Source organism: Dreissena polymorpha, chromosome 5, assembly GCF_020536995.1.
Source record: "Dreissena polymorpha isolate Duluth1 chromosome 5, UMN_Dpol_1.0, whole genome shotgun sequence".
In the NCBI taxonomy this organism is placed as follows: domain Eukaryota; kingdom Metazoa; phylum Mollusca; class Bivalvia; order Myida; family Dreissenidae; genus Dreissena; species Dreissena polymorpha.
In genome coordinates, this window is record NC_068359.1 from 36,186,299 (window position 1) to 36,251,344 (window position 65,046).

The 65,046-nt window shown below is 34.7% G+C and overlaps 2 protein-coding genes across 4 annotated transcripts; both read right to left on the bottom strand.

Moving 5' to 3' along the window:
- Positions 1-5,955: 5,955 nt before the first annotated feature.
- Positions 5,956-14,240, bottom strand: LOC127881680 (EKC/KEOPS complex subunit TPRKB-like). Its single transcript, XM_052429785.1, has 4 exons — positions 14,046-14,240; positions 12,088-12,210; positions 10,381-10,554; positions 5,956-7,897 (listed from the first exon to the last, which is right to left on the bottom strand). Exons 1-4 carry the CDS (start codon positions 14,178-14,180, stop codon positions 7,805-7,807), a joined length of 525 nt encoding a protein of 174 aa, XP_052285745.1. The 5' UTR covers positions 14,181-14,240; the 3' UTR covers positions 5,956-7,804.
- Positions 14,241-24,087: 9,847 nt separating this feature from the next.
- LOC127881628 (MAM and LDL-receptor class A domain-containing protein 1-like) lies at positions 24,088-53,105 on the bottom strand. 3 transcript variants are annotated; one of them, XM_052429701.1, is made up of 12 exons: positions 52,982-53,105; positions 43,646-43,846; positions 42,965-43,034; positions 41,890-42,018; positions 40,051-40,224; positions 37,480-37,650; positions 37,097-37,270; positions 35,788-35,937; positions 35,165-35,430; positions 26,024-26,174; positions 24,920-25,066; positions 24,088-24,330 (listed from the first exon to the last, which is right to left on the bottom strand). In XM_052429701.1, the coding sequence occupies exons 2-12, from the start codon at positions 43,844-43,846 to the stop codon at positions 24,185-24,187; spliced, it is 1,779 nt and encodes a 592-aa protein (XP_052285661.1). In that variant the 5' UTR covers positions 52,982-53,105; the 3' UTR covers positions 24,088-24,184. The 3 variants fall into 3 exon arrangements, with proteins under 3 accessions (XP_052285661.1, XP_052285660.1, XP_052285659.1); XM_052429700.1 differs by lacking the exon at positions 52,982-53,105 and adding an exon at positions 52,755-52,915; XM_052429699.1 differs by lacking the exon at positions 52,982-53,105 and adding an exon at positions 52,182-52,232.
- Between the last annotated feature and the right edge of the window lie 11,941 nt (positions 53,106-65,046).

Consider the following 65,046-nt stretch of genomic DNA (forward strand, 5'->3'; position numbering starts at 1 on the left):
GCAACAAGTTTGCCGACATGACAGACTTTTAATGCATCATGTCTTGTTATGAGCTGGAATTGAATCATTCCCTAGGCCTAATTGATTAACAGTCACCAATTTGTATTCTATGTTTATTTGGCATGAGTTGTTCAAGCTTTGAAAAAGCTAGTTGCCATGCTTTTTATCCCAACTGTAACCAACTTTTGAAATTGAGTTTCCTGGGCTAAAATCTACTGGCCCCAGGCTAACAGGCAACCACTAAACCTGTAAGTTATTCATGATGTAAGATCTGGCAGTGTACTGAACTCATTCAACTGACAAAATTAAACAATTTAATAATTTGGAGAGTTCTGTTGTTGTCGTTATATTTTTTCATACTAAGATGATTGCTTTTACATATAAAGTATAAAATACAATTCTCATGGTATGAGCAAGGATGGCCGAGTGGTCTTAACGATGACTTTTATTCCAGGGGTCAGTGGTTCAAGCCCATTTGAGGGTCATTTTTTTGTTTCTTTAATTTTATTCTTGTTTTCAGTCTATTTGCAACGCAAATAGGCTTTTGTAATACCGCATTTCAAAATCACAGGGGAAACCCTGTCCTTTTCCAAGCCTTCCCTGATTTTTGGGCAGACGAATAGATATTTAATATAATATTTCGTAATTCTTACACATTTTTATTTAGAAACTTAAAGGCTCTTTATAGGTGAAGATCCGTAATTATTTACCGATTTTTAAATATTTTTTCCGTATTTTATATATAAAGGTTATCAAAAAACAATAATGTATATGCTATTGGACATTACCATAAAAATATGAGCAATACAACTTGTTTTGAGCTCAAAATACAGTGTCCTCCAAATCAATCGTGTTTACAAACACAAATCTAATTAGTTACTTTTTGCTGGTAAAAAGTTTTTTTAAATAGAATTAAAAGTGAATGTTCTTTTGGCTATTTTTAGCATACGTCACCGCTTTGGGGCTACACATCACGTTAGTTGCAAAGTTGTAAACATTTCTTCCAATTATGAAACCGGTATATCTTCAATACTTCTTGACAACGTTGCACCTCAGCTTTGTTATTAGCATTTTTTATGCAAGGGTAACTGAAATCCGGTAAAAATTAGGCAAGTTTATATGCATAAAAATTGGATTTGTCACCTTTATAGGGCCTTTAAAAGAATTACGTCCCTTGAAAACAAAGGGAGACAATTATATTACTGCTTCATGTTTATTACTTGGCAATAGTCTTGTTCTTCAGAAAAAAATCTATTTGATAGCCTTTTACATTTTCATTTAGACAACTAATCATTTAACATTTACTTCAGCAGAAACTTCCATGTAGCTTGCAAATAGACTTTCAACGCCATCGGCGCTCTCTTTTTTTAATGGAGCTTTTAAGTTCCAATATTTACATTTATTAATATTAAGCATTTAATGACAAACTGTGAAAAGGTCCCTTTTAGATGTTAACTAAAAATGCCACAAGGTAAAAATTTAGAACGCATTGGTTGTTTATTTGATTTAAAAGTAATTTTGTTTATTTGCCTTGTCAGCGACGTTTCTTTGAAGTTATTATCACTTTTATCTTTTTTTTCAAATCATTAATCAAAAAGATTATATAAGCTCCATTTTGGGAAAACAAGGCTTAATGTATATGCATTAATTGTCATCCCAGTACCAGAGACTCTCTTTAAAAGAAAAACACCATAAAATCATTTTTTTTGTGTCGTCCTTGATTAGCTTGTGCGCATCATATTTGACATGCATTAAGCCCCGTTTTCACTGAAAGCAGCCAATATGTACAGATTTCAATGATAAACTGGCCAATGTCGTCGCACAAGCTGTTGAACACTAGACTGGCCAATGTCATCGCACAAGCTGTTAAAAACCCTTGATTACATACACACACTCAGCTGTCTGCAGTGTACCAGTGGAGCATAAACAAGCAGATGCGGTGGTAATCGTTCATAGCGTAGCTCCATCTACATTAGTTGCCCGCTAGCGCGAACAACTAAAAACGATTTTTTGTGTGCATAAAGACACTCATAACCGTTTTTTAATCACTCCAAGACGTATTTAAACAATAACAAGAGACGTATTTGCCTGAAACACAATGCCCCCTACTGCGCCGCTTTAAAGCTATATATTTTACTTTTGACCTTGAAAGATGACTTTGACATTTCACCACACAAAATGTGCAGCTCCATGAGATACACATGCATGTCAAATATCAAGTTGCTATCTTCAATATTGCAAAAGTAAAGACCAAGGTTAAAGTTTTGGGACAGAATGACAAACAGAATGACAGGCAGACAGACCGGCCAAAAACAATATACCTCCGATCATTCGATCCGGGGTTGTAGAGTTGAAAAGTCTACATGAAATCTACACTCGGTAGATGCGACAAAATTATGTTTCGTCTTAGCCAGGAACCAATTCCTCGTTTACGGGCCGGGAACCATTGCAAATATAAACAATTATTATTCTGGTGCACAGGTGTTGGGCGAGTGGCCAAGTCACTTTTACACTATCATTATGTCATAAAACAACATTTTTCATCATTTTGACCAACAATAGTCTTCTGATTGATACAATTGATTGACTGATATCTAATATATATATATTATAGATTATATTATATAATCATATATAATCATCTACATCAACATTTTCAAGCCACTATATAAGTGCCTAACTGGCGGTCGATTTTTGTAAACTATGTACCATTTTGTTGGGAAAGGTTGCCTCGTGAAGAAAAAATGACCACGATAGGCTACTTGCCAACATACACTACAAGAAAACAATTCTAAACTCGTAAAAATGCTAGGTCGGCTCTCGTCTGACCGAACGTTCAGTCCGATTTTTACAAGAGTAAAAAGTAACCCCAGCTACCGAACATAATCCGCATTAGTAAAATAAACAAATAGGAGTTTATCAACTTACAACACATATTTGTCTTTTTGTCCACACCAAACACTAATAAAATCGTTATGTTTGATTGTTTATTTCAATCGTGTACGATCCGTCCTCCATCTTACACTATTTATCCAACTATTGGTTCCGCGCCTCAGAGTTACCGAGTACCTGAAACCGATTTCTAACCGTATTTACCTTCTGCGTCTGATAGTCATGGAGCTGGACTCGAAATTGCCGATAAACAATTCCCGATTAACAACGATTTCGACGTTATAACGCAAACAAACGGACAAATATGCATTGTAAGTTGAGTAACTCCTTTTCGTTAATTGTACTACTGTGGATTACGTTCGGTAGCTGGGATATTTCGATAGTTTTACACTTGTAAAAATCGGCACTGAACGTTCGGTAAGACGAGAGCCGACCTAGCATTTCTACGAGTTGGAGAAGTGTATTCTTGTAGTTTATGTTGGCAAGTATACGTTCGTGGTAATTTTGCGTCACGAGGCAACCTATTCCAACAAAATGGTACATAGTTTACGAAAATCGACCGTCATTTAGGCACTAAATTGCTTAAAAATGTTGATGTAGGTGATTTTCATGTGTCAAGAGATACCTACATTGTAAATGTACATTAAATCAGATGTTTTTTGGCAAAAATTATGAAAAATGATGTTTTTAATGACATATTGATAGTGTTTTAGTGACTTGGCCAGTGGCCACGCGCCCGACACCTGTGGCTACTACTAATGACAATTTGTACCCTAACGCCGGTTGAATAGAAAATGCGTTGTAAAATGTTGAATTGTGATTCGTCAACTTTTATTCTGTACAATTGTATAGTGTACGCTTGTTAGATGCTGACTTGTGGCAATTTACTAAAACCGATCCTACAGCTTAGAAAATATTCAGCATGCTAATGTAGTTTGTCATCAACTTACTTTCAGATGGATCTATTATCTTTAATTTAATATTATTATTACAATATTAGGTATATGAAGATGTAGACCTTGTATATGCACTATCTTCATTTTCATATCTGTAGTTTAAGAAGTTACATGTTTGTTTTTAAACATTTTTGTAGAATCGGAACATACAACATTTTACACTTAACAATTGTACAAAACATATATTAAAATGTTGCATTTTAAAAATTCTATGTTAAACAAATGAGCTGAATATTCAATACGTGCAACATTTGTGGTGATAGATAATATTGGTAGTCTTTCCCTTCCATACCAGTTATACCCTGTTCCCTGTGACTCGAAGTTATGGACAAATTCCAACTTGGCAGGAGAGAATATCACGGTAGCAAACTTAAGCGGAAACGAAGTTACGAGCCCTCTGACATTGACGTTTGACTTGTTGAACTTAAAATCTATAGGCGTCATTTTGCCATTAAACGTTACACAATACCCATTTAAATGATCGTAGAGCAAAGCATTTTCTTGAGGTCACGAAGATACCGATTTCTTGACATAAACTTATCTGACCGTCGTGGACTTGACCGAATGACCTCAAAATAGAACTGTGTCTTCTTTTCCACGTATGAAATTTCTATACAAATACTTTGTACTATACCACTTTGCATGATCGCATGTCAATACTGTCTAAACAAAATGCTGGAACGACTTTACAGTTATATCCGGATAATGACATTTTGAAATTATCTTACCCACAACTGATTCCACAAAATCCAACGCTGTATAACCATCTGCGAGGTAGTGTCATGCATAGTTCTGACAGAAAAGAAAAATTGGTCAATCAGGAAATCGACATTATTTCACAAAATTGTTCGACGATTAAGAGAATGTTCACATGCTATGCTTATTGCATATCTTGCCCGCATGTCTTAAGCCTTCATTTATGGCAGTGTTATGATAATTTTGATTTCAATTTGCAGTGCTCTTTATTTGTTTACTTGTTTGTTCAGTTTCATTTTGTTCAACACTTTCATCGGAATTAATGAAACTGTTATCTTTCCTATTAGTATCCGCAGATTCATCTAGCTTAACATTACTATGAACAGAGTGCGCATTAGATGATTGTTGTATCCCACTGGCATCAGAATCTTTCACTTTAGCTATAGCATATTGAGCTGCTTATTCACTATTATAATGTGCCTCTTGCGGCAGTTGCTCCCTAGAAAAGGCAATAAGTCTTGACACATACTTTGTCAAACACCTAGTGATGTAAGCCTTTGCCTGTTGCAGCTTCTCAATCAATTTATCAGGGCAATTGACAACATCGTTGGCCTCCTCCTGTTCAAATACAACCTCAGCGCAGGCCAAGCACAGTCTAGGCATGTTTACCCCCGCCCCCCCCCCCCCTGGGTCATTTAATATTAAAGAGATATTAACATAGTGTGATGTTAATATTATTTATTATAACACCAATGCAACTTTCTAACGATATTTAATTACTCAAATAGAAGATTTCCATTACTGCATATAATAATATTGAAATATCCATAAATCACATGTTGATACACCAAGTTAATGGTACTATTTGAATACTATTTGACCTTTCATCAAATATACAGTGAATGTCAGCAGCAGTTATTGCAATCTCTTTCTTTATTCTATAAATAATTGTCAAGTGACTGTTGAACATCAATAGGGACAGTACAGACAATAAGCTACTGGCTAACTTGGTTGATCAAGTTGAGTTGTACCCCATTAATTAATCTAAGATTTAAATTTGTTCATCTATGTTATGTGTGTTAGACATATTTTAAATTATCAATTGTTTGTCTGAATGATGCTCCCATAAATTAAATGTTTCATAAAGTCCTTTTATTTTTTATGAATTTCAACTTCCCCAAAGGGTTAATTTTCCTCACTTCTCTTGTTCCTCTCATTTAATTTTAATTTGCAATAATCTTTTGAACAATACAATGTTAGGTTATTGTGAACACTCATCAATGATAAACTTAAAGGGTCATTGAAGATGACAAAAACCTCTGCAATGATAAGCAGATAAAACTTAAGTTTTTGTGAAATAATTCTCAAGATTATGTAGTTTGTTACTTCAGATTGATCACACAAAAAGACAAAAGTTTCACGTTGATTTATTGAGTTCATTCCCAAAGTTCAAGGTCACATTATACTGCAACAAATAGGGACACACACATAAAAACAAGATGACATTTACACACTAGGTCACACTCGGTGGCTCACCTGATATATGTTTAAACTAAACTCGTATGTGCAGATTTTGTGAAGTTTGAATAATAAGTGCGGTTTTTATGAAGAAATGTTTACTCTGTATGACACAGATTTGACACAGTCTGAGACAAACATTAAAGAGGGCATAAAGACTGCAGCACGCTCACCTGCGACACATTAAAAACGTTATGTGAATTTGATAAGTTTTGATTATATTTATATATAAAAACAAGAACTATCACCAGAGAATGACATATGCCCCCTATAAACGCTTTGATAGAAGTTATAGCATTTTTTGAAACCTAAACGCAGATTTCAAAACCTAAACACGGACCCTCAGTTCAAGGTCAAGGTCACAGGGGTCAAAATTTTTGTGCGTATGGAAAGGCCTTGTCCATATACACATGCATACCAAATATGAAGGTTATATCTCAAGGGACATAAAAGATATGAGCATTTTGAAACATAAATGCAGATTTTAAAACCTAAACCCGGACCCTTACTTCAAGGCCAAGGTCACAGGGGTAAAAAATTGTGTGCGTATGGAAAGGCCTTGTCCATATACACATTCATATCAAATATGAAGGTTATATCTCAAGGGACATAGAAGTTATGAGCATTTTTCGAAACCTAAACGCAGATTTCAAAACCTAAACGCGGACCCTAAGTTCAAGGTCACAGGGGTAAAAATTGTGTGCGTATGGAAAGGCCTTGTCTATATACACATGCATACCAAATATGAAGGTTATATCTCAAGGGACATAGAAGTTATGAGCATTTTTCAAAACCTAAACGCAGATTTCGAAACCTAAACGCGGATCCTAACTTCAAGGTTAAGGTCACAGGGGTAAACAATTGTGTGCGTATGGAAAGGCCTTGTCCATATACACATGCATACCAAATATGAAGGTTATATCTCAATGGACATAGACGTTATGAGCATTTTTCAAAACCTAAACGCAAAGTGTGACGGAAAGACGGACAGACAGACAGTCCGATCACTATATGCCCCCTTTTCTTCGAAAGGGGGCATAAAAACTAGGGAGGGGCTATTTTTACACCCCAGGGGCATCATTTGAACAAAATTAGTAGAGGACAACCATATGATGTAGCAACCCCCAAAAAATCCTTACCCTTGCAGTACAAAGAATAAGATTGTTTTACAATGCATTTCACACACTTTCAGTAACATATGCCTTGCATATAAATACCAATACAAGGAAGACATTCAACAGGTATTCTTATTAGTTCCTATTCACGCTATAATAAGCCTCACACTGAGAAAATGGGGTTTACTGCATGAAGGTAATCAGGGACAACACTTTCCATGTAAACTTGATTTTCGCTAAGAAAAGACCTTCAAACAAACAAATCCATAAAAGCTGAGTATCATCCTTGATTAGCCTGTGCTGATTGCACACGCTAATCTGGGACGACAATATTCACATGCATTAAACCCTGTTTAACCCACACAAGGCTCAAATTAATTTTTACAGACAGCTTGTACCACAAACATCCTAGAATTTATTCAAAGCCTGTTTTTTTCAAGTTGGTTCCCTGTGTTTAAAAGTCCTGTTTTTTCAAGCTGGTTTCCTGTGATAACAAATCCTGTTTTTTCAAGCTGGTTCCCAGTGATTACAAGTCCTGTTTTTAAAGCTGGATCTCAGTGATAACAAGTCCTGTTTTTTTCAAGCTGGCTCCTAGTGACTATAAGATGACTACATTCCTACACCTGCTCAGACTGTCACAAATTCTTTGCTGGCAATCTTTGACACAAGAGCATCTGTCAGAGAGCATACACTTAGTTCTTCATCAGTCACTTTGAACATCTGAAACATAGTGCATGACTTGGTTAGTAAAGTCAGTCATCATCTGAAATAAGGTGTTAGAGACTTGTTCACAGTTAAGCAAATTGACAATTTTCTAAAATATTGTCATATGTTCAATAAAGAAAGACATCATTGTATTCATACAAGGGAAACTACTCTCCTGATTGAAACAAAATGCTTAAAACATCGGTTAGTTTATTGGCAATCATTAATAGAAATTGCTGAAATAATAAAGCGTTTGTATAGATTTGGAACATACCTCCATTACTAACAAAGTATCTTAACCCTTTCCCACTCAGAAGCAAGGTGAAAATGGCTATGTGCGAACAGCATAAAACCAGAACAGTTTTTACATGTATGCTGTTTGCTGATCATCAGTATCTAAGTGTTGGAAATGAAGCCTTAAAAATTTAAATCTAGTTAAAAAGGTCTTTAATTGAATTTAACTTTCTTAGGGACTACAATAATTAACATTAATATAATAAATAATGTATCTTAAATGGTAAGGGTTAAATACACAGTTGACTTATAACGCCAGCATGGTGCAGTGGTAGTGTGTTATTGCTTCCAGAGGTCCTGGGTTGGAATTCAAGGGATGAAAAGATTTATAATTTATTCATCTAGATATTATTATAATTTAAAACAAAATGTTCACCAAATTAAAACATTTGTTAGAGAATACAATAATTATTTAAAAAAATATGAAAGTCTATATGCCAGTTCATTCAAGGTGCAACTTCATTACTTTGCTGCCTGAAATTAACAAGAGCTGTCAGAGGACAGCGCGCTCGACTATTTGAGTGCTCGACATTAGAACGTAAGCCATCATGGGGAAATTGTTCATATTCAATAATTTATAAGACGATCTTTCAAATAAAAAAAGGAGAAAAAATTATTTAATTTTTTTTGGGGGGAAGGGGGTTTGAGAGGGGGTATAATGTGGGGTGTGGTCATTTATTAGACGATCTTTCAAAAATAAAAAAAGGAAAAAAAAAATTGTTTGGGGGGGGGGAAGGGGGGGGACGTAGGGGGGTGAGAGGGGGGTATAATTTGGGGTGTGGTAATTAATTAGATGATGTTTAAAAAAAAAATTAGGGGGGGGGGTAGGGGGTGAGAGGGGGGTATAATGTGGGGTGGGGTAATTTATAAGATGATGTTTAAAAAAAAAAAAAATTTGGGGGGGGGGGGAAGGTGGGGGGGGGAGGGATTCTGGGTAGGGGCGTGGGGTATTGTTTGGGTGGAATCCATTGTGGTATTCAGGTAAGTGTTCTTTTGTAAAAGTAATAATAAAATGTTATCATAAATAAAGAAGTTATGGCAATTTAAGCAAAATGTTCAAGAATCTAAGTGTAAAAGGGGCCATAATTATGTCAAAATGCTTGATACAGTGGTCTGCTCTTGTTTATAGGTTGGGGTCATGTTGGTAAATAAGTATGCAACATATAAAAGCAATATGTCAAAGGATATAGGAAATATTTGGGGTAGTACGCAAACTTTAACATAGATTTATCAATAATATGCATATTCTAAGTATAAAAGGGGCAATAATTATGACAAAAATGCTTGATAGAGTTGTCTGCTCTTGTTTATAGGTTGGGGTGATGTTGGTAAACAAGTATGCAAAATATGAAAGCAATATGACAAGGGACAATGAAAATAAATGGTGTATTATGAAAACTTTAACATTTGCTGCATATTCTAAGTGGAAAAGGGGCCATAATTATGACAAAATGCTTGATAGAGTTGTCTGCTCTTGTTTATAGGTTGGGGTCATGTTGATAAACAAGTATGCAAAATATGAGAGCAATATGTCAAGGGACAATGAAAATAATTGGGGTAGTACGAAAACTTTAACATTTGCACGCTAACGCTAACACTAACGCTAACAGAAACGCCGACGCCGGGTTGAGTAGGATAGCTCCACTATATATATTTCATATATAATAGTCGAGCTAAAAATGATTCTAAGATGTCTTTGTTAAGCATTTTATAATAATTTATGTAAGTAACGAATTGTAAGTATTTTATAAAGATCAGCGATTTAACTGACAGAAGTTTGAGAGAAAGGTACCCCACTTTTTTCCACAAAAACTGATAAATAGCAGCCAGGGAAGTAACAAACTTCCAATATCAAACACTTGGAAGTGTAGATTCCTAAAACTGTCCTTCAAATCCTGATTAAAAGTTATTAAGTTTACAGGAATTCTGAAACTACTACCAGTGCATGGATGGAAGATTGTGTTTTTATTTTCTGCAAAAACTTGAAAATTAAGAGTAAGTGCTTTCATTATTATATTTACTAAGCTTCAAACCATAAAGCTGGATAGGGAAATGAAGTAAATGCTAAATTGTATTTACCTAAAAACAAACATTTTTTTGCGTGTGGAAACTTTAGGCGGTCATTTGGGAAAAATATATACCTTTTGACATTAGAAATAGGGGCGAATTACAAAAGGGAATTTGACAAACATCAACACAGATACCTTTTTCACAAGTGTTTCATCACAGAAGTGTTTTACATCGCTCACAGCCACCTGCTGCCCATCGATGATCTCTATCAGCCTGTGGAGGGTCTTGTCTTCAGTATCGTTAACGATCACAACAAACACGCTGTCTGCTGAGTCTGACATACCAAACTTGCGGAAGGAGTCTGAAATCTTAAATGTAGACCATATGAGATGTAGATGTAGACCATATGAGATGTAGATGTAGACCATATGAGATGTAGATGTAGACCATATGAGATGTAGATGTAGACCATATGAGCCTCATTCTGGGAATACTGGGCTTAATGCATGTAGTGTCGTCCTAAGCCCTAGCCTGTGCAAGGAAGACAATTTCCGCTTTTATGATATTTTACGTGTAAAGTAAGTATGTGTATAGCAATATCCAGTTAAGGTGGAAAGTGACGTCCTTCAGGGCATACTCTGCCATTCCCCAAATTAGCCAATGGCTACAAAAAATGAAATTTGGCTACAAAAAAATCCATTTGGCTACAAGGTTTTCTACATTATCACCTATAAAATATCCAAATTAATATGAATGAGGACATAAAAAGATAAATTTGGCTACAAACTATTTTGAGCCAGAGGGAGCCCTGTCCTTGATAAGCCTGTGTGAACTGCACAGGCTAATCTGGGACATAACGCACACGCAGTTGGCCCTGTTTTCCAAGAGCAAGGCTAACATTAGTACTTTGCAATCCGTCTCCTTAAACATTAATAACATTTTAATGTTTCGAGTTGGTTGTACATTAAAAACATAAGTATTTTATACAATAATTTTTGTATCACATTTATGATTAAATTCCTCTGCATCTAAACTCGAAGCTATGGGAGCAGATCTGGATAAATCAATATTGAAAGGGTTGTCATATATAACAAGGCTATTGTCAAGCAATATGGTCCCCTACAGGCTCCACCATTGTCAGATTAATTATTATTTATTTTTTTTGCCATAGCAACCAGAATTTTTGACGTAGGAACAAAATGAAATGCGTGCAAATGTCCATATTGCCATCTATCCATGTTTAAAGTTTCATGAAAAAATATTAAGAACTTTTTAAGTTATCGCAGGATCCAGAAAAACCTGACTGACGGACGGACAGAGCGCAAACCATAAGTCCCCTCCGGTGAAACCGGTAGGGGACCATAAAAAGAGCTGCCAAGTCTAGAAACAAAAATATTATGTCATACATTTGATTTTTATCTTGTTCTACTTAGCAAACACTCCTTATTGATTGACTGATAATAACAACTCAGTCCCTGAACTTGAAAGCTTATACTAAGGTCGCCGTGGTGTAATGGATATGGTGTCCGCCTAGGGACCGGGAGTTGACGGGTTCGATCCCCACCGTGGGAGCGTTCTTTATATCTCCCCCAAAGACACCAAGTACTGGTTCTAGGCCCAGGAAACGGACTCGAGAGCCTTTATATAAGCTTAGGCTTTCGATGCAATCGAGCTTAAATAAATAGGTTTAAACTACAATTTTATCAGTAAAAATTGCTATTTTATAAACAGAAGCTCACATAAACATTTTGCTGTACTGCTACCGAGAGTACGTGAAACATAACATGTACAAATATATCTTGAAAATGTGTTTCAGAAGCTCACAAAAACATTTTTTTTGTGTTGCTGCTTTTCTGACTAAACAGTAATCTGTTCATATCCCATCTACCTTTATTTCTTACATTTTTAAGGGGAGACAAGCAGAAAAGAACTTCTGAATGGACGTTCTTCGTAGTCATTCTTGCCTGCCTCTGATTGCAAACTGCACGGTTTGCAGCCACCAGGACTTGAAATGGATCTGTTACCTGAAACATACTGTATCTTCTTACATGTACAGATTGGCAAAGTGATAACTTTCAATAAACATTTTAGAGCAACCGCTTATTGTGTTAAAAAACCCAATTTGTCTCACTGTTTGGCAATTGGTAACTTGCAATAAATGAAGGAACCACATTGACTATGTATGATAAGGGTTTTCTCTTCAGCTGGTGCAGCTGCAGTATCAATTCACGAGTATTTGATTACTAGAACAGTTGGATTTATGCTGTGTGAATGCAGAAGCTCATATCCCCGTACATATCATCAATGTAGTACAAATCATCAATGTAGTACATTTCAGCAATGAAGTACAAATCATCAATGCAGTACATATCATAATTGTAGAACAAATCATCAATGCAGTACATATCATCAATGTAGTCATATGTTCAGTCTTAAAACGCTGTCATTTGTACAGTAACATTATCGAAACCTTTTTTCCTGCATCAAAGTCTTGCAAGGGGCAGATTTTGGAAGTGGCAGCCATGCCTTTGTTAAATTATTTTGTAATGTATCTACCTGTTATTCATTTTGGCCTTTACAACAGAGTTCGATATCTTAGTCTACAATTGTAAGTACGCATTGCTTTTTGTCATTTTTTAGCATAGGCATTATGCTGGCCCCATGCCCCCAAAAGAATGTCTTTAATTTTAAAATAATGCAATTTTCCCATATAGCCAAAACTTTATCAGTTTTAAACATGAATTTTATTTATTGATAAACTCAAGTGTTTAAATAATTTGCCAAACAGGCTCTAATTTGGCAAGTCACTTTCATTTAAGATAAACATGGGTCATGCTCTGTGAAAAGGGGGTTTAATGCATGTGCGTAAAGTGTCATCCCTGCGGACTTTAAAGGCTAGTCAGGGAGGACACATTCCGCTTTTATGATATATTTCGTTTGAAGAAAGTCTCTTCGTAGCAAATATCTAGTTAAGGCAGATAGGGTAATTCCTGATTAGCCTACGCAGACGGCAAAATCAACCTTACTGCGCGCAAATGCCATACTGAACAACAAAGTTACTGCCTGAAAACTAATATAGATTTCCTATATAATTTCCCAAAAAGCAATATGAGAAAACTCCAAAGGTGTCCACTGTAACCTTGACATTTTGGTGAGCAACTTCCAGATTTATGCAAGCAACACAATGGGTGGATATGATCATTTGTGCCACTTCATTTTAAAATCCTGTTATATCAGACAACGTAAGAGGCCTGGTGAATGTGAATAAACACACTATAGTTTTATACATAGGTAAGGTATACTTGAACAAAAATAAATATTTAAACATGTGTATAATTATTGTGTAAGCTTAGCAAAAGTTATCCAAAAAAGAAAAAGGGAAATCAAAATTTGTTTTGCAAAGTCTGATCATGCATTTAAGGTATATTGGAAAACATTTTAATGAAACACTAGCCATGTATGGTAGTCTTATTGTACATCACATGCACAATTATGAATTTTCCTGTTTTGTTCGATGCGTTTGACTATGTTTCCTTGCTAAACACGTAACCTATCAAAATAATTGTTAAAACATTGATTCATTATCTTCAAAATTATTGACTTCAAGCTTAACATAAATATTTCATGACTCTGGTAGACTTTCAATAGGAGATTCCAGCTAAAGAAATTCAGCAAACAAGTATAGTCACATATTTTTTGGCACCATGGGTATGTTCATATAGAAATCAAACGAATTGAGTCATAGCGGTACGAGTCTGTCATTATAAAAACCTGAAAAAAGGTGGAGTACTCAAAATTGTACACATATCCGAACATTTACTGTCCGAAGAATAGCTCTTTTCAGTTATACGGTAAGTACCATTTTTGTATTAAGCAGCGTCATTTCTAGCTCGCCATTCATGACATGTTGTTTGATATCTTTTGCATTCTTGACGTCGCGAAATAAAGCGAGACAAACTGAAAATCCATTTCGTTCGAGTTTGCAGTGCAACATTTCCCTACTGTTGGTGTTGTTGTTTTTATTGTAGATTGGTTCGGGTTCGGTTACTAGATTTACCGAAAGCGCATTGTCAGTACCGAAAGCGCACTGTAAAATGTAAATTATGGAAATAATCATTTGACCAGTTAAAGGTTCAATTAAAGACTAACTGAAAACATGTTTATATATGCATTTTTCATGGAATATTTCGTAGAAATTCGATCTTGTATAGATCTCTAATGTAAATTGTATAATGTAAATTACGAAAAAAAAATATGATCAGTTTACGTCGTATTTGCTCAATCAGAATTTAATATTATAAGTCGTCTGTGTAATTAACGTCATCAACAATGCCACCACAACCGTTTGAGCGATTTTAATTGAGAGCGAATTAAACAAATTTGATTATTGATTTTCGACCATTTCCTTCACAGTTTATGTATGGAACGCTTGAAGGCGCTATTATTATTGCGGACGGATGACAAATTCAGTTATCAACGGCATAAGACACACATTTGTAACGAAGTACCTGATATTATACAAAAAGCAATATATCGGCTGTGGGTTATTTGCAATCGCATTTACAACTTCATTTTGCTTTCTTAAAGATATATGTTTAGGACTCATACTCGAAACGACGAAAATATGCGTAAACACAGGGACCTATGTTTGTATAGACGAGTTAATTGTTATTGTTTACATTCGGGATTTTCCGCGCATGCGCACTGACTGGTTGGCAAAAACACTGGTTACAGTAACGTAAAACATGTATAAAGGGCTTTTGTTTAGTCAATAAATTGATAATAAATACGAAATAAACATTAAAACTCTTTTAAAAAAAGTGCAAATATAGCATATTTAGTACCAAATAAATGTATATTCACAAATAAAATTTCCTCTTCATAAAAATACGAAGTAGTTATTAGCATAGAGTAAACGTGATCGGAAGACTTAATACTGACAATTCCACAAAACAAAACAATAAATTAGCCGTATTCTTTCTGATAATAAGACTTGAATAAATTATATTTAAACACTAATAAAACATATTTTAATTGTATTATAATTTTAAGTGGTGTGGATAGTGTTTTATTTCATCAGCGATCAATAGAGTCAGAGGTGCATTTAATCAATTATAAAAAAGCCCTAAAAAGCGGAATACAGTACTATTTTTAAATATTGTGGTAATTTTCTTTTACATTGAATGAATTTACGTTTCGTTTACATTGAATGAATATAAATTCAATGTAACTGTCTTTGCATGTATATTGAAATCTCTATTAGTAATAAGGAGTGATAAAAATATAGCATTTTATGATAGATGCATATATTTAATTTATCTAACGGCCCCTTTTGTGACTGCTTATGTTCATGATCGTGTTTCGGACCCTGCAGTAATGTACAATCTTTACACATAATAGCGGAGTTAACTTTTGCCGGTACCCGTTAAATACCTTAATTGCATAGCAGTAAAATTGCACAATATTTAAATGTATAGTTATTAAACAATGTATTATTAAGTTTAACTGGCTAATAAATATATACACTCGTTCCCGTTAATACATTTCCGACAAATGGCTTCATTTTTGTTAAAATATTTCATAAAAAATTAACTTATCAGTATTTTTAGCTTTAAAATGTGGCTTAAATGATTGCTCAATATGCCAAGAGATGACATAGAGGTATCGTGACTTATGTTTACTGACCAGACACTCGCCTGCAACATGTGGTTTATGCAGGGGTCCAAGTGTAGGTCCCTGGGTTTATGACACCATGTTTTCTTTGTAATTGTCTGGACAGTATCCGATCATAACGAGATAATCGGTTTGTGATAACAAAGGTGCAATTATACACCGGGATATAAATGCTGCAACAAAGAGTGCCAAAATTAGTGTGAACAATAAAATAAAACAATTACATTAAATAAAAGAATTTATTGAATGTGTAAGAAGGTAAGTTTTTCCAGACACATAAAGGTTCAAATCAGTTACCCTATGTCGCGTACATACAATTGACCTATTCGTTGTTTGTTTTTATCCTTATTTGTTTTCGTTCATTAAATTTAATTCATTCTAAAAGAATTTTAATTTCTGAGAAGTTTTTAACTAAAAATGGTCGCGATGAAGTGCCAAGTAGAGAGATTTTTGTTTAACCACATACCGAGCTCTAAGATTGTGTTCCACTCCCGAGTTCGTTGTCAGTAAAAACAAATAATAATAAAAACAATAAAATCTTTCCAAAGATGCATTTCCTTGTATGCTAATGTTTTATTCAGACATAATTAGTAAAATTATATTCGATATTGTGCATGATTATCATTAAAAACGAAGATTTCGTCAACCTTCTCTATATGCGCTTATATTAATTGCACCTCTTTTGCCAACCAGTGGGCGGAGTCTAAACTTTGCAGGTGCGTGTGACGTCACGCGTTAACTCGTCTATAGGTCCCTGGTAAACAGTATCTTTTTACTTTCGTGTTCGGTTTAAGCAACTAAACATTAATCAAATTTATATTTTGTTACAAATATTGATATCGATTAAAACAAACAAATTTTCTATTCGCTTATACAAAATGTAACGCAAATGTATAACAGCGTCAGTAACGTAAGAACAATTAAGATAATAAATAACACTGTGGTAGAACATGTATTTACATTTATTAACAGTTATTAAAGCGGTTTTTAATGGTCATTACTGCGTTTTAGAAGTTTCAACGTTGAAATGTGACGTTTCGGAAAGCGAATCTAGCTTACATATTATGAAATTGCGTTTTTTTTATGTTGCCGTGTGTGTTTTAACAAATATAATTTTACGATCATTGCTTGATAGCATTGTAATTATTTTAGTGCAGTCAGACGTAATAGCCGACGAAACGTACACCTACTACGTTTGTTAAGTGCAATGTCTGTGCGCCGTTATTTCGCTAGATTTCGTATAACGTCTTCCTTATGAACTGCATAATGCTACAACTTAGATAAAAATCTTTAACACTCAATTCACCATTATTGTTGAGCTAATCATAACGCTAAAACGGACTAACTAATGTACATGGAGAAAGTAAATAAAAAACATTTTCATGAGCAAGAAGTTGAAAAACAAAACATTGCATATCAATTTTGACTTCCATTGCAACCAAATTTAGGTTCGATGATGACAGCCAGATATTGCTCTGTATTAATTGAATGTTTGGAAAATTCGTTAGATTTTGATCTCGAGGAGTTGTAAATAACTGAGGAAAAACTGGTATGACTGGTGCGGTATAAATCGCAACGTTAAGCTTTAATTTATGTATTTTTATTTTATATATTATTTGATTGAAGGTATTTTTGCCTTAAAATCGATTATTATTTTTAAGGTAATTAATCTTGTTCAATCTGAACGCTTCGGACAGTGAATTGTCCGAGGATTCCCGATTGTAATCTTGTTATTGAATTCTATGCAAATACTAATTTTAATAATTTTATAGATTTTTATAAGTAGGCTAGTTTTGTTATGTAGTCGAAAACAAATCTATTGCTATTCTTGAATAAACATAATTCTGTTTAAGGTTGCTATTTATAAATGGACACAACAATATAGCAATAAAGCAGTCATTTGGGCAGTAATCCTATTTTTTCCAATACAATGTTAGTTGAGCTGATAGGATAGAGATCATCACAGCAGGTTGCTAATACACAACGTAGACTCCCACTGTTTTATTCGGTAGGTGAGTAATATGAACTGATAAATGTCGGGCGATTGATTCATGTAAAAAAAATGTGCGGTGTATATTTTCCTTTTTTGAACATCGTTACTTAAAATGACTTTCTGCTAGAGATTGGCATTATTTTCTTTTATTATGGGAATGTAGCGTATTCGTGTGATTAAAACGCCTTGAAATCGGACTTTGTACGATGGTCGATCTGTTTCTCAATCAGCAGATGACGAAACTGATGTTTACATTCGTCGGGCATCTAATGATAATCGAACTAACGCTTTTGGCGACAGTTTTTTTGAAGTTATGCATAGCTCGTGATTTACGAATATGTAACGGTCGAATAGGAAGCGATGCGAGTGTTGGTAAATTCACATGTTTGACGAAATATGTTTGGGCGAAAGCGTGGTTAATTATTTGTTAGGCAGATTTTTGTCAAGATTTTACCGAATTTTCAAATCACGCACCACTAACATTTGATTTAAAAACGAATACAAATAAATATGTTCATGTAATAAACGCTGAAAATCCGATGTCGTAAAGCGCGCTCCCGATTACCTTAAAACAATATTGTTTACCTTAAACAAACTTCTCTTTAAAAAAATTGCATCAAAATGCTTTTTGAGTATGAGTTTCGATAATATAGAGGCAATTTAACAGACATTTGACATAAATGTGAACATCATTAATTTAAAAAAAATTGCCGACAACGACCGATTTAGCGTGAAAAATTCCCGGGTACGTGTAAGTATATATACCGTACCCGGGGTACATGTAGGTATACTTAAGAGTACCCGGGGTACATGTAAGTAGTACCCGAGCCGACAATGACCAATCGAGCGTTAGTTACCTTTACATGTATCCTTTACCTTCGTGAATACAAAAATATTTGGTGCGTAACAGTGTCAAAGATCATCCTCCGTGCACAGTAATTTTGTTATATAACACTCCCGATCCTTTGGAATTTGAAATCGTACTCGTCACGGGATCAAACCCTCTGGTAGAATTGCCATTCTTTCGCTTTGATCTTTATGTTTCATCTTGACCTTAGGAGCTTAAGGCACGGGTGTTTGGTGCGACACATGTCTTCACATGGTAATCATTTGTGTCAAGTTATTTTAAAATCGCAAAAACATCATGAACAAAACAAATATCGAGTGATAAGGACATGCGTTTATATGCATATACATACAGGAGCAGTGATAAATACTGTTAAATGTTTTACTAACTTAGTAGAATTTTATGAATATTCACATTTCCTAAATACAAAAATGTGTTTTCTTTCCCACAGTAATTTTACCTAAAGAACATATTTAAAATGCAAGAAAATACATACCTTACATTTTGATGACCTGAAGTATGGCTGACTTAAAAACTGATTAATTCAGACACGCATGAATTATTCCTATAAGGTTCCAATAAACTTGGTAAATTTGTGGTTACTATTAAGTTAATGATGTTAGCACAATTCAAGCTGACAGAATAGTATCAGTTTTTAATTGTGTGTAATTTAATTCGCACCTCTCGCTTAACTCAACGTTCAATGGCACGCGCACTTAACAAAATTATCGCAACTAATGCGAGCTAGAATTAATATGTGACTACTTGCTATACAACCAGTATCATGCGAAAATGGATCTTATTTAATTGTGGTTCCCTCTTTGAACTTATGTTGTCTGTCGACTTTTAGAATAATGTGTCAGTAATAAATGTATTGCTTCAGATTCACAAGCTTTTTTTTAAGAAATGAAATATGCAAATGTATCTTATATATATATATTTTCAGTTTTTTTTAATGTATCTTATTTATTTGTGACTACGTGCTTATTTTTTTGAAGAAATGAGAGATTCAAATATGTCTTATTTATCTTTTTTCCATGTCTTAAATGTGTATTATTTATATAAGACTACATTCTATACTGCCAGTGTCATGCGAAAATGGATCTTATTTCTTAATATCCACCTTCACACTTTATTCTTTATTAGCGCCGTCTTTAATTAGGCTATCACTATTTAAAGAACAGATTACTGCGAAATTAATAAAAATGTGCAACGGTGATATTGATCCATTCTCGTTGTTAATTTTAAATGTACACAAAAATTTAGCAATAAATGAAATCAGTTATTTTGGCAGTAAATCCTTTTTTCCAGTACAGTAGCCAGGTGCCTGTGTATTGAGCTGACAGGATAGGGATCATCACAGCAGGTTGCTAATACACAGTGTAGACTTCCCCTGTTTTATTATTGTATTTGTTATTTACCTGATTGGAATAAATGAAGTGTATTCAATCGGGTCTGCTGGCGTTATGTTAAAGGTCATTTTATGTGAGCTGGGTTTCGGACATAATTTCAATCGTTTTGCTTTTATACACAATTTTTGAAACAATGAATAAATTAGCGCGATGAAACATGATTTATAAATCAAGCTGACAGAATAGTTTCAGTTCTTAATTATGTGTACGGTAATTTAATTCCAATCTCTCGCTTAACTTAACGTTCAATGGCACGCGCACTTAACAAAATTATATATATATATATATATATATATATATATATATATATTGGCCGCGTCGTGGAAAAAAAACGTGCCTTAATGACAAATTTTCACATTTTTGGTTTTAAGCGGATTTTTAAGCGATTTTATTTTAAAATTAAATGGTAGAATACGTAAAACATAAAATGGGACATTACATGACGTCACGAAAATGCCAATAACTTTGGCGTGTCTTAGCCGGTTTTAATTTAAAAAATTGTAGATAAAAAAAAAATATCAAACCCTGTATTTGAATTCTGGTTTTGTGAAAAAAAATACTAACACGTTGGTTTATTATACGGACCATAACATAGGTTAACTATGTTGTTTAATTTAGAATAATATGTCATATACCCGGTAAACGATAACGCACGACATAGCTGGGCCGGACCACATGTCTTGTGTTTTTAGCGAATGGTAAATATATAGTTTGCTATACCAGCGAATATACACCCTTTGAGCCCACGGGCATGGTCAAATTTGATTACAGTGGCATTGTTTAAAGATTCCTGGTAGAGGACCACTTTTTGATGGCATGTACCACTGCCAATCCTGAATGATTTTACTTTTATGAATTTTTGGAAGACAATAAAATAGACTGTTACATCTTTTAGAGAAATAACCCGAGGATACCTTTGCAATCCAGATCAGAACTTTATGACAATTACAGTTTGAAAAAGCATCTTAAACAAGTTTCCATGACACTTTTCATTTTTCCGAGGGAGACGGTGTGGGCGATATTGTTACGGTGAAAGAACAAACTTCGCTATATTAAGATCATATAACAAGCAAAAGTGTGAGGAATTAGATGAAGAGTCCCAGAATGCGCTATCGTTGAAACTGCTTCCAGACTAATCACACGTGCCAGAAAGTCTGAAGTTATTACCTTAACGAATTGGTATATAATTAGTGAGGATTGAACGATTGATTCGGCTCTACAATTTCTTTCGACTAGTCTGCGGTCACTATTAGAGACATTGTTCTTTGGGAACGACACCAGACCCACGTTTGCGGCAGTTTGTCATGCTATTATTCAAGCAGGTCGACCACGAGCTGTAATAACATCACTACAAGTGAGACTTTCTGTACATATCAATCATCTGACCTCAAAGCTGAACACTAGAAATATGACAAAATTAATATCTTTGTGTACCGGTTAGCTAGGCATGCTTGTGATGAGGTAGTAATTGAGGGTCTGCCCGATTTTGTGATTATGACAAGCCAAGAGGGTCGATATTTTGTGGGAGGTCTCCTTCATCTTTAGGCAGGCAACGCCGGGAATGATGCATATCTTTCATAAGTGAAGCCAAAACCCTGGGCATTCGTCAGTCAAATTCTTGTTTAGGATCAACATTTACCCTGGGTACAACAATTGTAACGTTTGACCAATCCTTTTATTGGAAGGCTGCAGAAACCATCATTGATGCGCCATAAAGTAGTTGCCTGACAAACATTAATCTGATAATACGATGTTTTCATACACTTATAAACTTGCTGCGCCTTGACATTGCACAAAAAAGTGGCTACTGCCGAAACATTCGTCACTCTTGGTATGGTCAATAGTATGAAACCGACAGAATGAGGATTGAACACACCAACGATCAGTTAATTCCAATCAAAACAATGCTGCACCTAGAGAACAATTGTAAATCATCCATTGTACCTGTTATGCAGGATGTAAATCCATTCAATGCAGCTACAGACGCTATGGGCTCCCCTGCACTTCTGTATATGGCCCTTAAAAACTGGAAACTGATTATGCAAACAATTCAAAGCAGGTCGGTACTGAGGAGGAGGAGGAGGTGAAGAGGACGACAGCGATAATTTAACGTTCTGAAAAAAAATCGCTTTTCACAAAGGTGATTGTGTATTAAGTGATAGTGAACAGCTGAGTGTTATTAATTGGATTTCATTATTTATCAACTTCCTAGTGCTATCAACAATTCAATCAAAGTTTTCCTTGTCTATGTTGTCGTATTGTGTCCGCGGTCATTTGAACCCCATGTTTGATTTCTGTGTAATTTAATGAATTTACACCAAGTCTAATGATCTTTATGTATTAATTGCCCACTAAACCCTGGGTATAGAAACCAACATCATCAAATTTGAGTGGACAGTTACATAGTTATGATCAATAAGATGTTTTGGCGGCCATCTTAGCGGCAATCGTAAAAAACTACTTTCCGGAGGTCCGATATTTGTAATCGTTTGATACTTATTTAAGTATCTTCTACCCTACCAGGAACAGTTAAAATACTCTTTGTAGCAATGATTTTGGCGGGGGGGGGGGGGGTCAAAGTGTATATTGACACGAGTATATATTTCGTATATTTACAACAGGTTGAGGGCATCTTCAAAAATTGATTATCTTATATGATGTCTCTTTGTTCGAAACTGACTAAACCACATAACCCAGATGAACAAACTAGGGCCATCAAAGCGCTCTTTACTTCAACTTTGGTAACTAATCGATTTGCAATACATTTTCAATGAGCCGACGGAAACTGGGAATTTTGGTCTAACTGGAGTAGATGCGACGTGACCTGTGGAAACGGCACGAAGGCCATATATCAAATATCTTTGATGAAACCAAAACATTGATCATATCATGCCTTTTTGTTTGAAACTTACCAATCCTAATAACACAGGTGAACGAACTAGGCCTATTTTGGCGCTCTTCACTTCAATTTTGGTAACTAATCGATTTTTAATGCATTTGTAACTAGCTGACAGGCACTGGGAACTTTGGTCGAACTGGAGTAGATGCAACGTGACCTGTGAAAACGGCATGAAGGCCATATATCAAATATCTTTTATGAAACCACAACATTGATCATATCATGCCTTTTTGTTTGAAACATACCAATCCTAATAACACAGGTGAACGAACTAGGGCTATCTTGGCGCTCTTCATTTCAACTTTGGTAACAAATCGATTCTAATGCATTTGTAAATTGCTGACGGGCACTGGGAACTTTGGTCGATCTGGAATAGATGCAGCGTGACCTGTGGAAACGGCATGAATGCCAGATATCAAATATTTTTTATGAAACCACAATATTGATCATATCATGCCTTTTTGTTTGAAACTTACCAAGCCTAATAACACAGGTAAACGAACTAGGCTATCTTGGCGCTCTGCATTTCAACTTTGGTAACTAATCGATTTTTAATGCATTTGTAACTTGCTGACGGGCACTGGGAACTTTGGTCGAACTGGAGTAGATGCAACGTGACCTGTGGAAACGTCACGAAGGCCAGAGTCCGACTATGTGTGGGGATTGCATACGGTGGACAAAACTGCTCTGGAGATCATCTTCAAACTGAAGCTTACAATTAAATCGTCTGTCTAGGTTTAGATTCTAATATGCTCTACAAATTAATATTGATAAGATTTGTAAGCACTTACATAACTACAACTACTACTTCTGCTACTTCTACTACTACTACTACTACTACTACTACTACTACTACTACTACTACTACTACTACTACTAGTACTACTACTACTACTACTACTTCTACTACTACTACTACTACTACTACTACTACTACTACTATCACTACTACTACTACTACTATGATAAGAACTTTTAGTATTGCCACATCTACTACCGCACTTCTGCTTCTTCTACTGCTACATCTACTACCACTTATACTTACATATACTTCTACTTTCGAAAAGAACTCTGAAATACTCATTTTATTTGTATTTTTGCAAGTAATATATTTCAAATCTGAACATGTAGTTGCATTAAGTCTTCACAATTGTTTTCGGTGAGCCAAACATCGTCAACAGGGCCCCTGCGAGCAACGCATGGCGTCGAAGGCAGACCCCGGACAGTCCTCGTCGTGCCCGGAAGAACAAATCCTCATACGTGACAGGGTGCCGTCACCACACGTTACCGAGCAGTCGCCAAGGAACCATTCGCTCCAAACTGATCATTTAAACGCTTTTTATTAAGAAGCACACACATACATGTCTGGTTTAGCAATTAGTAAAATTGTTAACGATTTTTCTGAAAGGTACCTAAACAAATACACACACTCTTATAAAGTGTGTGTATTGAAAGTATGAACTCTAAGGAGTGGACAGTTTTTGAAACAGGGAACTTATTTTAATCGTTTTTGTTGAGATTTTGGACGATTTTAAAAATATTTTTACATGTAAGCATTTAAGTAATTATAAAAGTTTCAGGGCGATGTCAATTTGACCTCAGAGGTATGAAGAAAATTAGTATTTTGATTATAAACGTTTAATTTTGAAATATAGTATCTCTGATCATTGTCATTTAAGAGAAAGCCCATTCAAGTTGATTGTAAAGCGAGTTTCAGTTTATAAAAACCATATTTAATTGGGTCTTGGCCTATTGTTGATAACACGCCACACCAAACACAGCCCATGCCAGACATCGGACAGCAACGCACCACAATATATAACGTTTTGCTAAGTTGACATAGAAAAAGTTAACATACATAACAATATTAGTTTTCAATACATATCAATTGTATAGAGAATAGTAATACCTCCACATGGAGGTTTTTGGCAGCCTATCACTTCGCTACTGGTTCCCGCACAATCGTCGGTGTGCCCCGAGGAGCAGTGACGCATTCGCGTAAGAGTTCCGTTCCCGCATGTGACAGAACATTGGCCATTAAACCAGGGAGACCAATCTGTGCCAAACAAACAAGTCTTTAAATAATTATGCATATAAGGACGATATATAATTTTGTTGAAACATAAGTTTGGATCCGTCTGAAACAGAATCAGTAACACTTTACAAAATAATATACTACTTCATAGTTTTATTACAAAAGCACTTATTTTCCACTGTTATTTCCACAAATTGTTAGAGTAAAGTTTTCTAAACATGCTTGGGCACTTGTGTTTATTGAACAAACATAAATAATTCACAATTAGTACGAATGGTAAAGAAAACACATTGACATTTGAAAAAGTCTCATGATGAGAAACCAGCCTTAACGACACAAAAATGTGATTTTTAATCTCAGATTGCATCTTGTAGAACTATTTTCCGGTACTACGCATACAAATTCCGTTATCGTCAATAATGACAGAGATTTTGAAATAAAAACTAGTTTATCATCATTGACTGACGTTTATGCCAGTATTTAATTAAATTGTTAAATTGATCAATAAACAACAACATAATCTTTTTCGTTTATGTTTGCAATACAAATGTTAAAAAAACAGTATGCTTACAGATAACTCCTCTTAATGAAAGGTTTGTACCTAAGATACAGTCAAGTTTTGGTACAAACTAGACGGGTTGTTTTCCGCTCAAATTGCATGTATTTATATTTTCTGACAGTTTCGTTTAATTTATGGGTCATTATTTATTAAGAATGAATTTATTGTATTTATTGTGTGTTACATATACATTCTACATGAAAAAAATACTATTGAAAATGTTTTAGCCTTTTCGAAAATTAATTTTGCAAGTTAGTTTACACAAAAAGCTTGACGAAAATAAAAAATATACATAAATACAACTATTTATGAATGACAACATGGCTAAGAGTTTGGTGTTACATAAGCCCGAATATTTCATCAGCATAATACGTACATCGTGGAGGCAACTTAATTCATATATTATGTTAACCACTTACGCCCTGGGCTAATTGTTGTGGTCGGACATGTAGCAGCCCACTGTGCGTTAGCCATGCTTGGGTACAGAAAGCATGTCGACTGTGTGAACATCAGGTCGTCTAGTCCAATATCGCCATGGAAACCGTTCCCAACAGTGGCTTCTGCTATAATCTAAATATTTATTTGGCTTTTTCTTAAATGGAACGTTTTAAGCATCTGTTTATATATATATTCATTTTTCCTCATTTTTAGTCAAGAAATGAATATGAGACCTAAACAATGATAACTACACATTGTACATTTGTTCATGACATGCTATGTACAACTTTGATATACATTGGAATTTGTATGATATCTTTAAACATATTATGCATGCGTGTATGTTACAAACATTCCTGAATAAAAACTTACACCAAATTCATTTCGCTTTGTGTTTTCTTTTTCTAATTCCGAAATTTATTTAAATCTCTTTATATTTACATAATGTGTTGTTTTATCATATTAACTTGAAATCACCCTTGATACACCCTGTACTGTCTTATCACATTGACTCATGCAATTGAACATTTTCATTGTCTTTTAATTTTAGCTCGCAACGTACACTTCTGTCTTTTTAAAAGGAAAGATCCGTAAAAACGACATTTGACACTTTCTTGTCAGCGTTTAAAATCAATGTTAATGTATAAGTACATGTGTAATGAGTTCATTGCGAAACATGTTTAATGCAAAACGGATTTTTATTTAAAAATATTTTATTTACAATAAGGCAAACCGTTTTCAAATAAAATTATTGCATTTTGTTGTGTTTTTTTTTCACCTAAATATTCAATCATAAAATCATCTTCGATTAACATTCTGTCCTGTTTTATCACATGTGCAAATACAATGGATCACTTAGATCGAATTTAATTTTTTGACGAATACACTTCTTCAAGACGACAGTTGATACTTTTTTTCAAAGTTTCCAATCCATTGGCATCAATGAGTGCATGCGTGATGAGTTAATTGCAAAATGGATTTATTGGAAAAAAACGGATTATTTTCATCATATCAAATGTAATAAGACCCTACAAACCGTTTTACAATAAGACTATCAATTCCAGGTTTTTATATACCGACACGGGTTTAAATTTTTTTCTATACACATTCTAAATTGTTTTATCAGTTTTACTTATGAACTTAAACTTGATCACATTTAAGGCCTTTTATTGTTTGGTCGAAAATTACACTTTTTTCTAATAAGAAAAAGAAAATCCGTAATACGCCATTTGTAACTTTATTTTCAGCTTTTCAATATGCATCAATAAGTATATATGCGATGATTTTATTTTGACACGGGTTTCGGGTTATCACACAAAATTCACAATGCAATAAGACACTTCAAAACGTTTTTTACAAATGTATTGCATTTCTTGGTTATCTTAACTTAATTAATAAATTGTTGTTTTATTTTATTAAATCTAAAAATTCTTACCTTCCATGCTTTTCGTTTTTAGTCGAAACTCATAGTTTCGTCTCGTTTTCATGAATATTATTAAAATACTATGGAAGGGAAAGCCCGCAAAAAATATTCATCACTAGAAATGTTGTACGTGTTGAATATTCAGCTCATTTGTTAAACAGAGCACTTTTTAAATGCTTCGATGCAACATTTGAATATCTGTTTTGTACAATTGTAAAGAGTAAAACGTTGAATGTTCCGATTTTCAAAATTGATATGCAAATAAATCAATTAATGAATATAGAGATATTTTGATTTTAATTCGACCGATGTCAACAGTACACATGTATAGACTTACTTCAACAGATTTAAATGTTTGAATACAAACATGTAACTTCTAAAACTACAGATCAGAAAATGAAGTAAGGAAGTCGATGAAAAACTAAATTAGCATCTTGACTGTTTTTTATGATGTATAATCGGTTTTAGTAATCTGCCACAAGTCAGCATCTAATAAGTGTACACTATACAATTGTTCAGAAACCAAGTTGACGAATCACAATTCAACATGTTACAACGCATTTCGATATTAAGCAGTGAACCGCAAAGTCAACCGGGGTTAGGGTACAAACTGTAGTTAGTAGTAGCTTGCCTTCTGTTATCGTGGAAGAACTTACTGTCCAGCTTAACTTCATAGTCTTGATAGGTCCAATGTAAGGATTTATTAAGATTTCAATATATCATCATCATTATTGTTATATTCATTGATGCAGATTGGTGTTAGGCACATTGGATCACACAATAAGTGGTTCTCGACCACCTGCTCGCTGTAATTTGTAAACAATTTACTTGTTAACAAAATGTAAATGCACAAGTAACATGGCATTTATTAATTTAGATTATTTTCGTTAACGTTTTAGGTTTAAACATTAATTCTGATTTGACATGGCAGTCTGCCCCCATTATCTATTGAACGCAGACCAGACTCAGTTTGGTTACGCTCAACTAATTTGTGGTGGAGTGACATTCCAATTTAATGGGATATTCATGCCCTATGTATTTTCACCATCTACCCTAGTTCAATTGTGTTCTCTCTTACCAAAGACGTACAATAGAGACAGGGCTTTCATCGTGTATGAGAGTACACGGGACCACAGGACAGAGATTGTGTGTGATAGTTCAAAGAGGAATCATGTATTGGTCCTCTTTTCAATGTTTATTTTATAAAATAGACTGTTTTCATCTGTGTGATATATTGTTTTAATTATATTTGATGGTTAGATTATAGAAATTTATTTAAGGTCGAAGTGTTGACAAACAAGTTTTGGCAACATATTAGTCACACTCAACACCTCATTCCTAATGGAATCCATCACCACGAGGGTCTCATTTCATTTTTTAGAAGAAGCCCATGATTTCCTGCAAAGTGGTAATCGTTAACCACAGGTAGAAACTGGTACCGTTTCAGTACGTTTTTGGTATGATGCGGCTAAGAATTGAACCCACAAACTCATGCAATCGAGGCAAACACCATACCACTTAGTTTCTGAGGCAGTTTTAAACTGTTGTTTCTTTGTTATAAGCTTGGTTTGTTAACAATATTACAGATAATGGACATGTATATTAACTAAAAATTACCCATGTATTGTTACAGGTCGACACTATCACCAACAGATCAGACCAGAATGGATCCTTGACGTGTAGAAACTTTCAAAAATCAACTGATTAGGCCGAAAGGTTTGCTGGAATCATGCACATTTCAATCCGTGTTAGGTAAGAATACCAATTATAATTTAAAATTATTGGCAATAATTGTTGAATGTGTTTGATAACTGTTTTAATATGTATAATATTAGCTTTGATGTTGTGTCAGCCGCATAAACACGTTTTTAATAAACTTAAACGAATGCTTATGGTGAGTGGGGTATAGTATATTGATGTTGATTTATTGAAAATTAGAACTGTGTGGAGAATTTAACTCACATGCATGTGATACCAGACATTAACTACTATAGCAATACGGTATCAAAAGAATGCTTTATTAAGTATTTGGTGATTTTCTGAGGAATTTATTAAATTTTAAATGCTAGGTTATACTGTATGGTGAATAACACTAGACATATACTGGACATAAAATGTAATTTAATGATTGTCACTGCAGCTGAATTTGTTATTTGTATTAGCTTAAGGACACTTGTGTAGTAAGATAAGTATACCAAAGATTAACATTCATATGACTACACTGTAATACGTAGGTTTTAGTTATATAAGATAATTGTCTTTTTTAAGATATTGGTGGCCATATTGACCATGGATGGAGTGCCAACTACTATTATACCTAAAAAATAGAAGATTCAACATATCCGACCGGCCTTCTTTTGCGCACCACAACGTAGAACAGCGAATGACTAAAAGAGTCTGATAACAGTCAAAACATGTCAATGTACTCGAAGAGATGTGTAGCCTAGAAAACATCTTTTGCTAGACATGATTTTATATGATGTGATAAGCAAACTTGAAAAGACTGTGCCTTTCCTTCCAAAGCTTATTCGTGAGTCTGCTCAGCATATTTCGTTTGAGGTGCTTACTCAAATTCTCTATTTATTTTTTTACACATGGTCATCTATATCACAATCATATTTTTTCTAACAAATTTTATTTTAATATATATGATTATGCAAATTTTCTATGCGATAAGCAAACCATTGAAAACCAGAATATTATTCAAGTCATTCAAAATAAGTGTTTTTTTTATTTGATTTGTTATCAGTATGGCGTGTAATCTGTATTTACTTATTATTTTTAATGGTTTACAGTAGTTTTGCCTTCATATGATTTACATTCTGTATTTTATTCTTTTCAGGGAGGAGATGAAAGTATCTTCTAGAGACTCGAAGTGATATCTTTATAATAAACAGTTAACATAAAATAATACATGTTCAAAAGTGACATGGAGTAATGGTCTTTAACACTTTAATAGACCAGGCTTGACAAACCAAAAAACTGTTCTGTTAAATAACCTGATGGTGCAAGTATTGCAATGAAAAAAAAAATTCAAAGTAAACATTGAATAAAAATGTAATCACAAATTTTGACAATTTAAAAAATCGAACAACATTTCATGTTTATTACATGGTGTAGTTGTCATAAGATCTTGCAGCAGCCTTTCATTACCGGGGCCGTTGAGTATTTTCGTTAAGTATTTTCATTAAAGCGAGATTTTACGATTTTTTTATATGTGTTAAATTGTAATATATTGATATAATATGTTACAATAACACACAATAAGCAAGAAAAATTATACAGTAAATACGAATTTCATAAAATGCAGCAAAGACAAATAAGCGTCCCGAGCCGATTGTGACGAACATATTTTCCTACAATAACCGAAGCATTCGTCTTATTATTAGGACCAGAGTTAGTGTTCGTGTGTCGTATCGTTGCAGGAATTTTAAATGAACCGTTAAAGTAAGTTAAGTTTCACATCGTACATGCATGATATACATGCTGGCGAATTCGACTGTACAGCCGTTTTCGATTTCAGAATTAAATAACTGATTTATTTCGCATTTTTCGACACATGTTCTTCTGAACTGTTTTTTATTTTATATTGAAATATATATATAATTAGTATTTACACTTTTTATATAAATTCATTAATATTTGACAAAATCGTAGATATTCTTTTTAAGTATTTTCAGATATTCAGATTTCATATGAAATAGAGTTCATGTATTTGTACAGTTTAATATGTTTGTTGGTATAGTGAACCCGAAAGTCAAGAAATTTTGATGATGATTGTTAAGTGTCAATTGGTGCTTTAATGTGTTGGTATAGCAAGATTTGCAAATTCATAAATTGGCAGATTAAACTTTGGGAATACTGCTGTACTTCTTTATGAAGTTGCTACTGAATAACGAGTCTTTAACATGTAAGATTTGTATGCCTATTAAATTGTAATGCAATTATTAATGTAGTGTTTATTTAGATAAACTAAAGAAACCCATATGGATATACAGGACTTTGTTTCCTTCTTTAGCAAGGGCCTTATATAGGCCCCTTCCCTAAAGACAAAAGCCCCTTGCCCTAAGAAAATTTCTTTAAAAATGATGCAATTTCCCCCAAATTTGAAGCTAATTTTGGGAAATCTTTGCCCCTTTTCCAGTTTTTTCAATAGTTTTTCCCCAAATTGGAAAAACAGGCCCTTTCTCAAATCAAGAAAAAAAAAACATGACATAATATTGGAAACTAAAGAAACTTTAACAGACCACAAACAAGCATTATTGGTTTATACTGTTACTTGTTGTGAAACCACTGTTTTATTAACATGCATAATCAGAGTTCATATGCATTTAATCAATATCAGTAATAACATAGAAACAAAAAAACATAAATAAACTATATACCTCAATTAATGAATACATTTTGTATTGATTATGCAAAAATAAATATAAAATGGTTTGTTTATATAGTTCGTTTAGAGAAAAAGCTTTCCGTAAACACCACTGAATAAAGCAGAGTCCCAGTCTCTATCACTGCAGTTGTAATATTAAATTTGCTGCATAGCAACACATTCTGTGTCGTTCGATGGTGTTCATGTTCTTCTTACACAGCTTCGCACCTTTAAACTGGTTCAAATCTTTTGACGAACCCTTTTCAAGTCTGAAAAACAACAGAAGAATACCACATTTTAACTTATGTGCTTTTACTTTCTTTGTCTTTTATTTATACAAAAAGTGTGTACAAATAATTAAGCAAACATATGAATCATGACATTAAAAAAAGACAAGCGACTAGGAAGAAAATCTTATATTTGAACAAAACATGTTTGTTAAAAAAGATGATAGATACAACTTCAAAAGTGTGGTTTATTTAATATGTTCATTTAAAAATAAATAAGTTTGAACAATACACAAATAATTCAGTATTCCATCATGTAAACATTGGTTAATTTGATATATTATCAGTACAGACTAAAACATATGTTCTAGAATCTTATAATAATGTGTTCATATTAATTGCTGAATGTTATTTTAGTATACACTTGCCTTGGGCATTTATCACGTTCTAGCACACACAAAGTCTAGGTGAACAGGACCATCATCATGCTAATCTGACATGGCAGTTAGGCATATTTAAAGGATACCAAAATGGAATCTGAAACAAAACATTTATGTGTCAATTGTTGTCCTGAAAATTCAATATCAGACGAAAACCCATATGAAGAAAATTACTTGAGTAATACAACAAACTTTATATAATATCGGTAAAATATCCCACAGTTTATGATACAAAACATTTTTGATACATACTTTATTCATCGAAGTTGACCATTTTCGTTATTGCACCAGAAGAATCAATATTTACATTTAACCGGTAGTCATCAGTTTGTTATCTAGACATTTTACCCGGGATTAAAATTTCGTGTGAAGTCACAATGGTTCCCGGCCGTGGCAGTTATTTAAAGTTACTGTTGCCGATTTGTATATCTTAGCATTCACCTTTGTAATGAAACGTTAGAGTTGGGGCAAAGTTATGTGCGTTGTGCATGCGATTTGTGTGTAGAAGTTAATGTTTATTTTACATTTTGAACACTTTTTTTTGTTCATTGAACAGTTTTAATTGGACAATGCACAATATGAACCTTTGATATGTATCCACCTTAAAAAGTAACATTTTTGAAAATTGAAACATAAAATATCAAACCTTGTTTATTTGAACGGATATTATTTGACATGTTTGTATAATCTATAATTGCAACATGGAATATATCAGCTGAATACTCAACACGTGCAACATTTCTGGTGATAAATACTATTGGCGGTCTTTCCCTTCTTAAAAATACGGCATTTGAAACTTTCTCATTAACTTTCCCATGTGATTTGAATTAATTAATACATGTGTGACGATTTTATTGGAAACGGGTTTATTTCAAAGCGTTTTTATACACATTTCAAATTGCATTTAGACAACCTAACCCGTTTTGCAATAACATTATTGCAGAACGTATTATTACGAAAAGGATTGTAACAATGCTTCCCCGTTCTGAGAGCATACATATATATTTACTTTTAATTTAAAAGGAGTTATACACAAATTTATATCGGCCTCGTAAATGATTTTAAATTATTTTAGACTCAGAAAAAGAAACGAGCGGTTGGTGGAAGGTAAAATTAATATGTGCACCCAACTTTCCTCAGAACATAACCTAAATTGAACATTTTGATATATTATAATGCAAATTCAAAAGTGATATTTCCTCGAATTTGTAGTAATAACTTTTAAAAAGAAAAGCACGTCAAACACTTTTTGCTTATGTTGTCTTTCCTCTTTGGTTTTGTACATTAAAAATATGACAATTCGTCTGCAACTTCATATTGTAAAAGTTCTATATGTATGTTTAATGGAAATGTCAGTATTTAATTATTTTATTTTGTAATATTTTGTTACAAAATTATTACACCTTGTTGCTTTTGCTTTATGAATGCAAAAAAATGAAGGAATGCTACTTTTCCGTTTTCATAATATATTTTAAACTTTGTTTTATTATGTATGTATATATTCCAATGTACAATTTGACTTTTTAACACCAACATAATCTTTAAATTAAATATAATAAATCGAGTTTTTAAGAAATATATAACTCCTAATTTTTCGAACAGAAATGTGCTGTTACTTGTTTGCCGAATGCCCTTTACGTAATATTCTAAACAAACGTTTGATCTTGACCTTCAAAGTTGGCATAAGCATACATGTTTTATTTATTTATTTAAAATCATGATCAAAAAGAACTTTATTTATTACAAATTTTAGTACTTATCACTTTTATTCAAATAGTAATGCTTTGAATAGAAAAATTAATCAACGGGAGATACTTTCACAAATATCAAAGACATGGCTCTTTCACTCCGCAACTCTTATCAAAACTTCGTGAACTATATGTACGTATGGTATGACACATAGTTATAATCTGCAAAATGAATTACCGTATCTATTTGGGCTGTGATTAAATACTTCAATACTTCCTGAGTTATGGTCTGCACATAAAACAGGGATGTACTGGTCGGAAGGACAATTGATGCGATTATTAGTTACACTGTAAGTAACTGATGGTGTATGGGATATACACTCTTAGTAATAAAATACCATAGGAGAGCGAAGTTCGAGTATGGTAAGAAAGTACTGAAAGTGTATATCCAATAACCATCAGATACTTACTATGTAACGATTATTTATATCTCAACCGACTACTGGATTACTCGAGTTGTATGGAAATTACTCGAGGTGTATGGAAAATACACATTAGGCACGCGACCGCTCTAAGCCAATCGGATTAGGTCATTTTTGTAGGGGGTGAGATATTAATATATACCCTCCTTCGATGATATAGAAACGACATGCATGTGATAAAAACTGTCCTCATACAGATAATATACTAAAGTATTAACACACATATTAAAAAAATACAAAATAGGGCTGATGCTAAATCTATAGAAATGAACACAGTTATCGGAAAGAATGATATTTTTAAACAACCTCAGTAAATATTAACACATATCGTACTATATAGAATAAACAAGTTTGAAATAATTTCATAAGAACATTTTCTGACTATGACTTCCGAAACCTGAAAAGAATAAGTTCAAATCATTTAAATTCTTAATTAAGAGTAGTGAAATCGTCTTATTCGAAGTGATATAATAATATGATACAATCTTACCGAAATATTTGAAGTGTAGCTCAAAGGTACATGTCCAGACTTCCAGACATCTCCCTGGTTCCCACTTACAGTCCACAGCAATTTCCCTGGAAGCTTGGGACCAGTAGCCATGTAAATGTTGAGACTTCCGATATCAGCACCATACATGTGATACCAGAATTGAACACAGACAGGAGCGTTAAAACCGGGCTGTATGATGCCACTCTGATACCAGGCCTTGTCACATTCCTCGCTTGGAGCGCTGGACTCGAGGTAGATGTATTTGCCTAAAACAATTGCTGGTACAATTAACCATATTAGTTTTTGTATATTCATATTTATTTAAGAATGTATTAATATCTACATAACAATGAAATATATAAAAACGTTGAAGGATGAACAACATCAAAACTATTTTACAATTTTATCAACTATAAAACATATCATCATTATATTATATGTTTTGAAGAATGAAAACACCAATACTTATTTTAAGATCATTGTCTTTTTTAATGAAACGCACCAACACATATTTTCACATAATTTCGAAAAAATTTAAACTACAAGTTCTTTTTACATCTGTATGAAGTACAAATACCCTCCGCTATCTTTTTAACAGTATAAAAAAGGAATATCAAACGTACCAGTACTGTTACCAAACGTATGATCCGAGCTAGGCCCCGTGTCGTCAGTGTTCGTCGAGCCATTGAACACAATCCAGTCCATATTGTCAAACAAGTCCACGTTATGCCAAGTACAATTTAACGGCGCATCGAACGTACATGTGATTTGATCTACGATAGAAAAAAATCAAGTGTTCAATGACATACGTTTATGTTATATTTATACAGAATCGCGCTCTTGGGTTACACAATGTAACAAAGTAAAATAAAGATTTGTTTCTGTTTAAGATTTCTAGAAATGTAAGTTGACATTTATAAATAACATGTTTATTAATGGGTGTTTAATAACCAACAACAATATTCCTAACCGAGCCGTTGGGTATCTTACTAATAATTTTTCAGGACGAGTCAAACAAAATATGGTATCAAATGGAAACATTAACTTATTTTTTTTTATTCAATTCAACCTCGGCATTAAGCAGGTACAGCACAAACATTTAAATTATCTGGTGACTTTGATTTGTAAATGTGACCTGTTACTGAAGAGTAACCCACATTTATTCGGTAAACTATCTGGGCTTGGGAAATAAAATATGATGTTATAGCAACATACTTTCAGGCATTAAAACGTTTCAAACGGTTTCCGATAATGCATGAACTTTGAGACAATTTGAAGTGATATTTAATGCATTGAAAATTATAAAGCAGAAGCATAAGTTTAGGACTGCTGATCATGAGTTTTGAAGCACGCGAGTTGTAAGCGACATATTGTCTGGTTAAAAAGAATATGAATACTAATAACTCAATAAATCCTGACATGATTTAAAATGTTACAGAGCGGATTCAAAACATTTGTGATATTCGATCTTGAACTTTCACAGAGGTGCTTGAGTATTTTAAACCACACGTCGTCGGGTCGTCAAGGGGCATTGCGAGCAAAACCTTTGATTGCGGAACATACGAGCTGTGATCCACCACTCACAAACATTCACAAACGGAATCTTAAACCTCTCCTTCGACGTTATTAAGTATATGGTGTTAATGACAAAACAACGTCATTTCATACTTCTTATGTTATTGTGTTATTAAACAAACTACGTACAGCTCCACACTTCTAATGCTATGGTGTTAATGAATAAAAATTATTCAAATACTGTTTTATACGGACACACATCTCGCGCACGTGAAAACCGATCTTTAATTATAATGATTCTATTGCTGTATACACAAGGCTCGTTATGTAACTGGATTTTTGAATTTGTATCAATTTAAGTTCTTCGCTTAACATAGCCTGATTTAATGTACTGATTATGTAATTTACACATCAAACCTGGACAAGGTATCGAGGTACTGCAATTCTGAAACGCGCTATCATCTAAACCACAATCCTTTCCTCCATAAGCTGGAGGTGGGTTAGTACAGTACCGGTTTCGAGATTGAGTTCCATTCTCGCAGCTTACCGAGCAAGTGGACCATGCTGACCAGTCAGTCCACTTTCCATTAACTATTAATATCAAACAATGGCGACGCATTCAATAACTTGTATGTCTAAGTATTAAAAATATGTATCCATACAGAAATACATATCGCTTTTTGTTAACATGAATATGTATGTTTGTTAACTAAACAATTTTTCAAATAGAGTTAGCTTATGGATATGTTCCCCTTTAGCTAAACATTATTCATCATAAACAAAAATATTGCAGTACATACCTGGACAGTTAGTGTTGCTTGTTCGGTTGCACATACCCACTTCGAACTCAGAACCGTTGCAAACATGTCCGCCATTCAAGGGAGGCGGGCTGTCACACTTGCGATATCGCGGACGAAATCCGTTACAGTAGCAGACAGACCAGCCCTCCCAAGCTCCCCAGCTACCGTCAACTAAGAAACATATGACAATAAGTAACTTATCATTCGTTTCATTTCCACATTGTAGTGCCTTTTTTCTTAAATAATGCGATGCTGTTGAATGTTTTATAACTACGTTAATATTTATTTCAAATGATTTAAATAATAAAACGAAGATGTCATATGATGGCTAGCATTTTATATGATTTCTGACAAGAATATAATTCCATATAAATCATTTTTTTTAATATATATTTGTTAATGTTTTTTTATCTCTTGCGACATACTTATTTAATTGACCGGAACGATTTGATTAAATTTTAAAGAGGGTCACGCAAGGATAATTTTTGTGACGATTCTTCAAAATCTGCCAAGGGGTAAAGGAGGGGAGTTTTGTTGTTGAAAAGGACCATTACTCCCGTTATTTCGCACAGATAGGAACAAATCATGGAGGTTCGGAATTTCATATGCTGATTATTGAAGTACCATATATCGACACTCAATGTATTCCGAGTTACGTACGACGCAAAAAGAAAACGTTATTTGTTTAATAAAATTGTCATAACTATGGGTTTGTCGAAAATAACTTGAACCAGGGAATAAAGGTATGCACATGGAGATCTATATGTTTGATAAGCTTAATCACTCTAGCAGTAATGCAGAATAATACGTCTCACGAACAGAATGACATGTGCATATAACAATTGACAGTTGCGGCATAAATTATGATCCTTGGGACATGAAAAATATCAAACACAGAGTCTTCATTTAAAGAAACATAGCAGAAACACACTAAAGAACACTCATTAATTAATCTCTTTGCCTTGTTGTTTCTATTGGAATGTTTACAATTATTTGAGGGACTTCTTTTTCCACTTCTTTGTCTTTTTCAAAATGACGTTTTGCAGAAAAAATGATAGATTTAAAAAAGCTCACATTATGTTTAAACAAGTGAATTCACACTCCTATCTAGGAACAATGTTTAAATTATTGCTTCATTATTAGATTAATATCATTTGAAATCGATAAAATAATAAAGCGTGTGTTACCCTTTTCCTCAATAATATGAAAAAAAATAATTATTGAACATAGCATTTATAACTCACTCAAGATTCTATAGCATGCGTAACGAAAGGTTAGTTCACTTGCTTATGCTTCCATATGTCTATTGTTATAGCTAAGACTTTTCAAAACATTACACAAATGTAACAAATCAATTTTTTAATGAAATTTTTCATATCCACAAACATATATGAAAATGTCACTATACAATATGACCTTTAAGGCAATACCTGTGTCGCACTTGACCACAATCTGATGTTACGTATTAAGTATCAAACGTCTGGCCAATAGAAACAAAGGGCAAGACAAGTCGTGCCATAGGATGTCACATATGTTCACAATGTATGCTTGTCAGCGGGTTGTGGGCTACACAGTTAGCTGAATACCTTTCTTTCTTAACTTGACCAAGATTAAAACTCGGCTTAGTTATTTTCAAGAAAATATTTAAAGTACCACCAAAACGCTAAGAGTAATAAGTTGAATGTTCTTACATTTTACCTGGTTATCTTGTTTTGGACTCACTTGACACAAGTTCAAACTTGGCATTCAAATTGTCAATATTAATATTATTTCATCAATATTGGTTCCTATAGTGGAATAACGTTCTTCTAAAATGCAACCTTGCAACCTGGTTTAAACCCACCTTTGTCCCGGAATCGGACTTGGACTAGCAAGTTTCAAGGTTAATATTTAAACAAAGTGAAAATTGTGGCATATTTAGTGGCAACAAGCCTAAATTTGACGACGCATACATTACAACGCATACTGAAAGATGCCCGATTACGCTCTCAATTTATAGACAATAATTCAACATGAGTATTTCTTGCTCAGGTTAGCTAAAAACAAGATTTATGATGACGTTACAGTAACGAAATAGTTTGACTAAGAGACTAACGCACGCATAATCACTTAACCATTACTACAGCAATACATGGGTCTTAGCAGCTTTATAATAAGTGCTATATTATAATTAATCATTTCATTTTTTAAAACCCAATTGTTATTTAAATGATTAGAGCTACATATTTTTATAAGATCCATGTTCATGTATAATATACTATGATCATATACTATAATATGTGGATAAGTATTCTGCAGCGGTTATGATCAAAGACATCTAACAAGGAAATGATGCAATGGAATAGTTATGCTTTAAGTGTTCACATGCGCAGAACATTATGCACTGCTAAATTATCGATATACATGCGATTTACTCTTCGAGGGCTACTTTCGAATCGAAATTCACCCACTTTTTCCTACTTAAGCTTACATCTTTTCATATATTATAAATATTACAAACAAGGCCCATCCCAAGCACTTTGTGCTCAGTTGGGTTTAAAATCTCTCTGCTGAGAATATAATAAAATTTACCCAAACAAGGTTTTGTGCACTTCTGTAATTGTATCGAGTCACCGCCATTACAATTCGCTTGGACATTCGGGTTCAGTACAAAGCACAGTCGTGTACGATTCCTCGTTCCCTCGATATTACACACAGCGGTGTTACATTCAGACCATTCAATCCACTGCGTCCATGTTGCATCACCTATTAACATCGTATATAATGCTGTTAAAATGAATCCATGATCACAACTCTTTCCGTTTTACTTCACATACTAACTTGTATAACACTGCTGTAAAATATATATCATGAAACCCACACGGACACTGTCCCATCAGTAGATATTTTATAATGTCGTTCACTTCCAAATACCAAGTACCGCATGAGTTTCCCCTTTAATTAAGTCCACAGAGAAATATGCTGAAAATTGAATGGCTGGGATTGCCAATGGACCAATAGTTATGATAAGTGGATACAATGTTCAATGTTCAATATAAATCATGTGTTCGATGAGTATGTACACATATCATTGCTGCGGTAACTTATTTTTGTACCACTGGAGTTATTTCCAATTCATAATGTATAAAACAACAATACAAAAAAATAGTCTGTTAACAACTAAACTATTTGGACCATCATGATTTCGTTAATTTACACAATCATTTTATCATTAGTTGCCGATTTGTCGCATATCAAGTGCGAGTTATTTCAGACCATTTGTTTAGTCGACGTTAGGCTGGCGATTTGCATGATCGACGGCGTATCTAAGACCATAGGCCGCATTGTTATTCAAGTCCAGATGAGTATGTTTCATTTCGCATCAATGTGACCTCAACGTTAATAAGGCAAAACTATTTTTGCCTTATACTTCCTTTTTATTCTTTGATAATAGATATCGATAAACATATGTTGTTTTTTACGTTTTCCTCTAAAATGAATATTATATAGGCATAAGCTTTTTCAACATTGGCACTCTCAAAAGTATTACAGAACTATATACCTTTAGTGCTTTCCACAGGTTTTCTTTCAGATGAACGAGGACCATTAGAATGGGTTATGAAGAGTTCACAATGCCTTCTTTGATTGTTTTAAATTCATTTATCATGCAAAATGACTGTTTGATGATTGATAACAATACAAACAATGTTTTAATCAATTTAGATACGTATAATATCGTCTCGATCCATTTCTCAAAACATCGGTACAAACTAGACTCTAATTATTACACCATACTTACATTTTTTTTCCATCTCTTTCGTTTTCTCGATAATCCCGTATTCCATTATAATTCCAGTTTTAAAAGTAAAGTATAAATTATGTCGTATGTAACTATTCAAAGATTTGATGAAAAAGACACCCAACCGGGACAGGGGTGTTCCCACTGTCCATGCGTAAATCAAGTGACACGATGTGTGGCATCGTGTACTTCTCATATTCTATTACAACGACGAATCGACAGGCACATCTGGGTATATAAAAGCAAGCGCCTCGGGTAATGAATTGATATGCTTGCCCAAAAACGATCACGAAACTACTTTACATAGAAACAATACTAATTCGACAACAGAAAACGTTGCTTGTGGGACAGAATGGCTAGTTTTTGTTACTAAACAAAAGCACTGATCGGAAGTCTTTAAACGACCGGGTACTATTTTTAAATGCTAGCGGACCGGCGGGGGACCCTTGTCTTTGGAAAGCACTGCCTTTCATCTAGCATCACTTCTTTGCATCAGGAATAAAATCCGTTTTTCCTTACACCGATTCTTAAAACTAGCACTCAGTGCATATATAAATTGAAATACTTTTTAGGATCAATTTCTGTACAAATAGTATGCAACTTATGATCAATCTTACATCAGGAACACTTACCCATTAAAAACCGTTTTTCTTGTCTGTGATTGGGAATTGATCGTGCGCTAGCGCATGTGTTTATTCCTTCGACATCCACGCATCTTGAACGAACATTTTGTTTATTCCTAGGATCATATTCTCGGAACCCTACCAATAAACATGAATCAAAAACATCACGATGTAACATGTAAACATGTTGAACGTTAAACAACTCTTTTTCAATGTATTTAAATATGTGTGTCTTTCTAAGGAATTCATGTGCTAGATTATCCAAATCCTTTAAGCAATTTGTTTATGTTATTTTTTTCATATTTATTGTTACTGTCTTAAATTGGGGAACAAATTATAAAACCGCCATAACTGAATGAATATTAAACATTTGTTAATATGCTCAAATCCAATATTTCAGCAGTAATACTATTGGAATCGAATGCGACTCAAGAGCTCGAATGTTAAGAAGAGTGTTTTCTCTTTTGTTTCTAAAAAAAAGAAACTGCATTGAAATACTCATACACACAGGTAAAGATGGTTTATACCATGTTTATTAACGTCCATCACTTTAGCAATAATACGTTTAGATTGACACACGAAGCAAATAAAAAAAATAGTTGTACTAGTTTAAAAAACCTAATAACTCCTCATTTGACGAAAGGAAATTCACAAAATGCACATGTTATCAAGTTCTGAATAATTTGTTTTGTAAGTTTCATCACCTTAAAAATTATAGCAACCGAGTTACGAGGAACACATTTTCAAAGATGACACTTTATACTTAAAAGTAAATATATAAATCTGCGTAAGTCGACAGTAAAAAACAATTAGGTGACTAAGTTCATAAGCTTATGTAGATATTTATATAGTTTCATCCCTCCAGCAATTAACTTTGGTTTCGCATTATTTATCTCGTAAATGGGGACATCAACACGTACATCTGAGACATATTCGTATCTATACAATACTTATTATTAACGCTATGCAAGAAAAAAAGTAAAGTCGCATGTTTTGACATAAAGCTCTTCAAAAATACCTTTGATGACAATTATTTATCGAATTATTTATTGTACAGCGGAAGTAGAAGAGTATTAACTTTTACCATTGGCTTCGTTTTTATCAGCGGCTGGTTCAGTGTCCTCGATTACTGTGTAGCCATGAATGTAATAAATCTATGAGTGAAAAGGTCATTATGAAAATTATACACAAAACAAATTTCGATGAAACACAGATAATGACGATCGGTAAGATAATGCAACAGTAACACTCGTCTTCAATTTCTTAGTAATTTAGCCCCTGCGTGACAAAAACTGTGTGCCCATTTCGTACTTAATTTTTTAACATTTTAAATATCGTTTGTTCTATATTTCGTTCTGAAATGAGTTATTTTAAAAAGTGCAATGAGCTTTCCAGTTGTTTTGTTGTAAACTACTAGTACTAGTACACGCACCATTCAAAATGCAAAATAATGCGTGTTGGGCGTTGTCATAAATGATGTATCTAATACAGCCTTCGTCATGGAACGGTTCGATAATATTATCATCATTACTATAGTTATTAATTTATATGCTGACCTGATTTACGCTAAGTTCTCAACGGTCATGAAACAAACTGTTGCTGCTGCACTCAACAACTCAAAATAAAGTCAATCGCAATATATACAGATAAAAAAGTCATTTAAACCTGACTATAAAAATAGTGTTAACGGTCTGTGTTTAAATTCTTAAATGTGTACAAAAGTGCTCTAATAAAGTTGTAAATGTTAGACTCTGTTCATATTTACTGGAGTATCTTGCAGGAATAGCCATTCCCCCTTCATGTCACCATGGAAGCATGTGTTCCTCTCGACCAGTGTGACAACTCTGGAGCCGAGATCAGGGGCGCTGAATACAGGTGTGTCATCGTCTACGGTGCAGTAGGTGGTCCCACTAGCCCCATTATTAAGGCATCCCGAAAATATGAGAACAGCCAGAAACTGTCTCATCTGCAGAAAATGTGGTTTAACATTTTAAAATGGATATCCCCCCCCCCAAAAAAAAAAAAAACACCCCCCACACACAACAATTATACACACCCAGAACCAACAACCCCCCCCCCCAAAGAAAAAACAACAACAACAAAAAACCCACACAATTTACAACCATGATTACGCAATGTACACACTGAAGCTTATAACAAGCCTTCATAATGTAAGATAATTAGCATTTTAAACATATTTTCATTAATATCATTTGTTCATGTTTTAGTGAGTTCGCAGAAATTATATCAAATAAAAACACAATCTTAAAACTTCAAAATGAATAAAACAGCAATAAAAATGGAAGCAACGTAAAACTTCGGTTGCATCAGCAAATCAATGTACTGAAAGTACTGGTATGACGATGCTTTTGAAAAGGATGGATATATAGAGGCTATTTGTTGGATTCGGTGGAATATCGATTTTCCCAGAAAATCCGCGAAAAATATCGATATTTTCACTGTTATTTTTTACTGTTTAAAACAGTGAAATACCAGTTTATTTCACTGATATTTCTGTATAAATCACCGGAAAGCATAAACTAAATAAGCATCCATTTAAGTTAATCTACATCACCGCAATTGTGTAATTTTTATTGCTTGTCATTTATCCGCAGGTCAATAATTAATGGTTGTGGTGCAATAGTTTTCGTTCTTGGACACTGCACTCCCATTCAATGAGATTTATTTACCTAAAAGTTTCATATTTGAACTTACAGTTCTTTTGGGAGTAATGGTCCAAACAACCAATGGATAAAACAGCAACAATATGCTAACCCATAATTGTTCGAGGAACATAATTGAGAATTCCTGTGCTAGCCCCCAATCACAGTATGTTGGGTATAATAATAGTCAAATTTTGTTTTTCTTCTCAAAAGATTGTCGTAGATTATAAGTTGAGGAATATATCATCCAAGACTACAACTTTTAGAAAGCCATTTTTTTTCATTTAGTTTTATTGATAAACAAGGTTTTGTAACAATCTATACTTTACATAGATAGCTTTAACAGCACAATGTGGCTCACTTGAAACTGATTATTTCCTAGTGATGTTAACTATTTTTTCATGAAGATCTAGACAAAAAAATGGCATTGTGAGTATGAACAAACTATTTGCGTCTATCCGATCTAGTTGAGCCTTGTTACCGAGTTCCTACTTTTATATATTTGAACAATCTGATCAAATGCTATGAAGGTCAGGTAAAAAATGTAAGTGTTAACATAGATTTTAATGATTTTAGTTATTGATCAAATGCATGGAAGCACATGACCCACTTTAAAACGTTACCTGTTAATCACTGAGACTAGACCTTATGACCTAAATTTTGAATATGCTACTTTCAAGCATGACTTTGAAATCATTTAAAATAATGTTCTAACTAATTTACAAGTGGATCAAAGAGAGAATGTGACAGACCTTTTCTTATATTTGACCTAGTGCCCTTATATTTGTCACAATATGAAACCCAAAATGACTTAAAGGTAACTACGTTTCATAAGAATCTGGCAAAAAGGTGACACCCAAATTTAAACATTTAAAATGATATCTTATGTGTTCACAATAAACTTTGGATAAAATACAACAGACAAAGAGTGATAACAAAAGCTCACCTTGTCCCATCATAACAAGTGAGCAAAATAACCAAAACTATGACATCATATAATTGCTAAGAAACTTCCAATAACAATAAAATGTTACTTTTGAAACAAATACAATACCTTCCCTTTCTTACTACAGGCTGTTCTAAAACAAGATAGCCCTGTATCGCTCACCCAAAACTCCTTCTATAGTGTCAAAAACTTGTGTATGATTTGACTAAGTTGTAACCTAGCTTTAGCCTGCACATCACCAACTTGCAAATATAGCTTTTGATTTGATTAAGATGGACATTGTAAGCAATTTTCATGAAAATCAGATAATGTGACCTGTAGAAAGGTAAAGGAAGTTTTCTATAATTTGACCTATTGACCTAGATTTTGACAAACTACCAACTTTCAAACTGAAACTTAATTTCATCGAGATAACATTCTGTCCAATTTTCATGAAGATCTGGAAGAAAAAGTGACCGCTGGAGTGTTAACTAAACTTTTCTGTGATTTGGTCTGTTGACCTAGTTTGGACCACATATGACCTACTTTCAAACTTAACCTAGATTTGACCGAGATGAACATTTACCAACATAAGACAAACAAGGGCTGTTTGTAAAACATGCATGCCCCCCATATGGGCTGTCAGTTGTAGTGGTAGCCACTGTGTGAATACATTTTTTGTCACTGTGACCTTGACCTTTGACCTAGTGACCTGAAAATCAATAGGGATCACCTGCCAGTCATGATCAATGTACCTATGTAGTTTCATGATCCTAGGCCTAAGCATTCTAGTCACTGTGACCTTACCCTTTTACCTAGTGACCCGAAAATCAATAGGGTTCATCTGCCAGTCATGATCAATGTACCTATGAAGTTTCATGATCCTTGGCCTAAGCGTTCTTGAGTTATCATCCGGAAACCATCTGGTGGACGGACCGACTGACGGACTGACCGACATGTGCTAAACAATATACCCCGAACAAGCCACATAAGAAATGCAGCATAGCACATTCTAAAAGTAAAAGACATCTGTGCAATGATATATTTTCTTCAAATGGTAAGATGAACAAACAAGAGGGCCTTAAAGGCCCAAAGTCGTTCACCTGAGATAACAAGATATTATTGGGACACACATTGTGACCAAAATTCACGAAGATCGGAAAATAAATGTGGCCTCTCGAGTGTTAACAAGGTTTTACTATAGCAATATAAGGAAAAATGCCCCACCCCCCGGCAGCCATGTTTTTAACTAGAGCTGTAACGATTCACCCTTCATTCGATTCGATTCGATTTCGATACCGAATAGTCCGATTCGATTATTTTCGATTCGATTCAAATTAAACTATTTGCTGCTTATTTTGCAAACTATTTCATGATTAGTTTGACCAGAGCATGAATTAATATGTGTGTTATTTGTTATTAACTTATTATGTTGTACATTTAAAGTGTTTAATTTTTAAATACAATTTAAAACGCAACATGGTTTTATGAGTAATACATTTATTGAAAACAACATCCTGTTGATTAATTCTTAAATAACATAAAATGCACATGCGTTTAACAGAAAACAACAACAAACAAAAATGTAAGTATATAAACAACATCCAGCTGACTTCTTAACGGAATGCGCACAGTTTAGTAAACAAACCATATGGGTAACTTACGTCAACAAAACACGTTTTGCAAGTTGCCTTTGCATCAGAAACTTCGAAACCCCGAAATGTTCGAAATACTTTTAATTTTAATTTTGACGGTGCGTCTTTCGGCATGGTTGAAGAAGCCATTTTACCGGCTGATGTAATGCTCAGCATGTTATTCATTCATTCATTCATTGGATCCATATTGGCAATTGACTAATCACAATACGTATTACAAATGACAAGAACGTTAAGACGACGGTTTTGAAAAGTAAGGTTTAAAATGCGGATCAATCGGGATTGCAGTGAATCGAATCGAAATTGGCCGTATTGGAATCGAAAGCGAATCGGGCGGCGTTGAACCGGTTTTTCGATTCATCGAACCGAATCGTTACAGCTCTATTTTCAACCAATTGTAACCATTTTCGAACTGATCCAAGATATCATCGAGACATATTCTGGCCAAATTTTATGAAGATTGGAATATAAACGTGGCATCCACAGAGTTAACAAGGCAAATGTTGACGGCTCACGACGGAAATAAAGCGATCACAAAAGCTAACCATGAGCACGTTGTGCGATTACACTCAACGCGTTCAAATTTTTCTCACAGGCTTTGCCATTGACCTTTATAGTATGGATGGCTTTGTTATTATTTATTGCTATCATGTACCTGCAATATTGTGTGTATGTTTACAATACACAAAGCATATGATATCAATAGACTAATCGAGCTTATAATTATCTGATTACTACAGCCATGTCAATTTAGGACTTAAAAAAATAATTTTGTCCTGATTTCATGAAGACTTGAGATATTTATGCACATAGAGTTTCAAGAAATGGGAACAAATAAAAAGTATTTTTGATCGGTTTTGTGCAGGCTCTTTTTCCATGACTGTCAAAGTGAAATTTTCATGTGAAAAGGATGTCAATTTTTTTCTGAAGTACTTCATTCAACCATTGTGTATAATGAACTATTCTGCATATATTTCGCCAGTTTGATAGGAGATGACCAGGGTGACAGAGAAAAGAATTTATAACTGAAGTTACAGTGTGATCTCATTTGACAAAGATGTACATGATTGTATCAAGCAAAAAATATTAAATAATTATCAGTATTCATTCACTGTCATGATTTCAGTATCATTTAAATGATTTCAGTAAAGTCTATCATTTATATGCATTAATTTTGTAAATATCAGTATAAGTATACTACATAAAAACATTTTTGAAACAAGGGCTGTTTGTAAAACATGCATGCCTCCAATATGGGCTGTCAGTTGTAGTGGCAGCCATTGTGTGAATACGTTTTTTGGCACTGAAACCTTTACCTTTGACCTAGTGACCTGAAAATCAATAGGGGTCATCTGCGAGTCATGATCAATGTACCTATGAAGTTTCATGATCGTAGGCGTAAGCTTTCTTGTGTTATCATCCGGAAACCATTTACTGTGTCCAGTAACCGTGACCTTGACCTTTAACCTAGTGACCTGAAAGTCAATAGGGGTCATCTGCGAGTCATGATCAATGTACCTATGAAGTTTCATGAACTTAGGCGTTAGCGTTCTTGAGTTATCATCCGGAAACCATTTTTCAAAGTTCAGTCACTGTGACCTTGACCTTTGACCTAGCGACCAGAAAATCATTAGTGGTCATCTGCGAGTCATGATCAATGTACCTATGAAGTTTCATGATCCTAGGTATAAGCGTTCTTGAGTTATCATCCGGAAACCATTTTACTATTTCGGGTCATCGTGACCTTGACTTTTGACCTAGTGACCTGAAAATCAATAGGGGTCATCTGCGAGTCATGATCAATGTACCAATTAAGTTTCATGATCATAGGCATAAGCGTTCTTGAGTTATCATCCGGAAACCATTTTACCATTTCGGGTCACCGTGACCTTGACCTTTGGCCTAGTGATCTGAAAATCAATAGGGGTCATCTGCGAGTCATGATCAATGTACCTGTGAAGTTTCATGATCCTAGGCATAAGCCTTCTTGAGTTATCATCCGGACACCATTTTACTATTTCGGGTCACCGTGACATTGACCTTTTACCTAGTGACCTGAAAACCAATAGGGGTCATCTGCGAGTCATGATCAATGTACCTTTGAAGTTTCATGATCCTAGGCCTAAGCGTTCTTGTATTTCCATCCGGAAACCATTTTACTGTGTCAAGTAACCGTGACCTTGATTGACCTTTGACCTAGTGATCTGAAAGTCAACAGGGGTCATCTGTGAGTCATGATCAATGTACCTATGAAGTTTAATCATCCTAGGCGTAAGCGTTCTTGAGTTATCATCCGAAAACCATTTTTCAAAAATGAGTCATTGTGACCTTGACCTTTGACCTAGTGACCATAAAATCAATAGGGGTCATCTGCGAGTCATGATCAATGTACCTATGAAGTTTCATGATCATAGGCCTAAGCGTTCTTGAGTTATCATCCGGAAACCATTTTACTATTTCGGGTCACCGTGACCTTGACCTTTGACCTAGTGACCTGAAAATCAACAGGGGTCATCTGCAAGTCATGATCAATGTACCATTAAAGTTTCATGATCCTAGGCATAAGCGTTCTTGAGTTATCATCCGGAAACCATTTTACTATTTCGGGTCACCGTGACCTTGACCTTTGACCTAGTGATCTGAAAATCTATAGGGGTCATCTGCGAGTCATGATCAATGAATCTGTGAAGTTTCATGATCCTTGGCATAAGCGTTCTTGAGTTATCATCCGGAAACCATTTTACTATTTTGGGTCACCGTGACCTTGACTTTTGATCTAATGACCTGAAAATCAACAGGGGTCATCTGCGAGTCATGATCAATGAACCTATGAAGTTTCATGATCCTAGGCATAAGCGTTCTTGAGTAATCATCCGGAAACCATTTTACTATTTCGGGTCACCGTGACCTTGACCTTTGATCTAGTTACCTGAAAATCAAGTGGGGTCACCTGCGAGTCATGATCAATGTACCTTTGAAGTTTCATGATCCTAGGCATAAGCGTTCTTGAGTAATCATCCGGAAACCATTTTGCTACTTCGGGTCACCGTGACCTTGACCTTTGACCTCAAAATCAATAGGGGCCATCTGCTAGTCATGATCAATGTACCTATGAAGTTTCATGATCCTAGGCCTATGCATCCTTGAGTTATCATCCGGAAACTATCCGGTGGACGGACATACGGACCAATATGTGCAAAACAATATACTCCCTCTTCTTCGAAGGGGGCCATAATAATACACTATAACAGTTTGATATACTGTAAATAATGCAACTACACATCCAAGTAGTGAGTCCATCAAACTATTGCAACCGAAACACCTGGTATGCCATGGCACCAGCCGAAGTCAAATGCCTTCTGACTTAGTGCATTTTACTATTTATAACATCAACATCAGTTACATTTACATGTTTACATTTGTATGTGTTTGAAAAAATATATAATCTTAAATGACATCTTCGGACCATGCATGTCCTAGATTTCAAAATCCAGGCCCTGGTCTGACACATTGGTAACATTAACGTTAAACTGTAACCAGGCTTCTGAATTTAATAAGCCAGGTCACAGGAAAAGGGCAGTCTAATTAGCATCCAACTAAACTATTTGTCTTTGTCAGAAAACCGCTCTTAAGCAAACAGCTTTCAAGCAACTGCAGGCTGATCTGGATCTAAACTGGCCACAATCGCCTTAATGTCTCTTTTACTGTGATAAAGTTCATTTAACTTTAAAGGGATCTTTTCATGTTTTGGTAAATTGACAAAATGAAAAAAAAGTTGTATCGGATTCGCAAAATTTCGTTTTAGTTATGTTATTTGTGAGGAAACAGTTATTTGTGAGAAAACAGTATTACTGAACATTTACCATGGTCTAATATAGCAATATATGCATCTTTTAACGATTTAAACAATTATAAAGCGTTGCGACGCGAAACGATTGAATAATTTGGAGAGTTCTGTTGTTGTCGTTTAATTCTGAGAAACTACGAAGATTGCTTATATTAGGTATAAAATACGTCAACCATCCATGACAGAATAGTCGAGCAGGCTAATGCGTTTTTACTCCAGGACTTAGGGGGTCACTGGTTCGAGCCCTGCTGCGGGCTACTTTTTTTAGAATTTTATTTAGGATTTTTAACTGGAGCTTTTAAGATCCAATGTTAACATTTATCAATATAATGCATTTAATGATTAACTTCAGAACATGCCAAAATCTGTGAAAAGGCCCCTTTAACATGATATCTACTCCTATAAATATGAGGTCGATATGCATGGACTAAACGGTGTGTTACGTCTAATTATTTGGACTATAATGATATCAACTACTTAAACAGAAAGAAGAAAGAATTCATACAAACCAGTAATTTGAGTAAAGAGTTTGTAATCAATGTTGTATTTCAGGACAGCTTAGTGATATGCAAATCCCATATGACGTTTTGATATCGGGTATCATAGCCATCCGATAAGTCGCAAAATGCTCGAATAAAAATTATATAGCAAAATGTGACTTAAATTGATAACTAAAAATACCAGTATCATCAGTATGCCAGTTTTGCCTTGTCAAGCTGTCGATATCCAAAAAATTGCTTCATTCACATCGAATATATCCTTCGAATTCAATTTATTGTTGCATTAATAAATAGCGAAACAAGCCGATTTAAGCTGTAAGAAAGTTTTGACACTAGTGTTATCAAGTCTCTCATGGGCGAAGCCATTGTTGTAGAAAGTGATTCATTCACATCGAATATATGCTTCAAATTCCATCCATTGTTGTCATTAGCGGAGATTTGGTGAATAAAAAATTCATATATCATAAATGACAGCTTCTAAATAGCGAAACAAGCCAATTTATGATGTAAGAAAGTTTTGACACGAGACTCTCATGGGGGCGGCCATTGTTGAATGTTGAAACACGAACGACAACTCTGCTAGGAGAATGTTATCAATGAAAATCAACGAGGTCGAGGTATTTCGATTAGAAAAACTGAGTTATCTCAATCGGACTGGCTCGGTCTTTTACATAGGTCGCCATTGTGAAGAATTTTTTGATGGTATCATACCTTAGACGATGCTGAAACAGCATCGTCACAAATCATTCGTATAATACTGCAAGGTGACCATTTGCGATACAATGCGAGGCAGGGCAAAAACTGTAAAAAAACAAAAATACTTATGAATTGAGTTGGGGCGACACTTTCAAACATCCAATCCAAATAACAGCAATTGAGATTAAAACCGATTTTGGGATACTCAATGTTCAATTTTGACCCAGATGTATCCACAAATAAGTGGATACTATAGAAAACTCAAAGTATCCCCTTAACATCACAATTTAAATCAAACTGCAGAAAAGAGATCACTGGTACGTATCCATTAAATTATAATTAAATACTTGTAAAAGTAATGCAAGAGATTTGCATTACCTACATATAACGCTTTAACTATACACGTGACATGTTTTCGTGATCATAACTTTAGTCCTGAATAGTTATTTTAGAATATGTGACCCTAACAACCGACGGACAATTCATTACTTAGACATAAGTATTCGCAAATATAGCAGTATCTCATGAAAATAAGTTACACTTTTTACATTATTTAAATCAGGTGACTATAAAAGAATATAATCTTACTTTGTTGTTTTTATCCCAATCTGGGCTTTCGTGTAAGAATTGCCGTCCAAGTTTATTCTGCAAAAAATCTTTTGCAATGGCGGTTATCTTAACTGAGAGTGTCCTAGTTCCAAATACTCAACACTCGTCATTTTTTGTTAAAAATCTTTCCCAATTGGGTCTGTAATGTCTACACTTCAAAAAACATGTTACGAGAAGTAAATGTTTTAAGTTATATAATATCTTACTTTATATTTTGATAATTATCCCGGATAACAAAGTTATGTTCATTTTGTTATAATAACGAATTTATTGGCCGTTACAATTCATTACAACCTTTGCACACATTTTAAAACTTGCCTCCGAAGAGATAAGCAAATCGTGACAGACATGTTTGAAAATTGAAACAATTTTACAACGTTCTTTGGATTGCAACAAAACATGTTGAGATTAAAAACGTTAACTGTAACGGAGCGGGATAATTATGACGACTAAAATATTTTTTATACAGAGTCATAAAGGGTATTACAATACGCGTTTACATCAATATTTATGTTTGTATTATTTATCTCAACTACCAGACATCGTGTAGGATACAACACAGGGAAACTCCATTTGAATGTAGTAAATTTGGGTAACGTATTCAAGGAAAATATGTACAATGTATATGGCAATCAGGACAACTATTCCCTAACTGGTTTCTTAGTAAATACAGCACATTGGTCGCGTGAACAGCACATACTTGAATGCCGTTTTCCACTTAATCACATGACGTAAGCAATCGGAATGTATTACAGTCACGAGCTACATTAAAGATCGTTGATTGTGTTCAGAGATAACAACCGAGTTTTACTCGTCGCATTGCCCGTGTGAGAATGTGCGTGTGTCCTAGAAGCACTGGTGTTCGCTTATGACCGAATGTAAACCTGTCTAATGCATATGCAAAAAAGTCGCCCTGGCGGAGTGGATATGATGTCCGCTTGGCGACCGGGAAATCACGGGTATATCCCCACTGCTGGAGCGTTTATCATATCCCCTCCAACAGACGTCAAGTACTGGATCCATCCAGGAAACAGACGCGATAGTGTTTCAATAAGCCTGAGGCTCTCCATGCAATCGAGCTAAAATAAAAAGCTTTAAACTAATGCATATACATCGTATAATCTTACTTCTATTGAATAAGAAGATAGAGATATTTCCTGTAAACTGAACACAGTGTGAGCAAGCAGTTCGAAAGACAAACTTTGCACCAAAAAAGAGCACGTTGGCAGTTATTAATTATATTTCGTGCATGGATTGAAGCGTTGTATTTTTCCATTTCAAACACGCCGATGAGTTATGTTCATTGCCGGTGTATAGTTTCGTGAAAATGTGCCACACCCCAAAATTGACAATCTTAGAATCAGATGACAATAATCTAGCGTAAACCTGTTCAGCGCAAAACATGTCTATCCTTTGTGCATATTTACTCCTATGCGTTGATGCAGATGACTTCGAAATGGTATTGAGATGCGAATGCTTTTGATAGTGACGGTACCTGGACAATTTGTTTAGAAACCTCTGTAAACGATTAAATGACAAATTTATTTGCATTGTCCTTTGGTTATGAAGTGGCATAGACATAAGGATACACATACACTTTTAACATTGATGAGTACGATCTGATTCGGAAGTTATATAAGCTGCTAAAATTATATGCGAATTTAGTTTTTAATACGCAGAGGTGGACGTGCGAATGATAATTACAGGGTTTTACTATAGCCATATATGGCCATATTAAGAAAAAGATGGCCTGAATTATCCAAAGTTGCTCACCTGAGATACAAAGGAACTGACCTGTTCTGTGCAGCCCATTGTATCATTTGAACAAATGTTCTGACCAAGTTTCATGAAAAGAGAACTATAAATGTAACTTTTAGATTGCTAAAAAGGTTTTACTATATTCATATAAGGATAAATTCTCCGCCACCGGGCGGCCATATTTTTCAACAGACTGGAACCATTTTCGAACTCATCCGAGATATTATTAAAACAAGTGTTCTGACCAAGTTTCATGAAGATTGGACAATAAATTCGACTTTAAGAGTGTTAATAAATTTTGACAATAGCCATAAACGGAAAAGCGCAAGGCCCTCTCCCGGCAAGGTATTTTAACCAACCTAATTTTTTTTTCGAACTTGTCAAAGATATGGTTGGGACAAATCATCTGACCAAGTTTCATTAAGATCGGACAATACATGTGGCTTATAGAGTATAAACAAGGTTGTACTATAGCCTAATATAGCCGTATTAGGACAAATGCCCCGCCTTGTGACGGCCATGTTTTTGAAGCAACTGAAACCATTTTTGAACTGATCGAAGATATCAAGAGAACAAATCGTCTGCCCAAGTTTAATGATGATCAGACAATGAATGTGGTCTCTTGAGTGTTAACAAGATTTTACTAAAGCCATATAAGAAAAAGACTTTACCACCAGGTAGCCATGTTTTTCAACCAAGCTGAACCATTTCTGAACTCGTCCAAGATATCATTGGCACAAATCTTCTAATTAAAATTTCATAGGGGGGGGGGCGGGGCATTTTTCTTATATGGCTTTAGTAAAACATTGTTTACACTTTAAAAGTCACATTTATAGTCTAACCTTCATGAAATTTGGTAAAAACATTGGTTCTAATCAAATCTTGGATCAGATCCCACCCCCTGGCAGCAATGTTTTTCAACAAACCTCAACCATTTTCGAACTCTGGTGTTAAAAAGTCAAATGTTGACGCCGCATAACGCACAACAGACAAAAGGCTCTCACAAAAGCTCACCATGAGCACATTGTGAGCTAAAAAGTGTGAATTGGTTTAGTCACCAATGTGATCCGACATAAATACTATTAAAAACGTCGACATTTTAAATAAACAAATTTACGAACAAAGGTTAGTTTACCAGTATGATTCGGGAACAAAATTTTGTTTTCACAGATTTTCATACACAAACTCACAAAACCCACCCATCAGTCAAATGTCCGAGCAAATTTTCCGGTAAATCTATTAACTGCATTGAGTCTTAACCGCTTACATTTTATTACGAGCAAAATATGTAAAACGCCGATATACAATAACAGGGGAATGCTTCGAGCAAAAGAAAACACCTTTGTCGCTCGATGCTCCAGTTTATTGCCGATAACGATTCTTGTCAATACAATATCATCATTTACATAAAGATGAGTATGTTAACATATCACAATAACTTTTATATGAATCCGTGTCGGTATAACGTAAATAATCACGTATGATAATACACATGAGAATATAACACACACAAATATTAGATAGGTGCAACATCATTTCACTCAAAAATATGACATTGCCAATATATATTGTAATGGACAATGGCTATACTTTCATTGGACAGGCTTAAATAACATATGTATAATGCTATCTAACCTTTTTAATGTTAAATAGTTACTAAAGGTAATACCAATTAATTACGATACTAAAGTACATAAACCTGTACACGTGCGTCAAACAAATGAAAAGTTTCAGATAATATATATATATATATGGTATATACTTGATCTAGTTAGTCTAGTTATAGTAAGTTTATCTCAGTATTCCATATTTTGTGGGCTTTGTTATTCTGCATAAATCTTAAGTCTTATTTCGAGTACTTGTGGAGAAAGTTACACGCAATAACTGTGGTTCGGATGTCAAATAAAAATTCTGAGTCCTTCTGGTATGTCTAGCATACGATATTGATGGAAAATACCTAATAAGTGCCTTTGGAAATGCTAAATGTCTTTGCTTCTTGAAATTGCAAATAGTAATTGAAAAAAATAACAGTGAAATGCTACTACATGTATATTCTCTAGACAGATTCGCGTAAGATGTAATTCCTGTTTCATTTAAGCTATCAAGACGCTAATGGGACGCGCAATTTCTCTTAAACGCTTCTTAAAGACACGTCATCATGCGTTCGCACAAGGTGCAGTTGTTTAGAGGCAGCGATGTTTTGTGATATAAGAAACACTTTTCAGTGGGACCAAGGGGTAATATTGGAGATTGAAGACGACCTGGGGAGAAGTTGTACCCCAAAGACAGCCAAATGCCAAAACACGCTCCGACTACGACGCTGCTGTAGAGGCCCTTCAGGGTGGTGCACCTGACGAATATTGACAAGAGGAACACGGCAGCCATTGGTCCGCTTACCGCCCCAAGTATGCTGTCGGCAATCTGACCCATCGGACCTTGTACTTTGCTGATCATTATGGCGATTCCAATGCAAACCACTCGGCGAAGACGACGATCAATTTTGAAAGTTGCGTTAGCGTCTTTTCGGATGCTTTCTTAAACCGCGGTCTGATAAAGTCCTCGGAAGTGACAGCTGAAATAGAGCTGAGCAACGAGGAGATGGTACTCAGCGACGCACTGCACAGCGCGGAAAGGTACAGTCCAGTTATACCGGGAACGCCAGCAAACAAATCTGTCACAAGATAGGGTATAATTTGGTTCGGGTTTGATATCTGTTGCGACGCAATAGGATCGCAGCCTTTCTGTGAAAAGTATGCATACGCAACAAGACCTTCGCACGTGACGAGAATCTGCAATATCACAAAACATGGAATCGACATGGCCGCCACCTTTTTTGCATCAACTATAGAGCGAGTGGAGTTAAGACGCTGTACTATTTGAGGACTTAAGGAGTTGCCTAAGCATATCCAGCCGTAACCTATTGCAAGCGTCCATAATGTGTGCCTCTTGTACGGGTTAGGATCGAAGTCGAATATCTGTAATCTACCCGTTGATCTGTTGATCTCAATCACTTCAGACACGCCTCCATAGCGAATACAGCCGCATATGAGAATGGCAAATATGATACCTATCTGATAACGCCTTGGACTACGTCTGTTACCACGACCGCTTTAATTCCGCCTAGTGACGTGTACACGACCGCTATCGACGTCAACACAATGACGTATATCCACGCGGAAACGCCAGTCACCCCCTCCATACCCGTCCCGGCGCCGAATGTGACTATACCCGCGTATAGAAGACTTCCGACGTTACCTAACCACATGGCCATCTGTCGGACTTGCTGGGACTCGTGGCGCATCTGAAGGTACTCGTAGACGCTTGTGATTTGTAGAGGATAGAACAATGGAATCGTTACGAAGAACATCGTTAGGCATCCGACTATCAGCCCGAGGTTCTGCATCCAGTAATAAGAGCCGTACATGTAGATTTCGCTCAGGTACCCCAGGTAGAATATGGAAGACTCAAATGTCACCACTAACGTAACCGCAACTTGCCGCCCCCTCGGTGGTACCGGAAGGACGTGGATTCATGCCGGCTCTCCTTCACCACGTACACAATACCAACAACCAGGGACGCCAGTATGCCGCCACACAGAACAGCGACAGCTGCGGGACTCAAATAGTTATCCATATTCCTTTGCAGACCTTGTTTGACATTAAATCGAGACGTTGTGAAACGATATTCATAAGAGCAATATTTATACATATGCTCAGGCACGGAAAACGCATGTAGTTAGGCCATACAAATTTAATTCCATTTTTCGCGTTCATTAGAATTTTCGAAATCTTGTAAACAGGCAGAAAAAGCTTAAACACATTTTTTTACACAACTTGTTCTTGGCAGTGGTACAAGGTATAAATATAAAACTACCAAAAGCCATCTTCATCGGTTGATAAATTTCTTAAATAAGGTATTAACACTCTTTTGTGAAAAATAACAACAACAACGTCAATATTCAAGATCATGTTCATTGTTCTATATGCATTCAGAAATGCATTAATTTCAATTGTAAACGCAGTAAATTAAACATATGCTATAGGCGATGGACAAAGCATATTCCACGGTATTACTTTCAGCTTCCATTTGGATCTACGTAAGGCGTCGGAGCACTAAAACAATCATTTATATTTTTTTCTTCTATAAACACACGGCCGTTGTAGGCATATGGGTTGTTTACGCTTTATTACATAAATTTCAAACAATGTCAAAAATGTTCTTGTAAGACATGCGATTACCTGCGATTATGAAGGCAAAATACGCATTATTATATGATTGCAAATAATTTTCCTTTAGCCCAAATATAGTTTATATATATAACATTAGTCCGTTAGGTGTGTTTTAGTCAGGATTAAGTCAGGATTTTATCCGTTTCAAAAAGGCATTGCGTTTGGTAATACCAATCATTACGTATTTATCAATTGTACCACAGACTTTTGGTTTAGACGTCCTTTTTATACTCATGCAATGGCAAAAACAATAACTGTAAACGGACCTTTCAATCAGTATCTATCACCTTATAAACAGCGATATTAGATGAAAATGTAACCACTGGACGTATTTTAAGATTCTAAAAACAAGTATTGTTACTGAATATTTGGCCTTGATCTTCATTGTTTCTTGAAACTATAGAGCTGTTGCTCGAAGTAACATCATATTAATTGCAACAAATAATTATATCATCAATTGCGACATATATTACAACACAAGTTCATATATGTAAAGAATATAATTCTAAAAAACAGTCATGCCGTCTTTCACGCCGCTATGTTCGAACTGCGTTTGGGTGTACAAACTGCTTAAGGACTATCCGGGTAAATGCCGAGTGCATAAGTTACATATTTTATATGCATTGTCACGTCTTTGTTCATATTAAATGCATAACCGCGAAGCTTGTTATTTATATATGTACCTTTTGAGTCAAAACAAATATTTGCATACAGTGACTTTGAAGCTGGTCATGTGTAAGTTTGCTTAATGTTGGCTCAGCGTCCGATCGGTCCCATTTAGCCTGCACAACCTAATTTTGTTAAATTAGTTAATATATTTTTATTCACCGAAGATAAAAACAACATAAACTATCATATCGGTTCATGTCTAAAACATGTTCTTAAAAACAAGTGTATCCACTTAACAGAACTGACCATTGGGTCACTGTCTTTCAACGTTGTTGAAAGCGTTAAAGACCGCTTTAATAAATGTAAGACAAACTTTTTTTTTAAATCTGAAAATTCACAGCTTAGAAACTAATTGATTTTGTTCAAATTATGTCAAAATGTGTCATTATTAGCAATATAACTGTACAGTTGTAACTTAAACTGAGCACATATTGCTGACGGAAAGCTTTTGGGATACCGTGATGTCCTTCGTCCATCCGTCCGGCACGGTGCGTTTACTTTTTCTTCAAACGACTGAACAACTTGGCCAAAGGTGATGAAACTTTGCAAAAATGTTCCGTGTCTGAAGCTCTTATAGAATTGTTCAAAGAATTGTATTACGTGCATTTACCTGGTTAACATGGCAACTGAAAGGGTCTAGTTTTCTTTATGTGTATATAGAGCAAACTCTTAAACCGCCATACTTTGATGAGGGTTTTTTGTTGGTTTAAAAACATTTTATACTGGTGTTGTACCAAGGGTGTTCACGTCATGCTTATGTGGGATTATTTGGCTCCCCTTGTGGAAGACTTGTTTTGTGTATATGTCTTTATAATGTCTCACTAAGTGGAAACTTTTACCCAAAAATGTCTTGTTATCTGAAAACGCCACATTAAGAGGTTTGGTATTTGTTAGGTTACGTCGTATGGTGATTATCTACCAAGAGTGTTCAAGTATTTTGAGTATGGTCAACATTAAGCTTTCCTCGGGTTGTGGTGGGCAAAGGTTTAATAATGACTTATGTAGTATAATAACTAAAGAAAAATACTTTTTTCAACTGCAAAACAAACACCTTTGAAATGTGATAAAGTGGTATCACTTTAATTGGCGTTGTAAAAAATTCTCGAACTTTCAATGGTCAAAATGTTCGAGCTTATTTTAATTCGCGCAAAGTCAATTTTGAAAAAGAATGTTTAACAAAAAAGCCGTCTATTAATGCATGTTATGCTTGACCTTGCGGAAAGCCGTTGCCTTTATATCATCACTCGGTGCAAACTGAAATACCTTGACAAATTGACAATGAAGAGCTTGAAAAAATCTTGGTTGCTTTTTTTATTTGAAAATGGTAAAATATTTTTAAAATGTACTAAACTTTAAATAATTACCCGTAGGGGGGTCATTAATGTTCGTCTGGGTCTCCGTCAGCTTGTACACGGCATTTTCCTGCCAGTTCCATATCTTATGAAATTTGCCTCTTTAAAATGTTTAGGCCAGACAAGAGACGATTGCCAGAAGGTCACACACATACTTTAAGGTCAACAGTTTGAGCCTATTGTTTTCGTTCCCGTTCAATATCTTTTTAATTCTGTTACTTTCTTTAACGGATTACCACAAGATAGTATGGGCATTCAGACGAGGTGACGGGATGAGTCAGCAAATCGGCTCAAGGTCAAGTCCACACTTGAAGATAACAGCGGTAATTTAGCCGTTTATCTCAGCTCTATTCCTTCTAAATAAACTCTTCGAATGATTTCATTGAAACTTCTATATTATTTTGGGTCAGTGAGACAATTTATAAAAGACACGAATCAGCCATGATGAAACCTACCATGAGACCTACACACTTTTAGGTCTAAAGCTTGAGCTTCGAATTTCGCATCCGGTTCATTTCTTCTATGCCAATTTAAGGAGCTAAGTGAAAAATGAATGGCATTCAGAAAATGAGCTTCATGCATTATTCAGTCACGCTATTTCAAGGCCAATGTCATCTCTTGTTATTTAAAAGAAAAGAAAATCAGATGGTATGGCTGTCTCTTGTTGAACAGGTTGTCGCGAAACACTCGCATTTGCTTAAATTGTATCTATTAACTATGCAACAGTAATTCGTAATGCGGATCACAGGCACTCGGCATTAGTTACAAGCCCCTCCTACCCCCTCCCAAAATTCTCAAAATTTTCCATTTGTTATCCAAAATAACAAGACAAAAGAGGTAAGTCGAAAAAAAAGCTTTTACTTATATAACAAGGTATGTAACTAAGACACTTGAATTGCTGATTTCGGGACACCAGTCAATTTCCGAAGCTCACTTCTCCAGCAATTTTCAACCAATGTTGGACAGTCATTCATATTGTACTTATACATCTCATACAAGCAAATACAAGCAAAATTAAACAAATGTATTACTAACTAACATTTATCACATGCTACACCCTGTTTCCCATGTAATACAACCATTACATTTTTTTTATTACACATGTGTAATACAACATGTTTAAGCGTTTTCATTGGCTTAGTTTTCGTTAATTGACCAATCGCATTTTGTTATTTTGCTAAAATGACGTTGCAACGTCAAATGACTTCACGAAATGTAAACAACATTCGGGATTGATCATTATGTTTGCGTAAATGTTTATTTAATTTGCTCATTTAAAAGCATGTTATAAAAAAGATCCGACACTCGTTGTCATATCAAACCATATTTTATTAAACTCGTCCAGGAAATTCTTTAGCTCGCAAAAGCCTCGCTTACTAACAAAATTCCTGAACTCGTTTAATAAAATATGGTATGATATGACAACTCGTGCCAGATCCTATATATATATATATATATATATATATATATATATATATATGTCTAACTCCAATCTGTTGCGAGAATCAGCTTTCCAACTATTCAACCGATGCCTTTATTTATCGCTACGCTATTTCCCAAGAATAGTCACACCTCCGTTATTGACCAATGAGAGCACAGCTTTGTTCAAAACTATTTTGAACTCGACACTGGCGTAGCAATAGTGAAAGGCATAGGTTGAATAGTTGGAATGCTGATTCTCGCAACAGATTGGAGTTAAATGGATATATATGTTAGTAAGTGTTCATTTTGTTTTATTTTCATTGTATTTGATTGTATGAGATGTGCAATTACAATGTGAATGACTGTCCAACCGAATTATGTACGTTTGCAATGTATTTTCGTGGTAATCAGATCGATTCTAGGAAATGTTGTTGCAAGTTTGTTTTTTGATGACCGTTTTACGGTAGACTGATGCGAACATTCATCGATTTATTCGCTTTGTATGAAGTTTTCTTCGTTGTTTGATACCAAGATTATGCAAATCGGTTGAAAATTAATGGTGTAGTGAGCTTCGGAAATCGGCTTGTGTGCCGAAATCAGCAATTCAATGGTCACATACATGTATCTTGTTATATATTTAAGTAAAAAACAACAACATTTTTTCGACTAACTTTTTGTCTTGTTATTTTGTATAACAAAAGGACAATTTTGAGAGTTGAGGGTGGTAGCAGCTGGGGGAGGAGGGTAGTAACTAATGCCGAGTGCCTGTGATTCGGATTGGACGAACTTTGTTTAATTTCCCGCTTCATCCACTGTAGTAGGGCTGTTAAAGCGACAAAATGTTGTGTGCAAAAGTGCTTAAGTTAAGATAAACCTGCAAGTTCCCATAATCACTGTTTCTCATAGATTGCTTCGATCAAAAGTTCGCACATGTGTTTGGGGTCATTAATGTAGGTCACTCCAGTTATTCGATCTATAAGTCACAAATTGGTTTGGGCATTAATGTTGAAGGCCACTGAACAATGTAGATAAATCTTACCTGCAATTGAGTAAAATTAGCTTCCATTTGTGTTCTTGGAAATTCGGGTGCAGTAAACATGCAACGTCTCCGTATTACTGTGTTTACTGCAGGTGTTCGATTGATAACTCGCACATGTGTTTGGGCATTATTGTTATATGTCACTGACGAAGGTTTATAAATCTTACCTGCAATTGAGTACAATAAGCTTCCCTTTGTTCAAATTAAATTTGTACTATGTGTATTATATTGATACTTCACACATGTGTTTTAGAATACGTATTGTAGGCCACTGACCAAGGTCCATTAATCTTTGCTGCAATTGAGAAGAATTAGCTTCCTTTGTGTACTTAGAAATTTGGGTACCGTGAATTTTAATTTATATTTGATTAAGGTAAACGTTCAACCTCTCCATTTCACAGTGTCCACCTCAGATATCCAATTAAAACATCAGACATGTGTTAAGCGTCATTGTGTGTGGTTACTAACCAATTTCCATAACTCTGAACTCCAATTAGGCTGAATTAGGATGTTTTTGTACTTCCAAAGTTGCTTTAGGCAATTGTAAAATTCCTCCATGTAAACGTTTCTACTACATACATTTAATGGAACTTTCTAACATTTGTTCGCTGTTATTCAGTGAGATCACGATTCTATAACTTTTACATGTAATTAAGCAGAAATATGCCCTTTTGTACCTGGGAGATTCTAGTAAACGTTTGCGTTTAACTACTCCATATCTCTGTATTAATGCAGGTATAAAATATAACCTTGCATTTGTGTTCAGGATCGTTATGAAAAGTCACTGAAAAGGACCTATAACTTTGACCAGTGTTTTGCATTAGGTAAAATATCAACTGTTTTATTTCGTTGTTAAACTATCAACCGCTTTAAGTTGAATTCACAAACATGAAATTTTTGTCTGGTTGCGTTGTGGTCTTTAAATTCTTTCGAGACTTCAATGAAAGAAAACTTGCCTTAAAGGACTTTCTTTACGGATAAAAAACACGGAATATATGTATAATGATTTTGAATGATTTTGTTTGTATAAGGCACATTATTAGGGACTTTCTGATTTAATTGCAATGTAGCAAAATTTAATCATCTTCGTAGATCTTTATATTTATTAGATTAATTGACATTATGATTCAATATAATTCGTCACAGTGCTGAACTCATTCTAAATATACAGGTAAATGAAGTATCATATAAAAAGGTCCTGTGCCCAGCATCCGCGCGCTCTTGTTTTATGTAGCCACTTTATAAGTGGCATATATATATTTGCTCTCGTCCGTCCGTCCGTCTGCTTTTTGTGTCGCACATAACAGTACTAAAAGTTGCTGCTAAATTTATAACAATTTGCATTAACCAGTAAGTTAACGTGCTTTCCTCAATATTTTCGACTATGATGCTTCGACAAAGTTGCATGTTTGGTCTTTTAAAGCAATTTAATTCATTACTTGAGTCGCGCGTACCTCCTCTCTGGATCAGCAGACGCATACTTTGCTTGCAATACGTTTGCCATATAGTGGACACACGATTATATCAGCTGCGGCTGTCATTCACACACACCAACAATAGGTGCCACACGGTAAATATATAGTATATATAGTATATTTTTTTCATCTCCAAAGGTTTTCTTTTGTGCCCGTTCGAATCATAATTATTTTATTATACATATATTTTTTTATAATACACCAATCAAAACGTTCCCTACAAACGCAATAGTTCTACGGACTCGTTACAGCTGTGATGATTACAGGTAATGGAAATAAGTAAATAGGAATAATAGTTTAGATGATAAACTACGGTGGCACATTCGA

What these genes read in the sequence shown, in the direction of transcription:
- LOC127881680 (XM_052429785.1), bottom strand. Translation starts at nt 14,180, where the DNA reads ATGTTGCACTGCAAACTCGAACGAAATGGATTTTCAGTTTGTCTCGCT. An exon ending in CGCTGCTTAATACAAAAATG is followed by an intron (nt 12,211 to 14,045) that starts GTACTTACCGTA and finishes AGTATGTTTCAG; the next exon opens with GTAACAGATCCATTTCAAGT. An exon ending in GCTTGTCTCCCCTTAAAAAT is followed by an intron (nt 10,555 to 12,087) that starts GTAAGAAATAAA and finishes TCTACATTTAAG; the next exon opens with ATTTCAGACTCCTTCCGCAA.
- LOC127881628 (XM_052429699.1), bottom strand. Translation starts at nt 52,217, where the DNA reads ATGATTTGTGACGATGCTGTTTCAGCATCGTCTAAG. An exon ending in CTGTTTCAGCATCGTCTAAG is followed by an intron (nt 43,847 to 52,181) that starts GTATGATACCAT and finishes CATTTTCTGCAG; the next exon opens with ATGAGACAGTTTCTGGCTGT. An exon ending in TACCTCGATACCTTGTCCAG is followed by an intron (nt 35,938 to 37,096) that starts GTTTGATGTGTA and finishes TTTCTATCGTAG; the next exon opens with ATCAAATCACATGTACGTTC.